Below are 72,089 nucleotides of genomic sequence, written 5' to 3'. Positions count from 1 at the left end.
GTCTCAACCGCTTCCCAAGTTTTCAAGGTGCAAATTTGCAGGTGCGAATGTGTTGCAAAGGGATTGGCTTATATAATGACATATCTAAGTTACATCACTTTAAATGTTGCAAGATTTCTATCTTTCCTCTATTATTCAGCATTTTCGATTCATGTCTGTTCGCGGCTTCCACTTGCCGTTCCCCATTCCCCGCCTCCCATTCTCTGTGCATGTTTTTATTTCATTCACAAATTCATTACAGATTTTGCTGCTCTAACTGTATGTATTAGGTGGGCGGAAAGTAATGTCGTTTCTGCGCATTTCGATATTCGTTTGTCAATTATGAGCTGAGTGTGTACTTCGAATCGTGGCAAAGACATTTTAGGGTTAGAGTGACTTGTTTACTCGCAAATAATTAAATCTGAAACTTTTTCTGCCATTTATGGTGAAATGACCAGCCAAATACTAGAAGAGGAACATATCCGGCATCGTATACTTTCTGAATTTCGCAAGGGTAGTAACGCAACAATTGCTACCGAAAACATTTGCGATATTTATCCAAGTGCGTTAGACGTTCGTAAATGCCAGAGGCGGTTTTCTAAGTTCAGATCCGAGGGTATTAATCTTTTCGACTTGTATCCATCAGGAAGACCAAAAACTTAAGATAACGAAATGCTAAGGGCTGAAACGGAAGTACATCCGCGTCAGACAATCGAGCAACTGACAAACATTCTTAACCAACCTTGGTCGACCATCCAATAATATTTGGTAAAGACAAACAAAATTAACCGATCCACCACATGTAACTTATTGCTTCAGTGACACAATACAGAAACATTTTTTAATCGCTGGATCACTGGAGATGAAAAGTGGGTCCTCTATGACGACGCCGACCGCTGTGGCCGAGCGATTCTAGGCGATTCAGTCCGGAACCGAGCGACCGCTACGGTCGCCGGTTCGAATCCTGCCTCGGGCATGGATGTGTGTGATGTCCTTAGGTTGGTTAGGTTTCAGTAGTTTTAAGTTCTAGGGGACTGATGACCTCAGATGTTAAGTTCCATAGTGCCCAGAGCCATTTGAACCATTTGACCCATCTTTGATGACCAAAAACGCAAAAGGCAGTTGCTGCCTCCGAGTTTTGCACTCCAAAAAGGCGGTTTTCTGTGTTTGGTGGAGTATTCGCCGGGTCGTTCGTTTTAAAGTGTTAAAACCTGGACAAATTGTGAATACAGACATTCACTGTGAAAAACTGGTTAGTGTAAATCAATCTTTAATTGAAAAGTGACCAGCGACTGACAACAGAAAAGGTGTTATTCTGTAACACGATAATGCCAGTCCCCACTGGAAAGACAAAACACTGAGAAAAATTAATAGCCGGCCGAAGTGGCCGCGCGGTTCTGGCGCTGCAGTCTGGAACCGCGAGACCGCTACGGTCGCAGGTTCGAATCCTGCCTCGGGCATGGATGTGTGTGATGTCCTTAGGTTAGTTAGGTTTAAGTAGTTCTAAGTTCTAGGGGACTAATGACCTCAGCAGTTGAGTCCCATAGTGCTCAGAGCCATTTGAACCATTTTGAAAAATTAATAAACCGGTGTACGAGGTATTGCGTCATCTACCATATTCGCTCGGAATTGCCCCAAAATTGAAAATGTGGATGATATCCGTAATGCCAGCTCCAAATATTTTGCACGAAAACCTATTGATTTTTGTTGATACAGTATTGAAGATTTGCACACTAGATAGGAAAAGGTTGTTGATAACGAGGTTAAGTACGTCACTGATTACAAATAATAACTTGTTGTGAATTTATATGCTTAAGTTTAATCGTTGCTTTCAGATCCCCCTCATGTTTTATGATATAAAGACTAACATGTTATATGTGGTCTGATGAGACTGCCCGTGCGACTGCTACGGTCGCAGGTTCGAATCCTGCCTCGGGCATGGATGTGTGTGATGTCCTTAGGTTAGTTAGGTTTAAGTAGTTCTAAGTTCTAGGGGACTGATAACCACAGCAGTTGAGTCCCATAGTGCTCAGAGCCATTCATTCATGAGACTGCCCCTATCTGTTTGCAGGCGCCGAATCCTAGAACTGAAAATGTCCTAACGTCGAAACAGTCAAAATCAATGCAACTGGAGCTGTCTTTTGTTTCTTTCAAAGACGCTTTAGACAGGTGCTATGGAGCATGTCACCATTGGCGAGACCAGTTCCTAGCGCAGTGGTACGCCACTTCTTCCCATTGCAGCTCCAGCAGGTGGATACGCACTAGAGGTTCCTCTGCCTGTCTCTTAACGTTTCCGTCTACGAGCGCTTTACAGACGTTTCACGTAACTGTTGCTCTTCACTACGTGACCGAGTCAATACAGCGGGAGCTACGCCAATGCCGTGCAAAAGCCGCAAGCAATACTCCGCACTATTGGCAAGGCGGCAGGTACCTGGCCCTGTCTCTGGCAGTTGCGTTTCTGCGCCGTGGGAAGGGCGCTCTGCGAATGGCGGACTTCAGCTAACGCTGGCGACGTGCGAGTTGTTGCTGGATTCCAGCAATGACCTATTTTTTTTTTTTTTTTGTAAACTGTTCCGACACCCACAACAGCCACTATGTTAAGGAGAAGATGCGTCGGGCTAATTGAATTGAGAACGCTTAGGATTTTCCGCACAGGAGTATCGTACTTTCAGAAGATATTACGGGTCGTAAAAAGCTAGTGAAACGCTTATTATGAACAAGGTAAATGAGGTGGAAGGAGTGATTGATTGGCTGTCTGCTTCAAATGAAAAAAATCCCTCAGACTGGCCCGCTCAACATCCATCTCTAATAACATGCATTTGCGAATGCTGACAGCAATCAAGAACTAGCACATACGTATTATAACGATAATAAAATATATTAAGTAGCTCACAGACAGGAAGAAAACAAAACGCACATTTATTTTCTTTGTGATCAACGGAGTACGATCACTGTCTTAGTGCGGCTTGCGTATCGAGAGTCAAGATGAATTTTGTCACTGGGAAAACTGGCAAGATAAAGATGCAGTCCGTTAAACCAAAACAAGGAACAGAATTTTTAGCACTTCGCGTGCATACCATACGGTTCGCTTTTAGCTTAATTTAATAATGGGAGGAGACCGAAATTTTGTCAGTTTTATTGGTATTAAGACATTTGACAAATAGTTAAATAAATGGATTGTGGCTTAATCGTAGTAGTGAGACCACTGTTGTTCTGGATGATGCTGTAGGCATCTTTGGATTGCAATCAATTACACAATAAACTGTGACCGCTCCAGTGTTTCTGGAAATTTAAGTCACATTAGCTTTTTTTTTTTTTTTAATGCAGGCCCTGTAAATTATCACACCGCGTTCAGTTGACAGTGGCGACGTTTAATTAAATAATGGTTAGAGTGCACCCAGTATATGTCTGGTTTTCTTCCCGACTCTCTGCACGTCAGCTGCAGATCAAGTGTCGTCTCGAAGCACTTGTTTTTAGTTGTTTGTTGAACCGGAGTGTCAAATAGTCGTATGTCATCCATTTCTGGTTGTCGTCTCTTGGTGAGTTGGAGTATCTCTCTTCTGGCGCCATTAAATAACACGCGTCTGTCCGTTGCTTAGTTTTCGAGTTCTCGACAAGCATACCGTCACCGGCTGGTGATCTGCTTCTGTATAGTAGGGCGGTCTTATTTACAAACGTATACTTCGTGATGTGAGGTGAAGTTGGAACCTCGGTATGTAGGCACTGCACAGATTAGGACTATTTTTGATATCTGCGGCACTCCTACATGGATCTCTCGTTAAGAAGATTCACTTATTGCACTTCAATATCTGAAGAAGAAAGTAACGAGGAGTAGCAGAAATGAGAGTAGCGATAAACCAAGACAGATATAAGAAGCAGATGGCAACGGCTCTAATTAGTCTAACTGTATCAAACATAGGCCTTAATTTGAGGAAGAAAGTTCTGAGAATGTACAGCATTTTATATTAATGAATGATGGAGTGTGAGATAAACAGAAAAGGAGAGAATCGAAACGTATGAGATGCGGTGCTATAGTAACTTGTTAAAAAGAAAGAGGTGGACTGATAAGAACTTAAGAGGTTCTCCGTAGATATGGGGGGGGGGGGGGAGGAGGAGGGAGAGAATGTGTAGAAAACATTGACAAGATGAAGAGACAGAATGACAGGACATGTGTTAAGACATCGGGAAATATCTTCCATTGAATTAGAGGGAGCTGCAGAGGATGAAAAGTGCAACGAAAGACAGAGACTAGAACGTGTCCAACAAACAAGTGTGTAAGTCTTTAATTTGAGATGAAGAGGTTGGCACTGGTGGCAGACTGCATCAAACCTGTTAGAAGGGTGATGATTCCCCTCCTCCTCCACACCCCAAAGATAAACTGAATGTACGAGCACTGAGTTAGTTCTTGAGGTGTTTTACAGCTGAGTTTCGCATTCCCTGACTCATGCGTTCATAAAAAAAGAAGCCCGTGATTCCAGAGGCCATAACAACCAAACAGTATCGTTCACTCTGTCCTTTTTGTTATTGAGGATAAGAGATCGGCTTCCTCAACAGTGCCGAGTTGGCCACTAATTGTGTAACGAAACGAAAATAATGCGTGTGACGAGACGAAGAAGATAAATTCAGCACCCCGAGTCGGTGCGGGTTGGAAGCAACGAGGTGGAATAAGGAAACTACCGACGCGGGACAAATCGGATTCGATTTGTGTGCGGGAAGGACATCACGCGTGACGAAAGCTATTAGGAAGTGCCGAATAAGTACTTTGAGCCTCGCGAGATGCCTGTAATTGAATAACGAATGCGTGCGATTCGCAGCAGCGCTACCCGCGGCTTGTCACCTCGGCGAGTTTTCCGGCTGAGAGCGTAGACGCTGGCCGAGGCGGCCACGCTTTGGCAATTAGCACGCTGGCTGTAGGCGGCAAGGAATCCGCAGGCGCGGAGCGACGGTCATCCGCGGTTAGCAACCCTGCGGTCCGTAACCGGCAGCCGGAACCGAGGGCTTTCGGGAAGCGCTGCTGTCGCCGCCGCCGCTTTCACGCCTGCCCGGTGCTCCGGAGGTCACGGCGAAGGATACTCGAGGACACTCGCAGGCTCGTGTACCGCGCTGCTCTCGTGGAACCGTGTACCGCTACTGCTTCCTGCGGGGGAACCGTTTGATCCTCCCGAGGGAATTCTCACCAGCTCATTCACACGCCCTCCTAGAGCCTAGACTTGCCGCTTTCCCAGTAAAGTAATAATTAGCTTCTTTTTGCGTCGGACATCTATTCCTTATTTTCATTGAGACTTCCTGACTCCAGTTGGATGATGAAAATATCTTGCTACGATATTTCGGCTGATAACCATGCAGCCATCTTCAGGTGAGTTTTACACTGCAAACTGCTGGTACGAGTTTATACGAAAAGGAGCGCGGTAGCGCCATTTCGAAATAACGTTCTATAGCGAGATCAAGAACACAGGGACATGAACACAAAGATATGTCGAAGTACACTACTGGCCATTAAAATCGTTACACCAAGAAGAAATGCACATGATAAACGGGTATTCATTGGACAAATATATTATACTAGAACTGACACGTGGTTACATTTTCACGCAATTTGGGTGCATAGATCCTGAGAAATCAGTACCCAGAATAACCACCTCTGGCCGTAATAACAGCCTTGACACGCCTGGGCATTGAGTCAGACAGAGATTGGATGGCGTGTACAGGTACAGCTGCCCATGCAGCTTCATCACGATACCACAGTTCATCAAGAGTAGTGACTGGCGTATTGTGACGAGCCAGTTGCTCGGCCACCATTGACCAGATGTTTTAAGTTGATTAGAGATCTGGAGAATGTGTTGGCCAGGGCAGCAGTCGAGCATTTTCTGTATCCAGAAAGGCCCGTACAGGTCCTGCAACATACAGTCGTGCATTATCCTGCTGAAATGTAGGGTTTCGCAGGGATCGAATGAAGGGTAGAGCTACGGGTTGTAACACATCTGAAATGTAACGTCCACTGTTCAAAGTGCCGTCAATGCGAACAAGAGGTGACCGACACGTGTAACCAATGGCACCCCCTACCATCACGCCGGGTGATAACGCCAGTTTGGCGACGACCAATACGCGCTTCCAATGTGCGTTCACCGCGATTTCGCCAAACACGAATGCGACCATGGTGATGCTGTAAACAGAACCTGGATTCATCCGAAAAAATGACTTTTTGCCATTCGTGCACCCAGGTTCGTCGTTGAGTACATCATCGCAGGCGCTCTTATCTGTGATGCAGCGTCAAGGGTAACGGCAGCCGTGGTCTCCGAGCTGATAGTCCATGCTGCTCCAAACGTCGTCGAACTATTCGTGCAGATGGTTGTTGTCTTGTAAACGTCCCCATCTGTTGACTCAGGGATCGAGACGTGGTTGCACGATCCGCTACAACCATGCGGATAAGATGTCTGTCATCTCGACTGCTAGTGATAAGAGGCCGTTGGGATCCAGCGCGCCGTTCCGTATTACCCTCCTGAACCCACCGATTCGATATTCTAACAGTCATTGGATATCGACCAACGCGTTCAGCAATGTCGCGATGCGATAAACCGCAATCGCGACAGGCTACAATCCGACCTTTATCAAAGTCGGAAAATGATGGTACGCATTTCTCCTCCTTACACGAGGCATCACAACAACGTTTCACCTGGCAACGCCGGTCAACTGCTGTTTCTGTATGAGAAATCGGTTGGAAATTTTCCTCATGTCAGCACGTTGTAGGTGTCGCCATCGGCGCCAGCCTTGTGTGAATGCTCTGAAAATCTAATCATTTGCATATCACAGCATCTTCTTCCTGTCGGTTAAATTTCGCATGTGTAGCACGTCATCTTTGTGGTGTAGCAATTTTAATAGCCAGTAGTGTAGTTTATTCTTATTTCTAATTCGCGTTTGCGTAAAAGAGAAGAAAGGCTGAGGTTCTGTACACAAAGGGCCCATGAAAGGCGGATTGCGACATGGAGAGGTATGATTATCGGGTACCAGATTGTTGAAGAAACCAGCCTGGCATTTTCCTAACTGATTTACAACAACCACGGAAAGTGTGTCTCGGCATATCAGGCGAGGATGCGAACCCGTTCCCTGCCGTGTAGGCGTACGAGTACAGAGTGTTGCTTCTAGGTGAGCTCCTCGATCTGCTCACTTAATACAGAGTTTCTGCTAGGTAGTCGTCTTATTCTTTCGGCCATCGGCCGCGTCTTTTCTTTCTCTGAAAGTTTGGCTTGTTTTAAGGCGCAGGTTCCGGTGCCACGCTTGCCAGATGTCCAGAAATTAATGTCCCGCCACTTTCGTTCCAAGCACACCAGTTGGTCGGACAATGGCACATGCTTCAAGGCTATTGGTCGATTTCCTTAAATTGTTAGACGAGGAAAGGTGACCTACCAACAGTTTTTGTATCAAGTAACTTCTTCTTCATTTGCATTTCGAGATTTTCTTAATACTAATGTCAAGTTTATCACTCCTTAAAAAAAAAGTAGACACTATACTGAGTGTCTACTTTTTTTTAAGGAGTGATAAACTTGACATTAGTATTTAATTTCATATTAACGTTGAAGTCATCGTAGACGGAGGACAATCTACGATGAACAAGGACAGAAGAAGGCGGGGAAAGGAAGTTGAAAATGTTGGAGGTTGACGACCCTATGACTCGGGGTCATATGTCACGAAACGAAAGATCGTTCCGCCAAGGATGGGCGGGAAATTAAACTCCACGTTTTTGAAGTAATTATGCAGGTATTCGCCTGGAGTGATTTAGTGAAACTACGGAAACAAGAAATCAGGATGCGTTGAGTGGCATTTGATCCCATTGCTCCCGAATAAGAGTTCATTAATTTAACCTCTAATGTCAATTTCACTACTGAAAGGGGTATCAGAGTAGTTTTACACGACAATGTTGTGGGAATCTGTATAAATACTGCAACTGATCTGTTTGCTAGAGACTTCCATAACATCTCCTTCTTCGTCTTTTTCTTGTGACTTCACAGCCCCGCGTGGGTCTTTGCCTTCTTAACAACTTCCTTCCACACTGCCCTCCCGTTTATTTTCCTTCTCCACCCTCTGATTCCTAGGGTTCTGACGTTTTCTTCCACGTCGTGCAGCCATCGCTTACGTGGTATTCCTTTTGATCTTCTTCCTTTCCCTTCCCATCAGAGGACCTTCTTTGTAGTTGTTGTGTTCTCCATCCTTAGGACATGTTCCAGGCAGGCTGTTTTATTACTTTTAATTAACCTTACAATATCAACTCCTTGTATGAGATGATCCAACTCATGACTGCTACTCCAAACATAATGTGTTGCTTAAGCTGTCGAGATTTCTGCTAGCATATTACTTATTACAAATAAGTACAATTCTTTAAAAAAATATAACAGTACAGTGGGTCGAAAATTAGTAGCCAGGAATCGCACACAATTCTTCAGTGATTTATCCCGCAAGAGAAGTAAGGAACAAAATAAAAATAAATAAAAAGATGTCTAAAAGAAGGCGATGAGTTTAAAATGAGGCACTACACTTGTGCAAGTTTTTCAGTGGGGAAGTATTTAGGGGAGGGAAAAACGTTAGGCGCTGTGTATTTACTAGGGCAGGGACTATTGGGTTATAAGGATGGAGATGATGGCAGCTGTTGAGGTGGATTGTAGGAAAGCAAAGAGGGAGTTGGAAACTGCGGTGTCAGTTGGGCCGTAATGTGAAGAGGAAAAGGATAGGTAAAGACAGAGTGGTGGAAGGATGGCCCTGATACAGAACAGGATAAGGAAGGCAAAGAGAATTGATACTAAACAGAGGGCGCTGAACTCAACTGATGGAGGTTATTCACCCAAGACATATCTTCTTGCATAGGGAACTATTACTAAACCCATTACTTGACTTAACAAACATTTTTCGTTACTTACATCTAAACAAAAGTCGCACTGACGGTAAAGGAGGTGATCTAGAGATATTTATTGCAGCTACTCACACTTCCCCGTGTAAGTAGGAGACTGTATTGTGTGTTACGAATGGGAGGTCGCTGAATTCTGGAGCGCTGCGGTTTTGGGAGCTGTGTAATACAGCCTACATTAGCCGGGTGACGCTCGCGGCAGGCGACCAGTCACTGGAATCGGACACAACCTTCAAATTCCAATGAGCTTCTCTGTGCGTGATTTAAAAGTGTAATAACTACGTAAATATAGCCGTAAGGACAGCAGATTTTAGACTTGGATTTAGTACAAGTTGCCAAGTTCCGCTAACAGAAGAGACAGTAATAGATTCAAACAAGAGATGCACGATTCGTCACGCGTTTGTTCAGTCAGCGTGATAGCGTCACGGAGAAGTTCAACATACAGCAGTGGGAGGCGTCACAAGAGGCAAGAGCTTTACTCGCAAAATTTCAAGAGTTCATCTTACAAAATAAAGTAAGAAAAGTACTACGTCCTTCAACGCATACATCTCGCATAACGTGAGCGTCGATTTTTTGTCATCGCTTTACTGTGTGGTTTGATTCCGCCGGCCACGAATTCACGAATTCGTCTCTTGCGCTAACCTCTTCACCTCAGTGTAGCACTTGCGTCCAACGACCTCAACTATTTATTGAATGTATTCCAGTCTACAGTTTTTACCCTCTGAAACTCCCTGAAGTACGATGGAAGGTATTCCCTGATGCCTTGACACACGTCTTATCATCCTGTCCCTTCTTCTTGTCAACATTTTCCACGCGTTCCTTTCCTCGCCAGTTTTGTTGAGAGCTACGCCATCTTTCATCTGATCCATCTAATTTTCAACATCAGTGTTGGGGAGTAAGATACTCTTACGCTATCTGTTACCTTTTTGTAGCGACGGGTACTGTGAAAATAAAGCTGTGTTTGTTGAAGTACTTTGTTTTGAATTCCTTTAAGTATCAGGAATTAGCAACGTTTTGGTGCAAAATTTGGCAGTATGTGTAGCGTTCCTCTGCTACAACACGTTTAAGATGACACTGCGTGGACGGCAAAGATTTCAAGGGACTTAAATCTCGAAATAGCATCACGCCGCACCATGTATAGCTCACGCAGATAAGTCGCGGCACTGTTGTACTGCACTCGCACGGGAGTTACTGATTGTTTTGATTGTGGTCTTACTTGGTGAATGCATCTCGGTGGCAGAACAATATTGTGCAAGATCGTGCATAGTGCAGAAGGCAAATGCTAGGACTACTAGACAGCAGCACCGTCTATTAGCAAACAATCCACTTCCTAAATGGTGGCCAACTGCTAACTATTCCTTGTGGACCAGAACGAGCAACTGAGAAGTATTTTGACAAGCAGTTCCGATTGAGACAACAGGTCAACGGGGACATTGGCTCAGAACTGAATACCTCCTGCTGCTAAGAAGCTACCAGGAAGTGAAAGAAGAAAAATTACGAACTGGGGAAGCTTTTCTACTTCAGGAGGATATCAGACCACGACTTCTGTGGAAGAGAGCACTGGTTTAAGAGGTGCGGCACGGCAGAGATGACAAAATAAGATGCTTCATTGTCCAGTAGCCGGGTGAAACGAAGCTCTGTCGACTGGTCCAACTGGTCATCCGCCTTGAGGCAAATCAGGGTAGGGAGGATGTTAGGAGTGAGATGTGACTGCAGCTGTAGTGGATGCTGTGAAAATGAAACTATATTAGCTGAAGTTACTTTAAGTAGTGATAAGAAGCAACAGTTCATCTATAGCACCCCAAATGCTTCGATTGCCTTCTGTCTGAGTTTTCCCACAATCCATGATTCACATCCATACAATTCTGTGCACCTTAGTAACGTTCTCAGAAATTTCTCCTTTAAGTTAATCCCGAGGTTTAATACTGGTAGACTGCTTTCGGCGAGCAATGGTCTTTTCGCATGGCTATAATTTCGCACCTTACAAGAACCCATCCACATACTTTGCCGTGATCTACAAACACAATTAGGTATCATGTGATAGTTGTACATCGTATATATGAATACATAAAGGAGACTGACATTGTCACGTACGTCTTGTAAATAATTGTTAATGCTTATTGCATGAAAGGTGACGGAGTGTCTTTATTATAAAAACGGCGTAATGAATGATTGCCTATACTAGTAGAAGTAGGAACGCCACTGGAGATGAAACGGCAGGCAGAACTCAAGCTCTGGGTGGAAGGCCCGCACAGGTGTTGGTCCTGCTTAAAGACTGGAAGTAGCTTGACGGACGTCGTGGTACCTGAGCTCTGGTGCACAATGTGACGGCTGACCGCCATTGTAGTAGGGGCCGGAAGGATAACCGGATAATACTTCCGAACGCTGAAAATCTTGGAAGTAGGTGAAAGGAACGAAGAAGCGGCTGCGTTATTTCCAAGGATTTTTACTCAGAAGCGTACCATTATACGAGTATAGGTTTCTCCTCGCAAACTTTTCCCGCTGGACGACAAAAGACTAAAGTATAGTTGGTCGGTGTTCGGAAGAATCTGTGGAGAGGGAATATTCCGTGGTTTCGGGAATATGATTCGTTTTCGGAATTACGATGGTGGGGAGCCGAGCCTTGCTGGGGAGTCAGCGCTGGAGAGACGTGGTCTTCCATTGTGAGCGCCCGTGTGTGACGGTCGCTCGATATCAGCTTTGTTGGTAGAGACGGACTTGCTGTCTTCGCTCTCAGGAGAGTTTTTAGTTAGAACAGTTAGGCACTGTACTGTTGCGAACCTACACGATTCTGGACTTCTCCTCCGGGTTGGATGTCGTCGTTGAGTATGCACGTTCAGTAATTGAGAGGCCGGCCGGTGTGGCCGTGCGGTTCTAGGCGCTTCAGTCTGGAACCGCGTGACCGCTACGGTCGCAGTCTCAAATCCTGCCTCGGGCATCGATGTGTGTGATGTCCTTAGGTTAGTTAGGTTTAAGTAGTTCTAAGTTCTAGGTGACTGATGACCTCAGAAGTTAAGTCGCATAGTGCTCAGAGCCAAGCCAGTAATTGAGCGCACTTCCTCTGCCTATACTTACGTTGAGACGTTTTCTGAACTCCGTCCTTGTGGCTGGGGGTTCGCGTTTCTCGTCTGTAGAACACAGAGAGGAGAAGACAGTATTAGAGTATATTAGTCAGAGGGCCGCCTTCTGCCGTCCTAGTGTTTGAAAGTGTTTATTGTGGCTGGAGTTCTTCCATCGTCGCAGATGAGAACGAGAACCATCACTTCGACTCACCGGACGCAGTACATACAGTGATATTGGAAATTGCCTCGGCTTATTAGGACTATAAAAGCTAAACAACTGTGATCACGTTAGTTTATTTCCACTGAGGTTCCACACCACCGTAGATCATCTTTGAAAGTAGTGTCTTGTAGTGTTTGGTTCGTGGTTGATGTAGTCATTTCTCGTTATTGATATTAGATCGCGCAGTCATAATAAGGGGCAGAGTTGGGCAATTGATTAGTAATTTTACTTAGGAAATGTAAACTTTATAATACAAAGGTTTTTTTTAATCTACAATAAATATATAAGCAGGAACAACGTTTATCATTTACTAGTATTAGTTGCCTTAATCATTCATTTATGTTTAGGTTGTAATTTATATGTTAAAGTCCATTAAGAGGTCCTAAGATCTGCTTCAGGGGGTAGTCAGACAGGGTCAAATCTTGATTTTAGCGTCTATTATTTTCCGTTGCGCACATTTATTTTTACACCCGCCTGGAGTGGCATCTTGGATCCTTACTTCGTCCGCCAGGTGGTACTTTTCTTCCAAGGTAGCAGAGTAGTCCAAATCGTCTTCTTCGTGATCCCTAATTTTGATATTACATCTCTCGCTAATCCTATTACCGCAGCTCCTCATCACTCTCGTCTCTCTTCCGTTTGCTCTCAGTCCATAGTGCACGATTATTAGGCTGTTCAGTCTCTTTAACAAGTCCCGCAGTTCTTCTTCACTGAGGAAGCAGTAAAATCAGCGAATCTTATCAGTAATATCGTTTTACTCAAAATCTTAGTCGCATCCCTAAAGTTTTCTGAACGAAAATGAAGTGGCAAAGAAAAAAATTAGAATAACGACATTCTTCCTTCTCTTCGTGCCGTCTACGGATGATGCAGGAGGTGTGAGTGTCTAGAGCAATACGTACCCTACACCACACAACGACGGCGCCTTGCTGAGTAGAGAAGCGGGTTCGCTGCGTGAAAGCAGCGGCCGATCGCAAGTGCGGCGCCGCGAGGAAAGTGACCAGAAGCGCGGGCGGCGGGCACAGTGCTGCTGCTGGTGGAGGCGGCCACGTTGCGGGGGTCAGTGTGTCCCCCGCTGACACACATGCCGCCGGCCGCTCTGCGCTGCCTGCCGCTTCCGGGTGCCGCCTCCGCCTCCGCGTCTCTCCCCTCACCGCCCCTAGCCGACCCGCTCCCCACCACTCCCGCAAAACACGCAGCGTGTTCGGCAAAACCAGCGCGCGTATAGCAGCATCTGACGCCTGTTTCACGCCACAGGCATCGCTCCGGCAGTTCTGGCCACGTGGGCACGTATCACCTGCCCTAGAATCGGCGGAAGAAGCTCACTGACGGACGGCACGGAAACTGCCAGCTTTCAACTGCGAAGCGCAGACTGCTGCAGGCGAAAACAAAATTGGTTGCCACAGAAACGCTCAAAACCGCGTTGCGTCATTGAGGTGGATGCGCAAAGCAGCTGCACCAGTCCACTGCCACTGTCAACTCTCTTCTGCCGCAGACTCTAAAAAAGCGTGAGCACCGAAGCAATCCACGATCAAGTTTTTCGGTGCTTCTTGCAGCAACGTCGTATTTGCGCAGCTTTTGTCTCTTGAAGCCATAATTACTTTGTTATCACTCAAAGCATCCTCTCTGTGTTAGCAAGCAGATGACATCATTAAAAAATATTGATCGACGAAGGAACGCTACACGCCTCGTTTACACATGACTCAATGGTTAGCTGGTCGCCTTCATCCCTTTAAATGACGATTTTTTTTACCCAGCATAACAATGAAATACGGCACTTGTCAGTAGGTACTCTTTGGGAACAGTAATCAATAAAGCTGCTCAATTTATTACGTATTTCTGGGATCAGCATCAATAATAAGGTGGTAAATATTCATACCCGTAAATCCGAAGGACAAAATTTGTGCTGAAAAAATTTGAAAACTTCTGCTTGAAATTAGCAATGTCAAATTCTGTTAGTAAACATACGTCCTCGGGAGGTAAACATCTGCCAAAGGATTGGGATTCTCAGTCAACTTGAGACCTTCCCTATAAATCCATATTTGAAGCCACTTCAGTATCACAATCAGTTTGATGACTTTCATGGAACGCTTCTTCAAGCATAGGCAAGCAGTCTGCCCTACGGGCCGCACCTGTACTACACGTGTCACCCACTGGTCCACTTGACAATGCGTCACTCAGACTACCACCGCTTACTGTGGTAGTGTATGGAACTGTAGAAATAGTAGCTGCATCATCTACAACCGAACTTAACTCTGGCCGTGTCACCCTCAGCCTGTAGGCTGTGGAGGGGCATGTGGTCAGCACACCGCTCTCCCGGCAGTTGTCATTTTACGGGATCGGAGCCGCTACTTCTCAATGGAGCAGCTCCTCAGTTTGTCTCACAAGCGCTGAGTGTGCCCCGCTTGCCAACAGCGCTCGGAAGACTGGACAGTCACCCAGCGTTTAACTTCGGTGATCTGACGGGAACCGGTTTTACCACATCTGCAACCGAGTCTCCTGCAAATTATTTATGGTCTACGTGCTCTTTTGTAACCTTTTCCCGACCGTAGTAAGTCTGTTTTGGTATCATTCCTCTTCTAATTCACAACTATCTATCTACACTTTCTCAACGACAAAGGCCCAGTAATGGCCTGAGGAACTTCACCGAGTAACAGCAATTCTTTCGATAAGTGCAGGAAAACATCGATTTATAAGTCAACGAGGCACTAGATTTCGACAGTGTTCAGTCATCTGGAGACATCACAAAAACGTGATAAATATAACTCGGCCTAATCGCTCAGAACATTTTACTGTCAATATCCCACACATGTTGGATAGGGAAACATATCAGAGAAGCGCGTACGCCAGAGCAGGAGTGGAATCCATCATTTTTCGAAGAAAGCTGGTACATTCTTCCTCGAATGTGGCGAGCATTTCTGTGCGGTTGCTGGAACTAGTGGCAACACCTCTAGCTGCAAATCATCCCTGATGCCCTTGCAGCTACTCAGATTGCCCTCTCAAAACATAGGGGGCGACATCTCACATTATATTCACATGCGCGTCAGTCAGTCACACTTGTTATTTTTCGGCTGCCGTCAAAAAACTGTCGTCACCATAGCGCCTTCCAGTACTTTCTGATCATTGCAGGGCTTGGCCTAAAATACTAAATTTTGTCATTGGACCAGACTATCGTCACGTGTCCATTAAAGCTTGGGACGTTTGTCATTTCTGGACGATGGAATCGTGTGCAAATGGATGCTGCAGCAGATGGTGTCGAACTGTCGACGCAGAGAGGTCCACAGATGTCACAGCGTTCCAGCAACGACAAAACACTGTGTCCACGGCCAGGATATTTTTTAATCGCCATGCAGGCGGGATGGCAGTCGTACTCTTCTGTGGTCACATAGAGAGCACGACTATCCTCTCGTCGATGCAAACTACCCCTTGTTATACACTCGTTCCATACATGCATCACTGTCTAGGCTGCATTGTTGTACGAGCTCCAATGTCGCGGCGTGACAAATGCATTTTCTTGGAGTCTGAGCAACTATCCTTTCCTGTTATCTCAATTTTCTGATAGCCTCGATAAACTCGTTTCTACTGTATTGCCTACAGTGACTCGCTTCTACTATTCTACCTCTCCTTCTAAAGCCATATATGCCTTAAAGCCTTAACACCCGCCTCTTAAATCTGTCCCTTTCTATGATTAGAGGTTTTCGTACACTTCTTCGCTTGTCTATTTTTTCTAATGCCTCTTAGTCACAGACGTTGTCCTTATACTTAATTTTTGACGTACTCGTCTAGTACCACACATCAAATGCTTCCCAGTTTCCTACGATCCCCCTTTCACTTTCATTTTATACAGTGTTGTACTCCAACTGTTCAGTTTCATCAACTTCTTCGTCGGTTTTAATAAATTAAATTTCCTTTCATTTCTTTTCTAAAGAACTATGTCCCAGTCAGTTGAAGTCCTTAGAGAAAATGATCGATCAGCCTGCTCGCGGCCTAATGTCTTCACTGATCTGCAGGAAACGATTTTTAAAATCATCAAGCCACGGACTAAACATCCTCGACTACGGATCACACATCGTTTGAGAAATTAAGCTATCAGAATAATCACATATAAGACAGTCATGTTATTAATTCTATGATTTACTACGATATAAAGCGCGGCTTTTCGATGCTTTACTTACCCTGAAGCTGAGAGAGTGGGAAATCTGTTGTGGCTGTGGAGCGAGAGGTAGTTTGAGTGCCGAATCCTCTGGGCCAGGAACGTCAGTCACCTGCAAATTATAATAGGTTTTTTGAGAACTTATCGCTATCGGAGATCAGCTTAAAAGACATTTCGGTGATCTTTAATATAAGTGAATGACTTTTTCTCACTAATGAATTCAAGTAAAATACTCAGATCAGTTCTAGAGTAAGGACAAGTAATGCTATTTTGTATTCCTACATCTGGAAATATAGAAGAATGTAGAGCTCAAGGGCTTGATAAAAAATTCACTGTTGTCGTATTAGCATAAAATGTGCTTTGCTTTGTGACATTTGCAGGCTTTCTTTTGTAGTATAAACAGTTTTGCAAGTGCGAATTATTACACACACACACACACACACACACACAAAGAATAAAACACACGCGTGCACTTCCTAAAACAACTTTTTGTAAGGGAACAAAAGGGAGAAACACACACAAATGGTTCAAATGGCTCTGAGCACTATGGGACTTAACATCTGAGGTCATCAGTCCCCTAGAACTTAGAACTACTTAAACCTAACTAACCTAAGGACATCACACACATCCATGCCCGAGGCAGGATTCGAACCTGCGACCGTAACGGTCGCGCGGTTCCAGACTGAAGCGCCTAGAACCGCTCGGCCACACCGGCCGGCTAGAAACACACACACACACACACACACACACACACACACACACACACAGAAGCAAAGAAACATGCGCACTTCTTAAAAGAAAAACGTTTTTGTAAGAGGACAAAAGAGAGACATGAAATGTGGCCCTTATCTGGTATTGTATTTAATGAGTTCTCGTAATAAGCTATATATCATTATTTGTTTTCATACATGTAATTAACTTCGTACACAATTAGAACCATTTCAGTAGCTGTCGTGGTGTCTCCTTCAATGGTATGCTACTGTTCGTAATTTTTCAGAATAGATCCTTCTGAATTACGTATTCTTAGTGTTGGTTTCTGAACCCTAATAATAATGATTTATACATTATCAATTGTCCATGCTTCATCACATGAGCTATCCAGTGCCTTTGAATACTCGCTGTCTATTAACCAGAGCGTCTTACCTGAACTTCCATAGGACGTTTCTTACAACTGTGGGCCGCTTTATGGCATCAGCTTATCTCTTCTCTTTCACACTTGATTGTCTTATCCGCGTTTATTTAACAAATAATGTACACGAAAAACTGTAATCATTGTTTAAGCTGCTCCGATACTTCCAAAATACCTTCTTCGTTATCAGATGGTTATTCGCGCCATTTGTGTTGTACCAAATGCATTCCGTCGTATACATGATCTCTTTTGACGGTGGCTACGTGCCGGTTGATATTTCTGTTTAGTGGTCGCAGGTCTGAGTGTGACGCAAGCAATGACGAACCGTATGTATTCCAGAAAGCCAAGTAGTTGTCTATATTTTTGAGATTTGCTGCCGCTGTTATTACACTGCTCCCTAAGTTCGTCTTGCAGATACAGTTGACGTATCTAGTTATGAGGTGGTAATTCGACGGCTTTTCGAACTGTGAATTCCAGCATTGTAATAATAGTGGGACTAGTAAACCATCATTCTGAAACAAGGCCCAAGATTCCGTCACAGCACTGTGGAGGAGTCCCAAACTGTGACCGCATAGCTTGATACCGACGTCAAACTAGAGAATCTTTTTCGCTTTCTACTTGACCCTCGGATTTATAGTTCGAGCCGAAACCTGACGGAACAGGATCCAATGTCGCTATTCTGCTTACTAATGTATTTTAGAGAAAACTCTCTTGTCAGAAATGCCACGATCTCGTCGTCGACAGATAGTGAGGACTACCGCCGTATTTTCGCCCTTAACAGGCTTACCGTTGTCTCTGGGACACGTAGGAAAACGTAAAAAACCGCACGACAAGTGTGCTAGCTACCGTAATGTTTCTCCCCACTGATAGCTAGTGTAACGTTTCTCCCTAGTCATGTGCATCGAAGGAGCTTCTTTGAAGAATCCGAGTCTTTTATACAGGAATACCTGGTCCACATATGTATTTTCTTAGCTCAGTGAAAATAGAGCATTCGTTGTAGAGTTTTATTGAATGCATTGTTGCTATCAAGGCTTACGAAATATTTTCTTGAACTATGAGACAAGTTTGAAGATTAAGCCAACCGCATACATCGACATCATTTTATGTGTTTCAGTTATTAATTTCGGATGATCAGTGCTTGGTCCAAAGACTGACACCTGATGCAAAGAGCACACAAATAGGTAACTCCAATAACAGACTGAGATTTATCTGAAGAATTCGAAAGAAGTGTAGTTCATCCACAAACGAGGCTGTAAACATAATCACAGGTCTACCAATTCTTAAATAAAGTTTTGTCGATCTGAGATTTGTCTCAAGCTGATTTAATAGAAGGGAAAGAAAAAATTGAAAAAAAACCCTGCATGCATCGTAACGAGTTTATTTATTCAGCGAGAGAGGGTCTCATAAATATTACATAAACGAAAGTTGGTAGACGTGTTTCTACACCAATGATGTTACTCATATTTCGTGCCAGTCGCATGAGAGTGGCGCTTCTACCGCCACTATGAGGATGCAAATCAGGTTTGCTTCAAATACACGCTTTAATGGTCGTGAGCGTTAGTTACCTCCAAGACAGCACGTGGTGAGATGATGTTAGTCAAGAATGCCTTTAAGGCGGTAAAGACGCCATTATCAACACCTCACTGACAAGGGGAGGCCGCCAATTGTGAAATTCAGATTCGATTCATACTGCGCATAATAAAAGCTCATGGGCAGAGGTGTAATGTGGCAAAGCACCAAGATGCACTTCTCAACCGTTGTCGAGAAAATCGACAGTTAAAAGAAACCGTTGCGGTGAAATACTCTCTACGATTAATAATTTTACGCAGCGATGTTGCGCAGCTGTAAGCGCTCGGGTTCGTAATACGAAGGTCCCCGGATCGAATCTTCCGCCATGCAACCTTTTTTTTATTATTTGTTTTTTGTAATTCAAATGTGTACACACACACACACACATACACACACACACACACACACACACACACACACACACACACACACACATATATATATATATATATATATATATATATATATATATATATATAATTCCCGGCAATCAGTTGCAACAATTATGCGTATAATAAGTTGTTGAAAGTCGTTTGTCGTGGAAAAATTGGCGACTTCGAACATCATTATGTTTTCCGCAAACAAAGTTGTATTTCATAAATGTTATTAATTGTCTTCATAATGTTAACCATGTATAGTTAACGGAAGACATAGAAACGATATTCCGAAACGAATACGTATAGCGTAAGTCAAACGTTCGAATTAGAATAGAGACCCCACGAACACAAATTTTCTGTGGTAGGTATGAAATATAAACTCCGTTACTCGCTCGTTACGCTTGAAAGACAGATGTTGAATGGGCCGAAACGAGCCGCCGCATAACAGCGTAGTTGCCTGCTAACTTCGAAAGAAGATAGATGCGGTCCCTAGCGCAACTTATGGCATCGTCGAAAATCAGTGCGGACGTGAGAGCTTTGGTACGACCTGTTAAACAAACGGAAAAATGGAGGCGGTACAATTGGAGAGCGATCCGCCTTCACCAACATGCATAAGCAATTCATTAATAGTTTATATATATATATATATATATATATATATATATATATATATATATATATATAAACTATTAATGAATTGCAATTACAAAAAACTAATAATAAAAAAAATTGTATTGCGCGAGATTCGATCCGGCGACCTTCGGATTACGAACGCGAGCGCTTACCGCTGCGCCACAACGCTGCGTAAAATCATTAATCGTAGAGAGTATTTCACCACAACGGTTTCTTTTAACTGTCGATTTTCTCGTGAACGGTTGAGAAGTGCATCTTGGTGCTTTGCCACATTACACCTTAGGCCATGAGCTTTTATTATGCGCAGTATGAATCGAATCTGAATTTCACAATTGGCGGCCTCCCCTTGTGAGTTTGAACGACGTCGTGTACTAGGGCTACGAGAAGCTGGACATTCCTTCTGCGGTATTGCAAAAAGACTACGCAAGAATGTAGTCACTGTACATGATTGATGGCAGTGGTGATCACGAGAATGTATAGTCGCAAGAAGATCTGGCTCTGGACGGCCATGTGGCATTACAGAGAAAGAAGACCCTCGTGTTCGGCGTATGGCTCTGGCTCATCGTACTGCGTCTGCAGCAACAATTTGATTTGAGCAGCAGTTGGCACCACAGTGGCATAACCAATAGTTACAGATCGGTTACTTCAGGTACAGCGCAGAGCAAGAAGTCCTGTAACGTGAACTTTTAATATATTTTGTATGGGATCTAAAATTTAAAAACCTCTCTCACACCGGCCTGATTTAGCTTCACTGATCAGGATAGTAAAAACATGCGTATATTAAGGGAATTTTCATTGACAAAGCAGGCTTATCACATTCACACAGTTCAATACTGTTCTATCCTGATTAAATTAAGCTTAACTTAAATTCCATAAGGCAGTAAAGCAATTTCGAAGTCTCGGTGCGACGAAAATTGTCAGTCGATCTCCTGGAAACATTTGTAATAATTATTAACTTTCGGTGATCACGTGGGGAAGACCGGAGATCTGCTGGTAACACCGTGTTAGCCTGTTTATTTGAAGTAACTGGATATCTTGAGCATACAAAACGGCAGGTTCGTCCAGTGTAAATCAGACGTTCCCCACTGATCCCGTGCAACACAGCGTAGTAAGCAGACACTGTCAATAATAATCAGTTAAATAATACGCGAACACACTTACTTTAGTTTAGTTCATGTATTAAATTCCTTCTCATACAGAATCTCATCAAGATGACGACTAGCTCACCAATACATACATATACATCCTTCTTTCACGACTAATCGGCAAGAAGTCCTCTATTCTTTTTCCTAAGAGAAAACATAGATAGCAGAGAAGCTATTCCATGGAGTAAATGGACGCTCCAAGGAATAATTGGGCTTGAAACTACTTTGCCTTGATAATCGGTAAGATAAGAAGAGATATTTCGAGATATGTACTGAGTTATATGATTTATAAAATTTCTGTAAATATCGCGGAGAGACCGCTGCAAGAGACATTACAAACTCCAGTGACCCCAAACATCGGCCTTTCGCGATTTCAGTGGTGTCAAGTGATCATTGGAGCTCTGTTGTATTTCTGATGAGAGCTGGTTCTGCCTCGTTGCCAGTGATGGCCGTGTGTTGATTATAGAAGGCCAATTGAGGGGCTGCAAGCACCTTATCTGTGTGCTGGACATACTGGACCTACACTTGAAGTAATGGTCTCGAGTGCGCTTTCTTATGACAGCAGGAACACTCTTGTGGTTATCCCAAGCGCCCAGACTTGGAAAATTATACGTCAGTCTGGTGACTGGACCTGAGATGCTACCATTCATAAACAGCATTCTAAGTGGGGTCTTTCAATTGTATAGCGCTCGCCCGCATACCGCTGTTGTTAACCCAAGATGCTATACAGAGTGGCGACGTGTTATCTTGGCCCTCTCCGTCACCAAATCTGTCTCCAGTCGGGCACATTCGACAGTTCCAGAGACATGCGCAAACAACATTAATCGTCCCTGTATTGACCGACCAAACGCAACGGACATAGAACTCCACCCCATAAACTGCCATCCGGCACAACACAATGCCTGCCCGTTTGCATGATTGCATTCAACAGTGTGGCGGATACACCGGTTATCAATGTACAACAATTTCAGACTTGCAATGGCTTATCTCGCACTTGAAATGTTAATCACTTAAATATGTTACCTAGACAAGTGTATTCTCGTAATTTCATTACACATTAATTATTTTTTGGTGTTCCGATTTTTTCCGTCAGAGCACATTTAAAAAACGCCAGTGGAAGACCCTACATTTCGTATAATGACCATGTGTTGAAATTAGACACATCCACACCGATATTGAGACGTATAGGCAAGTGTTATTTCCGTTTAATATCCGGGAATGAAACAGCAGCCTGGTCGAGGGGCGATGATTTTTGTAAAAATGTTTCCTAGTGCATTCTAAACTATAGTCTGGTGCAACTGGTCAGCATATTCTCCACATCCAACGTTCTTGCGAATGATCTGTTTGGACGACGTATAAAAATTTCTGTCAGAGACGAAAGAAAGCAATATGGTATTCGGTGATTAAAAATACGTGAAAATACCTGACGCCGCACGCACATCAGCGGAAAGCAAATTTATGGAATATGCAGGGCTTCGCCAGAAGTGAATGTGACAGAAGGGAGCTCCAGACGGCCAAGCGTAGAGAAAAAAATAGCAAGTGTGGCTCGGTTCGGGCGAGGCACGGGCCATTAATGTTAGCGTGGTTACCAACAGCGATTGGCGCAATGGTAAGATTGTAGAACGGTAAGGCGAGGCTTGTGGTGTCGAGTCCCAAACAGGGAACGTCTTTTTATTTTCAGTTCTTACGTTACTTACACTACAAATACCGGTAAATCGAAATAATTCTCAGTATATTTTATTTACTAATATTTCCATAAAAGGAATGAAAACGAAAGGGGATGCAAAATTTGGGATTGATAATTTATCTGCGGGAAGGGACTGTAAAGCGCACAAGACAAATCCGTACATAAACACTTGGGAAGTATTAATTTTGTCAGCATCTTGCGCACGACTTAAACGCAGCATTTACATCGTTTTTGAAAAGTTTCTATAGAAAAACAAACTTGGTTTCCACTCATAAAATTTTTCTCTCATCGCACAATTTGGCAGCGAACCACACGTAACGCATCATTTCGCTAAATATTGACGAGAATACCTGACGAAGTACATTGGAATGTACTTTGATGCACTCTCGTGGGGCTGTGGTTTCTTATTCTATCTCGATGAGATAGAACACTTTTGAAACTTTTTGATAAAATTCTTTACCTGCTGGACACTTTAAAACTGCACGGTGGCTATCCCATAATTTCCTTTGCTTTTCCTTATCGTACCTTTTATTAAAGTATTAATAAACACATTAGATTGAGCATATTTCGATTTATTTGCAGTGTAACGTAAAAATTGAGAAGAAAAGAAGTTTATCGCAAATGAACTAGATCCTAACACCCTTGAATTATCGATCTCTAGTCTTTCTACTGCACCAAACGCTGCACTGAAATTACGGCCGCGCTGAGTTGCCGCGCGGTTTGAAACGCCATTTCACAGATTGGATTGCACAGCGTCCGTCCCCCCCCCCCCCTCCCGCCGGAGACCTCGTGCTCCCTCGGGCATGGGTGTGTGTGTTGTTCTTAGCATAAGTTAGTTTAAGTAGTGTGTAGGTCTAGGGACCGATGACCTCAGCCGGCCGCGGTGGTCTCGCGGTTCTAGGCGCGCAGGCCGGAACCACGCGACAGCTACGGTCGCAGGTTCGAGTCCTGCCTCGGGCATGGATGTGTGTGATGTCCTTAGGCTAGTTAGGTTTAAGTAGTTCTAAGTTCTAGGGGACTGATGACCACAGCTGTTAAGTCCCATAGTGCTCAGAGCCATTCGACGACCTCAGCAGTTTGGTCCCACAGGAATACACACACATTAACATATTGAAATTACGCTAACATAAATGGCTCACGCCTCCCTGACCCGCCTTACAATTGCTATTTTTTCCCCTACGCTTGGCCATAGAGAACCCCCAAATCTCTCACATTCAATGCTCGCGAAGCCCTGCATATACCACAAACTTGTGCGAAATCGGTTATGGCGAGTAGGCGCGGCCACCTTGTAAACTGAAATACGTATTCATACATAAATAAGCATAGTCATCCTCCGTCTGCTGTGCCCGCCAGAAAATGCGAAACACAGCTATACACACAGAGGGCGCCACACCGTAAGGCGAGCCTCTGGAGAAGCTCAAGATAGTTATGGTCAGACTTCACAGAGAGCGAGCACAACACGGACTACACTACGCTTCGCCTTACGACACACAAATACACACATCAAAAACGTTTTGCATCACCTCGGTTCCGAGAGTTCCGGAACCTGTACAGAGATCAACATAAACATCATTTCCGTCCTTTTTGTTGCTCATGAAAACCACACACTGCATTTGTACCACCACACAGCGAGATCTTCAGAGGTGATGGTCCAGATTACTGTACACACCGGTACCTCTAATACCCAATAGCACGTCCTCTTGCATTGAGGTATGCTGGATTCGTCGTGGCAAACTATCCACAAGTTCATCAAGTCACATTTGGTTCAGTTTGTCCCACTCCTCAACGGCGATTCGGAGTGGATACCTCAGAGTGACTGGTCGGTCACGTCGCCCATAAACAGCCCTTTTCAATCTATCCCAGGTATGTTCGATAGGGTTCATGTCTGGTGAATATGCTGGCCACTCTACTCGAGCGATGTCGTTATCCTGAAGGCAATGATTCACAAGATGTCCACGACGGGGGCGCGAATTGTGGTCCATGAAGACGAATGCCTCACCAGTATGCTACCAATATGGTTGCACTATCGATCGGAGGATGGCATTCACGTATCGTATAGCCGTTACCACTAGCGGCGTACGTCGGACTCACATAATGCCACCCCAATACAGCAGGCAACCTCCACCTTGCCGCATTCGCTGGACAGTGTGTCTAAGGTGTTCAGCCTGATCTGGTTGCCTCCAAACACGTCTCCGACGATTGTCTGGTTGAAGGCATATGCGATACTCATCAGTGAAGAGAACGTGATGCTAATCCTGAGCGGTCCATTCGGCATGGTGTTGGGCCCATCTGTACCGCGCTGCATGGTGGTGATTGCGCACGTTTGAGTCGTAACACGACGTCCTGTGGCTGCACGAAAAGCATTATTCAACATGGTGGCGTTGCTGTCAGGATTCCTCCGAGCCATAATCCATAGGTAGCGGTCATCCACTACAGTAGTAGCCCTTGGGCGGCCTGAGCGAGGCATGTTATCGAAGTTCCTGCCTCTCTGTATCTCCTCCATGTCCCAACAACATCGCTTTGATTCACTCCGAGACGCCAGGACACTTACCTTGCTGCGAGTCCTTCCTGGCACAAAGTAACAATGCGGACGCGATAGAATCTCGATATTTACCGTCTAGGCATGGTTGAACTACAGACAACATGAGCCGTGTTCCTCCTTCCTGGTGGAATGGCTGGAAATGATCGGCTGTCGGACCCCCTCCGTCTAATAGGCGGTGCTCATGCATGGTTGTTTACATCTTTTGGCGGGTTTAGTGACATCTCTGAACAGGCAAAGGGACTGCATCTGTGATACAATATCCACAGTCTATTTTCAGGCGTTCTGGGAACCGGGGTGATGCAAAACTTTTTTTGATGTGTGTAGTGCCTACCAAATACAGATCTAAGTGGACGTGCGGCTCCGCTCAGACAGATCCGACCTGCTGCGCACGAAGAGCGTTACTGCCCCGTCTGTCCAACACAAAGTGACTACGCCAAGGACTAACTTTTAATGACCACTACATCCGTCATGCCTAATGTTCCACAGCAATAGTTACAAATGAAGGAACAGAGCGGCATGATTTGCCCCCGTCCACATCTGGGAATTCAGCATTTCCAGTTATCTTAATCAGCAGCAGCACTCGGACAGAGTACATGAACAGTTACTTCGAAGGTATCAACACCGTGCCTTCAGTCAGCATCCAGACTTAACTATAGTCGCCGCTCAGAAGAGCCTAACTGAACAGTCTATTAGTCATATTAGTTACTTGCAGAGGCCCGCGGTGTTACCTGCAGTTACATAGTTATTTGTAAAAAAGTGCCCAGGTATGTATTTATTACCATCTACTATTAGTCCATTCCCTGCTTCCCCTTTTCTCTATCCATCATCTCCTCTCTCGGTCGATCTCTCCTGCCCCCTTTCGCTACCCATCTCCTCCTTCCACTTCTCTCTATCCAGCTCCTCCTTTCTTTCTCAGTCCATTTCCTCCTCTTCCCTTTCTCTGTCCATTTTCCTCCTTCTCCCCTTTCTGTCCACATCCTTCTCCCCTCTCTCTTTCCATCTCCTCCTGCCCCTATCTGTGTCCATCTCATCCTCCTCCTTCTCTTTCTGTCCATCTCCTCCTTCTCCCACACTGTCCACCTCCTCCTTCCCCTTCTATTTTCACATTATGATCCCCACCTCAGTAGGAGGCTGGGGGTTCTTACTCCTCTATTATTTCTTTCCAGATCGTAACTACTTGTAATATGTTTACCAAATTTGGATGAATTAGTTCCAGGGGTTTAGGGAGACCTTTTTACCACAGAATTTGCCCGTGTAATAACATGTGAAATATATTTCAGATGTACTTAACATATTTCACACATATTTGTACACATTTCACCTGTATCTCTAGTGAATTTCGCCCTGCAGTTTCATATTTACGCAGCTCAATGTTTGTGATGTCGTATCTCCTGAACTATGAGTCGTAAAATAACACAATTTTGAAGGTGCTTTCAGTGTTATATGTGGCTACTGTCGCCGAAAAATCATGTGAATAGAGTTAGTAGCAAAACCATACTAAATTAAAACGTCATGCTTGACGCGGCAGTTTTTCATGCATCTCAGTATTTGACGCCACATCCCCTGAACTGTGTGTCGTACAAAGATATACTTTTGCTGGTATATTCAGTGGTGCAGGGGATAGGCGAAATAATGTGTACACCTGTACTTACTTGGGAATCGTTTGTTAAAAACGGGTTGGACCTCCATTTGCCCGTAATACAGCTGCGATTCTTGGGAATACTGGCACATAACAGTTGTATAGTCTCTAGTGGAATGTTATGCCACTCTTCGATCAGAACCTCTTCTAACTCCTGTAGTGACGAGGGAGGCGGAAATTTGCTCCTGAGTCTGCGCATCAATACCGCCCACGAGGTTTCGATAATGTGCCAGTCCGGGAGCTGTGCTGTCCAGGAAAGACTCTGCAGTTCAGTTGCATGCTCCTTATACCACGTTTGTACTCTCCTGGCTTGTGAATGGGTGCATTATCGTCCTGAAATATGGCATCATTGTTGGCGAACAGTATTTGAATCATGGGGTGCACCTGATCACCTAAAATGTTCACGTAATCGTTGTCTGTAACACGGCCTTTGAGAGTAATGATGGGACCAGCAAAGTGCCATGATATTGCTGCCCATACCATCAGACTTCCGCCTCTATGTTCAACGGTTGGAATCAAGCAATCAGGATTGCAGGCTTCTTTTGGCGTTCCCCAGACGTAAACCTGGACCGATGTTGGAAATAGCGAAATCGTTGACTCGTCGGACCATATGACGTGTTTTTACTGATCAGCCGTTCAAGTTTTATGCTCCTGACATCATATTTTACACTTGTTTTCGTTGGATGTCGTCACTAATGGTTTAAATATAGCAGCTCGTCCATGAATATTCGCTTTATGGAGTTCTCGGCGGACAGTGTCCATAGATACAGGGTCTCGAAGATCGCTATTGAGCTCTTCAGTCACTTTAGCCGTCGTAGTTTTGTGTTATTTTGACGCAGTTCGTGTTGGCGTACGACGATCTCTGCTATTTAGTTTTGATTTGGGCGCATTGTCACGTTTACACCACGATGTCTTTCCATGTTTTGTGTACGATTTCCTGACTGTTGAAACAGTTGCTCTTGAAACATTTAAGAAGTTGGCTGTCTTGGCTATTGATGCTCCAGCTAATCGAGACCCACAATCTGCCCTCTTTGTAACTCTGGTAGGTCTTTCACTGCCCGTCGACCTCGGCCTCTGAATGCAAATACGAAGTGGACACTACTCGCAAACAACCTGCACTGGTGCCTAGTCCGTACTGAATACGCACAGTCCAGTGCGACACGTGCCTTGTCTGCGATGTTGACCGTCAAACACAACCATCTCATTACGACCGCTGTTCACATTATTTTGCCTATCCCATGTATAGGTGGATACTGTGTGCGAAATGTGGTGCAAATACAGTTAGTAGTAAATAAATAACAAATTTTAAACGTCATACATAATGCGTCAGTTTTATACGCATGTCAGTGTTTATGATATCATATTTCCTAAACTATATGCCGTAAAACCATATAATTTTGCTGGTACATTCAGTGGTACATGTGAATACTGCCTGAAAACTGTGTCGCGAACAAGGTTAGAAGTAAAGATGTAATAAAGTAAAACGACTTGCTTCATGCGGCAGTTTTACTGTAAGTACAGCAGAAATGTAGTAAGTGATTAACTTTGTTTTCCTTTCATCATTCTGTGGAGGTTGTCAACGAGAAAAGTTTATCCCTTAAGGTTTCAAATTATGTGTAAAGTTTGTAACCTTCCCGTATAGATAAAAAAATGAAATAAAATAATGATGTGTAACCTTCCCAAAAAGAAAATAAAAAATTAAAATAATTAAATTTGGATAATTAAATTCTGACTTATGAAAACTGATAAATCTCAACTCATGAAAATCTGATAAATTTTGACGTAAGCAGCGTTACCCATGGCTCTGTGAAATCGGTCTGAATCTGTCCGTGAGAAATAAACTGAAAAATTCTTACATCGTGATGGTGTCGCCGGATAACGATGTCTATATACTTGCTCCTAAAAGGGCACAACTTAGTGCAATGCTTGCCTATCTACTAATAGTGGATAACATTTGTCTGACATCTGAATTACTAGAAAAACTCACTTTACTTAGTGACACAGCTGCACAGCTGGTCGTCTGATTACTAAAGAACACATGGCTATGATCTGACAAAAATTCTGGGATATTTTAATTTGGATAAATGACTGCATCGGGACTGTCAATGACTTAAGGGGAAATTATACTTTTATAGTTGACAGGTAACAAACAATTATATTCTGAAAAATTTTTACGTTATTGATAAAGATCTACAATCCATTACACGGGAAAATTGAATATATTACAAAACTGGGTCAACCGGTGCTGACGAATCACAAAAGAAAAGATTGCAACAAATTCATATTAACATCTCAGACAAGTGACTTAACTACGCGCATTCCAATAAAGATAATAAAATGTACCTTATAATAGATGGTTGACTTAATTAGACTGTTGATTTTTCATTACATTAACAACTATTCATTTGTTCAGCATCATCTCATTCCATAGTATTATTTAGCTCTGCGGCTGATCACAATTATCTTTCAGTTCCATATAATGAAATATTTCAATTTGTTCTGCACTGTGGCTTTAACAACTACTAACTGTAAACTGCACTTGACCAGTGACAGACTACAACTACGCTGTAGCAGCGTGCGATTGCAACTGCGGCAGAGACTGCTCTGACCTGAGACTCTATTGCCTCTCTTTTGACAGGGGCAAAGATATTTTATGTCTCAGGCAGGGCCTGAGAATTGTCGTTCTAGCAAGTGAGCAACATATCGAGATTACATTTGCTCCAGCAGGGTGGTGAACCCCACACAAGTTTGTAGCAAGCTACAAAGTGCTCACTTTCTCAAATACTGGATTAATAAAGCCTGGGGATTCGCGCGTCGTGGGCTACAGTTCTTTTTCACTTCCAAGCCAACCCCTTTGATATATATATATATATATATATATATATATATATATATATATATATATATATATACCTGGAAATGGAAAAAAGAACACATTGACACCGGTGTGTCAGACCCACCATACTTGCTCCGGACGCTGCGAGAGGGCTGTACAAGCAATGATCACACGCACGGCACAGCGGACACACCAGGAACCGCGGTGTTGGCCGTCGAATGGCGCTAGCTGCGCAGCGTTTGTGCACCGCCGCCGTCAGTGTCAGCCAGTTTGCCGTGGCATACGGAGCTCCATCGCAGTCTTTAACACTGGTAGCATGCCGCGACAGCGTGGACGTGAACCGTATGTGCAGTTGACGGACTTTGAGCGAGGGCGTATAGTGGGCATGCGGGAGGCCGGATGGACGTACCGCCGAATTGCTTAACACGTGGGGCGTGAGGTCTCCACAGTACATCGATGTTGTCGCCAGTGGTCGGCGGAAGGTGCACGTGCCCGTCGACCTGGGACCGGACCGCAGCGACGCACGGATGCACGCCAAGACCGTAGGATCCTACGCAGTGCCGTAGGGGACCGCACCGCCACTTCCCAGCAAATTAGGGACACTGTTGCTCCTGGGGTATCGGCGAGGACCATTCGCAACCGTCTCCATGAAGCTGGGCTACGGTCCCGCACACCGTTAGGCCGTCTTCCGCTCACGCCCCAACATCGTGCAGCCCGCCTCCAGTGGTGTCGCGACAGGCGTGAATGGAGGGACGAATGGAGACGTGTCGTCTTCAGCGATGAGAGTCGCTTCTGCCTTGGTGCCAATGATGGTCGTATGCGTGTTTGGCGCCGTGCAGGTGAGCGCCACAATCAGGACTGCATACGACCGAGGCACACAGGGCCAACACCCGGCATCATGGTGTGGGGAGCGATCTCCTACACTGGCCGTACACCACTGGTGATCGTCGAGGGGACACTGAATAGTGCACGGTACATCCAAACCGTCATCGAACCCATCGTTCTACCATTCCTAGACCGGCAAGGGAACTTGCTGTTCCAACAGGACAATGCACGTCCGCATGTATCCCGTGCCACCCAACGTGCTCTAGAAGGTGTAAGTCAACTACCCTGGCCAGCAAGATCTCCGGATCTGTCCCCCATTGAGCATGTTTGGGACTGGATGAAGCGTCGTCTCACGCGGTCTGCACGTCCAGCACGAACGCTGGTCCAACTGAGGCGCCAGGTGGAAATGGCATGGCAAGCCGTTCCACAGGACTACATCCAGCATCTCTACGATCGTCTCCATGGGAGAATAGCAGCCTGCATTGCTGCGAAAGGTGGATATACACTGTACTAGTGCCGACACTGTGCATGCTCTGTTGCCTGTGTCTATGTGCCTGTGGTTCTGTCAGTGTGATCATGTGATGTATCTGACCCCAGGAATGTGTCAATAAAGTTTCCCCTTCCTGGGACAATGAATTCACGGTGTTCTTATTTCAATTTCCAGGAGTATATATATATATATATATATATATATATATATATATATATATATAAGGTAGCCTATGAGTTAACAAGGGACATAAGCTATTTCCATTACAGATTTTATCAAAACCAGTCCAGCTGATCCAGCGAGAACGAGTAACGAACACAGTAACACACATTGTTGTAAATTGTTGGTGATTCGTGTTGTGTTCAGTTTTGCCGTAGTTTGCCTAAGCCTATGTGGTTCTCTGACGAGGCTGTGTAGTTGCGGCGTGCAAGCTGTCCACCTCATAACAGGAACTGTTTTCGGTAGTAAGGGGTTTTCTTCGTACCACAACTCGACACCTAAGAGTATTAGGTTAATATAACACTGCCATTCCGAGAATTATACACCTTCCCCTCGGAAGGGCTGTGCGACATAAATAGAATAGGTGCAAACGGAGTCAGTCATTGTGTGTCCGATCTTCGCGGCCTTTGTGGCGGCATCCGAAGTCTGTAGGCGGCGCGTGCGCGGCGGCTCTCGGGCAGACACCTGCTGCTGTGGCGGCGGCCCGGACCGTTACGTGACGTTACCAGCAGGCAGCGCTGACCCGCTGCCCGAAATCACGCGCGCCCAGACACGGCCGGCACTCCCAAACACTCGCTGGGGCATTGTCCTCTCTGCAGACGGAGCCCAGCCTGCAGCCGGCAGTAGCACGCATGACTAGGCGGCTAACGCTGAAGTGCACGCAGACGGGGGATCCGGCTGGACGAGAGACAGCGCCGGAGGCACACGGGACCAGCTGGTTAACGTTATTCTGCGGCCTCGGCGTTCTCCAGCGGCAGTTGTCGGCTTTATTTCTCTCGCAAACCATACAGTTTGTTCACGAAACTGGTCGCGCCTAAAATTCCTACGTCAGCTCTTTTAAAACGCAAAAATCAAATGGCTCTGAGTACTATGGGACTTAACTTCTGAGGTCATCAGTCCCATAGAACTTAGAACTACTTAAACCTAACTAACCTAAGGACATCGCACACATCCATGCCCGAGGCAGGATGCGAACCTGCGACCGTACCGGTCGCGCGGTTCCAGACTGTAGCGCCTAGAACCGCTCGGCCACTCCGGCCGGCTAAAACGCACATTTCCTCCCTTGTCCATATGCTAGTCATGTTGTTGTGTTTATGGTATACATAAATAGAAACTTCAATGTCTGTGAACATATAATAAAACAAAATGGATTGATAGATGTCCAGTCAGTAAGGACATCAGATTATAAAAGATTTAGCCGTTTTAGATTGTTTGCAGATGATGTTGTCATTTACCGTCTTGTAAAGTAATCAGATGACCAAAACGAATCACAAAATGATTTAGATAAGATATCTGTATGGCGCGAAAAGTGGCAATTGACCCTGAATAAAGAAAAATGTGAGGTTATTCACGTGAGTACTAAAAGAAGTCCACTAAATTTCAATTACGCGATAAGTCACACAAATCTGAAGGTTGTAAATTCAACTAAATACTTATAATTACAAATAACCTAAACTGGAACGATCACATAGATAATGTCGTAGGTAGAGCGAACCAAAGACTGGCATTCACTGGCAGAACACTTACAAGGTGCAACAGGTCTACTAAAGAGACTGCTTGCATCACGCTTGTCCGTCCTATTCTGGAGTATTGCTGTGCGGTGTGGGATCCGCATCAAGTGGGACTGACGGACGACATCGACAAAGTACAAAGAAGGGCGGCTCGTTTTGTATTATCGGGAAATAGGAGAGATAGTGTCATAGACATGATACATCAATTGGAGTGGAATCATTAAAACAAAGGCGTTTTTCGCTGCGACGGGATGTTCTCATGAAATTTCAATCACCAGTTTTCTCCTCCGATTGCGAAAACATTCTGTTGGCACCCTCCTACATGGGGAGAAATGATCATAACGATGAAATAAGAGAAATCAGGACTCGCGCAGACAAATTTAAGTGCTCGATTTTCCCGCGCGCCGTTGGAGATTGGAACTGTAGAGAGACAGCTTGAAGGTGGTTCATTGAACTTCTCCCAGGCACTTTATTGTGAATAGCAGAGTAATCATGTAGATGAAGGTGACCATACCCTAACCACGAAAAACACCCTCATACCTGAACACCAACTCCTTCATACTTTGCTGTTGGCACTACGCGTGATGGCAGGTAGTGTTCTGCAGGCCCTCAGCAAACCCAAGCAGTTCCATTAGTTTTCCACAGAGTATAGCGTGATTTATCCCTCTAAATCACTCATTTCCAGTCAATCACTGTTGAGTGGTGTCGCTCTTAACACCATCTCGAGAGTCGCTTAGCGCTGACTGCAGAAGTCTGTGGCTTATGAGAAGCTGTTCTACCGTTGCGACCTCATTCTGTTTAACTTCTTATGCGCAGTCATTGTGCTAGCTGGGCTCACACTTCCGCTGATTCCATAAGATTTTTTGCAATCACCATCCGCAATGCTTGACTGTTCCAGACCTTCAGTGCATGAGGTCCGCCTGGTCTTGTTACAGTTGTGGCTGTTCCTTCGCCCTTGCACTTTACAATCACTTGGACAGCTTTAGAAGGGCTGAAATGTCCCTGATGGATTTGCTACTCAGGAAACCTCCATCGACCAGTCCACGTTCGAAGTCAACGAACTCACCTGAGCGATCCACTCTGCTTGTCTACTGACAAGACAGTACTCCTCTCCACTTTTTATACTGGCCTCTCGTGACATCTACCGGTCAGTTCTGCATTACTTACGAGAGTCAAGATACTTTCGATCAGGTGGTGTAAGACTGTAAGAGCACTTACGTGACTGTACGCATTTCTCACAAAAGATAGATGTATCATCCGAATAACTCGAAAGAAGTCGGGTTTGTTTAAGAAGGCTGCCGAGCTACACCATATAGGAAGGTATATATGCTCAGTCAACTAAATGAAAAATGAAAAAAACAGTTGCGTTATATCTCAGTGAGGCACTTGAAACTTTTAGTCATAGGACAGAAGCATGTGGACAGTATAGTTCACACTGGGGCAGGGGGGTGTTCCTCCACGGTATACAATCACTGTAAAGGAACCTCTAACGGAACAAAAAGTACTGTGTAGTAGGTTTAAAACAAAGCATAAGACTATTGACACAGAGATGCTCAATGGATTGCGTTTGACTGTCAAGTGAGCAATGTATGATGCCTCCTATGACTACCGGAGAAGAATATTGTCAAACAACCTTTCATAAAAGCCCAAAGAAATTCTGGTCGTATGTAAAGTCTGTTGGTGTTACCGAAATTAGTGTCCAGTCACTCGCGGATGAGACAGGAACTGAAGAAATTGAGGGTAGCACAGCAAAATCAAAAATGCTTAACTCCGATTTCAAGTGGGCCTTTACAAAAGGAGAATTGCTCCAATGTAATACTTGTGCCACCGAAAGCATGAGTGAATTACATGCTAGTTATAGCGGTGGTGTTGAGAAACTGCTGAAATCGTTAAAACTGGAGGAAGCTTCAGGACCCGATGGAATCCATATCAGTGCTATATTGAATTTGCAGCTGAGCTAACCCCTCCAACTACAATCAATCATAGATCCCTGGAACAAAAAAACCGTGTCCAGTATTTGAAAGAAAGCACAGATCACACCCGTTTACAAGAGAGGTAGTAGACGAGACCGACAAAATTACCACCTAATGTCCTTGACATCCATTTGTTGTAGAATCCTAGAACGTATTCTGAGGTCAAACATAATGACCTCTTCCAAGCCAATCAACGTGGATACCGAAAACATCGATTATGTGAAACCCAACCCGCACTTTTCTAACATGACATACTCAAATCCTTGCGCAAGGGAAGACCGGTAGACACAGCATTTCTGTTTTAAAATCATCTGACGCAGTACCACGTTTACGCTTACTATCGAAAGCGCGATCGTATGGGTTATCAAGCGAAATTTGTAACTGCGTGGACGATCTTACGGTACAGAGCACCTGGCTGGAAAGTCGTCGTTAGATATTGAAGTAACTTGGGGTGTACTCCAGGGAAGTGTGTTGCGACCCTTGCTGTTTATGTTGTATATTAAAGACACTGCGTACAATATTAATAGTAACCTCTTGCAGATGATGTAGTTACATAATGAAGTGCTGTCAGAAAGAAGCTGCATAAATATTCAGTCATATCTTGATAAGATTTCAAAGTGGTGCAATAAGTGGCAGCTTGCTTGAAAATGTAAAACTAACGTCACAAAACCAAAAAAATAGTAATATCCTGTGGCTATAATATTAAACAGACACAGTTGGAAATGGTCAACTCTTACAAATACTTGGATGTAACAATTTGTAGGGACGTGAAATAGAACGATGATATAGACTCAGCTGTGTATAAATCAGGTGGTAAACTCGATTTATTGGTAAAATAGTGGGCAAATGCAGTCACTCTATAAAGGAAATCACTAGAATACTGCTCAAGTGGGTGGGTATCCATACCAAATAGGACTAACAGGAGGTTTGTAACTAATACAGAGAAGGACAGCACGAATGGTTACAAGTTGCTTTGACCACGGGAAAGTGTCATTGAGATATTGAAAGAACTGAACTGGCAGACTCTTCAAGATAGATGTAAACTATCCCGAGAAAGTCCACTAAAAATGTTTCAAGAACCGGCTTCAGATGAAGACTCCAGGAATATATTGCAACCTCCTAAGTGTCGTTCCCGTAGAAATCGTGAGGACAAGATTAGATTAATTGTAACACGCACAGAGACTCCCAAAAAGTCAGTCTTCCTGCTCTTCATACTGAATGGAACAGATAAATGGTACAGTGGGACGTACACTCTGCCATACAGTTCACAAAGGTATGCAGAGCATAGACGTAGTTGTAGAAGTGGAACTGTCCACTGAAATAGATCACTTCGTAATTTTCTCGGGTTTTATTCTGTCCACTCTGCAGGGATCATATACATCTACATACAGCGTAAGTGCAAGTGCATGGCAGAGGAAATTTATACGATTACTATTCTTCTTTCTCCTTTCCACTCAGAAATGGAGCGGGGGGAAAATTATTGCCTGTATGCATCATTACGAGCCCTAGTCTCTGTTGTTTTCTATTAGTGGTCTTTACGCGAGATGACAGATGTAAGCATTAGAGTCGTTCTACAGTCTGTCGATAATGTTGCTTCTCTAAACATCCTCAGTGGCTTTTTGACAGAACATCGTCTTCCGTTCTCCAAGGAACCACGCCTAATCTTCCGGACTATTGCTATGAGTCTCTCGTATCGATCGAACCCATCGTTAATAAACCTAGTAAACCGGCTCTGAATTGGTTCGATGAGTTCCTTTATATGAAGATAGGAGATATCAAATGTTCGAGCAGTAATCGAGAATGGGTCGCACAAACGTACTGTACGCTGTGTCCCTGATATCTGCGCTACACCATCTGAGAACGTTTTCAAGTAACAGTATTCGGCCATTCACCTACCTTACAACTGACTTCATGCATCCATCGTATTTCCTGCCGTTTCGTAACGTTATGACTGGATGTTTAATCGATGCTCTTGCGTCAGGTGACACGCCATTGACACTGTAATCGAAAATTATAGGAATGTTTCTCCTAAAACAGATTTTTTATTGTCAGTCTCCATTGCTATAGTTTTTCAAGATGACCGGTTTCGGTTCAACACCAAGCATCCTCAGGTCTGATCATGTCGGTTACAAGAGTAAAGCATCCAACTTATCAACGAAGTTTACAAGCTGCATCACAGGACAAATTAGTGGTTTGGTAGAATTCACGTTATCCATATAGACCGCCCGAACAGGAAACGCCGACAGGTGGCATCTGATACTATAGTCACGTATGAATAAAAGATGTAGACCCATACGAATTAATATTTTTTTCTAAATATTGTTGTTGTTTGCTTCAAATGGCTCTAAGCACTATGGGACTTAACATCTGAGGTCATCAGTCCCGTAGACTTAGGACTACTTAAACCTAACTAACCTAAGGACATATCACACATCCATGCCCGAGGCTGGATTCGAACGTGCGACCGTAGCTGCAGCGCGGTCCAGACTGAAGCGCCTAGAACCGCTCGGCCACAGCGGCCGGCTGTTGTTGGAAATACCTGATTACAACCTGGGGTTTGTCAAAGGTAAGACCGCCATAAAAAATTACAAAAATGGTTAATCTGAGTGGCGGACAGTGTCCGTATCCATGGCATTGCTGAAAGGCTGCTCCCTCCTCTGGATGTCGATGCTTTAGCGTTGTGCCTTGCGCAGACCAGTCGTCTGTTAACCACCGCTGCGAGCAGAGGGCAGCTCAGAAGCGCCCCTTCACCGATTTCAGGAGCAGCACACATGGTCCAGATGTCCCACAGCACACTTTCTCTCCCTGACCTGTGAAGCAGCAGGTAAACTTTGCTAATAAGTTGAACGGCTGACTCTTGTAACAGACGCTATCATCTCAGAGGGTGGTTCAGGTTGATCCGCAACTGGTCATAAAAAGAAAAGGTTGAGATGACAGTAAAAAAGTCTGTTTTACAACCAGTGATAACTGATTTCCTGCGAGGACATTATGACTCTTTTTGCAATGTTTCTCCTACCAGTACTTATTTAAAACAAACCATTGTTAATCGCACCAAATAGAAATTATTTCCAAGTCATCCTGAATTCCTCTACACTCACTCAAGGCGACACTTTTCCAAATACGAAGGTTTCATCAGCAAATAGTCTCGTATTAGCCTACTACCGACTCTATACATCAGTTCATTTATTTTCATGAAGCTCATTCATTTTCACACGTACTGCACTCACTGTTGAACTTCGGACAAATTTTCTACCGATTTTCATCTTAGTGGTCTTACATTAGATGACCTGAGGTTCCATTTGCCGTAAATCACTAATCATAGCTTTTACTATGGCAAGGACGACCTCTACCACCATCTTTCTTCAATAATGTGATTTCCAAACATTGATTTGCGCTGTTATTTAATTTTCGAACTGCTCTTTAAGGGGCAACTTAAGTTCCAGCGTACCGCTCGTTGAAACATAGGTGAAGTCCTTTCGGTTCTGATAAGATCGGCGCAGAGCAAGCGCTCTGAAATTGCAGGCAAGTGAGTGCTTATTGTATGCAGATTGTTTGTAGGGTACAGCGATCTTACACAGCTTTTATTGTGTTCCGGATAGCTTTAGCTGTCTAAATCGCACTTGAAGAGCCCAGCTTCCTTCTAACACTAGGTTTTCCTTTACTCGAAAACTGACGACTAATTATAACCTATATTTTTTTACAAGTAAGTAGTGAGCACTGGAGCTAGGTTATACTTATTTATCTGAATCAGTCACAATGTATGTGTGTTATTGGTTACATTAATTTAATACGGTAAATATACATAAGCCTGCATATGATACAGTCATGGAAAACCAACGCCGTCAGTATAGCGCATGACTACACTGGAGTAACTCCACAACCGGCGAGACCTTGGTGTATATGAATCACACTAGACGCTACAGAGGAACGTACAGTGTCACACATGCCGCTTTCTAGCCAGGCGTTAGAACGGGGTGGTTCTACCAGTTCTTGCTCTGTACGTTGGAACGATCGTTCGTCCAGCGCGCAGCTAAATGTGAAAGGTGAAGGCGCAAAATGCAGTGCGTTGTGAACCGTGAAGGACTCTGCAGGTGTATATGGAGTTTCCTGTACGAAACCAAATGCATCCATCCCAGTTTTGATGCTAGGCAGCATTTATTTTGCGTACTGTATTTCACCTTCTTTCCGACTCCGTGTTTGAATAGCTAGCCACACTAAAATGTCAAGTTCGATCCCCGATATTGCCAAGGATATTTCCTCGCGAAAGAGAGCAGGAACTGTGCTCTCTGTGTCGTGAAGTCAGTGAAGATTCGCTTGGAGTGATCTACGGAAACCACAGAAAACCTTAATATGGATGAGCGGTCGGAAGCTCAGTCCTTCAGAATAAGAGTCCGATGATTCACAGCCGCGCCTGGCTCGGTGTTATTGGGAGACTGCACAGGTTAACTAAATGAGTGTAGCAGTAAGCTTTTTTTTTTTTACGTTCTAATCCAGTAGAACTTTAAGTATTTTCGAACCAAGTTGATAACTGAAGGGAAAAGCTCAAGCTATGTGTATCTTACGAGCGTGAGTCAATAAATAAGTCCTAAACGACAGAATACCGCATATCATTTTCAATTTCGCGCCTATACATATCTAGAAGGTGGTAGTATATGTCGCGTGGAAGGAAGCCAATACACAGTATTCTGTGTCCAAAGCTTAGTGATCTGTAGTCAGACCAAGATGGCGGGTATGCTGTAAGTCTGTACCTGACTAGAAGAACGCGATTTTTGTGAGCCGAGGGACTGTTCGCAGAGCATGCCCACAGGAAAATTCGTCCCATAAATTGTTAGAACTTTATTTCCTGTGAAGTTGTGTTCAGTGCGTTACAGGAATTCAGCAAAGTACAATGAACAGTCACAAACAAAAAGCGTCCTGCCGCGCTAGTTATTCAGTGATGGCACAGTGTTTCCCCGTCCAGGGATATTTCGCCAACCCCCAGGACACATCGGTGTTGTGGGTTGCAGCAATGTAGGTAACGAAATAAACTTATGTCCCATGACGTTGCTCGTTAGATGCGAACTCTGCCGCAAGGATTCTATGCTCTAGGCTTTTAACACTTTGTCGAACGATGTGATAAATATTTAAGTCTACAAGGGGAGTATGTTCAAAAAAAGAATAAATAAGTAAATAAATTTCAGGCTGGTCCATGCGGCTACGATGTCTGTATCCCAATTTGCGACTTCTTTATTGACACATTCTTGAACATTTAGCTTTATGAACCTCGTAAAATTGCGATAGGCTCTTCATTAGCACCGTCGCTAGATTACTAGCACGACAGGCACAGCCCACAGTGCAAGTTCTTGTGCAGAATATCGATAATAATATGAGATGCGCTCATTTCACTCAAAAATTGATAATAATAATAATAATAATAACAGTACGTGATGTTGGTATAAACTATTTGATAAACGAGTATTGAGACAAGATTTAAGTCGGAACTTCAGAACAAAAAGTGGATAAGTAAAATAAAGTAATACGTCACGCACCTAAATAAGAATTTGGCATGCGCTTCAAGAGACAACTATTGTCCTTTTCTTTTACGACAAGATCAAGGAAAATCTGATTGTCTTTATTGTTGTCAGGTTAATTAAATTTCACTATACAATCCATATTTTTTCAGGAGAAATTCCGGAAAAGCGACAGGTGGACAATGAAAGGTGGAACATGGGATTCCAGTCTTTAGCAGAACGTATTTCTGTTCTCTTCCTCTGGTGCCTGCTCCGAGGCATAAAACGTGCCATGCAGTTCTACACAGGAAGACTGGATGTCGACTCCACAATCCACAATAAACAAATAACGCTTAAGGACATATTAACAGAAAGTAATAGCTAACATGATGACAAGGCAGTGTGTTGAATCCGCTGCCCTGCGGATCCGCAGAGGTACGGATTTCCGTAAATAAATCCGCCGTTTGAGCTAATGTACTGGTCTTTTGCTTTGTGCATAGAAATCAATTTTTTAGCACTTACCGTAATGCACACTGCTTTCAACTCTGTCGGCCGCTGTGGCAGAGCGGTTCTAGGCGCTTCAGTCCGGAACCGCGCCGCTGCTACGGTCGCAGGTTCGAATCCTGCTTCGGGCATGGATGTGTGTGATGTCCTTAGGTTAGTTAGGTTTAAGTAGTTCTAAGTCTAGGGGACTGATGACCTCAGATGTTAATACCCATAGTAAACTCTGCCCCATAGTAAATGTTATGTTCGTAGCGTACTGATTCTTATCGGGCTCTCGTTCATAAAGGAAGTGCATTCGGTTCTTATTCGTGATACGTTATACATTTACTTTTGGTTATGAGATACACTGATAGTATGTAAAACATTCTCGGTTTTCTTGCCGCGTCAATTCGGGATAAAAACTCAAGCTTTCGACGATAGCCTTCATCGTCATCCTCAGTTGCTTCTGACGATGACGATGGAGGCTATCGTCGAAAGTTTGAGTTTTTATCCCGAATTGACGCGGCAAGAAAACCGACAATGCTTTACATATAAGTGCCGTCGCGAAGAAATTAGTTCTCATACACTGATAGTATTTCCGTGCTTAATGCAGTGCCTTCTTTTCAAGATTAGCAAGAAACACTTCGGACTGAATTAATTATATGTTTGTCCTGTTCCATAGAAGATGGAACAGGAGTTGTGATAGAAAGACATTCGACTGAAATTAATTTAGCGTAATTCCCACATCATTTCATAATATTCCAATAACTGTGTTCTTCCACGCGTACTGATCTTTAACGCGTTCTCGTTCATGAAGTATGCTTACTCGTTTTTTATTCTACATTATCTCTTTACTTTTGGGAATAGGATGCACTGTCGACAATTCAGTACTTTTTCAAGGCCTTCTGTGACGTGATACGTTGTTGCTGAAGGAATACAATTCATTTCATGATTTGGAAGACAAATTTAGGATTGAACTAATTATTGTCTTGACCCGTGGAAGATGGGACAGTAATTGTGACAGAGAGACGTCCGATTCAAATTAATTTCTAATGTTTTTTCTTAGGTTACTCATTTCTTAATGCTGCTGTATGTATGGCTACATCGACAGATTCTCTGAACGATAACATCTCCCTGCACTGGATGAAAAATTGAAACAAAATAAAGAAAAGTTTTACATCATTCACTTTAAAAAAGTTTGCTGTAACTGGGTCATTCTTGCAACAAAAATCTTCGACGCAAGTTTCATTGACACCTTTCTTACAATAAATATAAGATGCCTTCGCAGAAATTTCCAATGTTAACGTGGCATTATAAACAAACTGAAAAATAATTTGTTCGCAGGTAAGAACAATTAAAACGTAATAGCGTCATACGAGAAGTGACAACGCATGTGATCACTGGAGAGTTCAACGAATGGTTGGAACAGTAACACTGGTTCTTGCAGCGCAGAGTAGCCAGTTCTATGAACTTGTGTGCCTGAGGAAAAGTAGCCCGAGCGCTGCAGCAAGACTAGGAAGACGCGCAGTTGGCGTGTCGTGGTTGCCAGGAAGCGGCTGGAGGCAGTCTCCTGCGGGCGCGACACACATTCCCAGCCGGCATCAGTCACGTAAGACCGCTATCCGTGTGTGTCCGGAGTCTGAGGCTGCGCCGCGTCTCACTAACTAACTGTACCGTGGCCGGTCGCTGGCCGCTGTCCACTCGCGAGAGAGCGCGCTTTGTTCTCCGTAAAAGCAGCAGCCGCACGGCCGTTTCGATACAGAGCTCCTCTTCCAACACAGGACTATTTTCTACTTAGTAGCTTTGAACTGCAGTGTACTGTATCCAGTATTACTTTTTAGATTTGAGTCACCTAATGACGTGTCCGAAATTCATTCCTAGAATGTAACAGAAAATGTACTGTGGTACAACAGGCGACAAACTACCATGTGACGAGTAAGTTCCTGCCAATAATCACGTTTAGATATTCAACTTGCAAGTGTCATATTTTCCGGTTCATTACGAATTGGCAGATCTAATGGAGTTGGATACGACTGTGAACAGTTGTTCCTTCAATTAGCATATACGTTTCCTGGGAAAATTAATTGTTTCCCCAAATGTAATCTAGACAACCTCAAAGTTTAAATTTGTCTGCTAACAGACACTGTCTTTGCGCTTCCTTTTTTAAGTGTAAATAATGTCGTATACTTATAAGCGAGGGTTCATTTTATTATTGTTATTATTTTGAGCTTTTCCTCATTACAGAGGCTTATCTCCAACATAATAATTTACTTGGAAATTACAATACAAACAATAAACGTTCTTAAACTATATTCTCAAAATATTTCTCCAGGTGTTTCGATCTTGTGTGTCTTCTTCCTCTGCGCCCATTCTCCTCATTGTGTGCTGTACATTTTGGAGCCAGACTTGAAGTAATAAGGAGAATGGAAATAAAAGAAAGAATATATGACGTAATGGATAGGAAGAAATTGCAGTGGTACGGGCATGTTCGACGAATGGAGAAAACCAGAATACCAAAATTGATACTGGAGAGGGTTCATTTTAACGTATGCAATTTGGTCTGTGGTCGCAAAATAAAATCAGTTGCTTTCTTCAATAAAATAACTGTCAGAATTTGACATATTTGAATCTCAGTTTCTAAGCATGTCAGCGAATATGCGACGTTCTCGTGATTAATGACATAAGAAGGTATTCTGTATTACTTGCTCTGCTGCCTCGTCTAACATTTGCACAACAAATAATATTTCCTGTTTTTGTTTTTATGCCACAGTATATTACACATTTTCACCTCGAGAGGCAAAACTGTGTTTTAAATAGGACCATAACGCTAAAAAAAAGGCCGTATTTCAGTTAAATGGTACGTGTCTCTGATTTGTTACGTTGCTTAAGTTATAAACTGACGGCCTCTCATACGAATGCGGCCCAGTTAAGACAGCTAGTTAGTGGTCGCTAAGGATCCTGGTCACGACCGTGCAAAGACTGCAGTCATTTAACAACTTCAACTTCAGTGTTGTTGACCTGGCAATCCTCATTGCCGCTAATATTATATTAATACCGTTTAGGTTAGGGCCGTACATATGCAACTGAATAAATCCAATATTTGTTTTGCCAGGTACGTTTCGCCTCAATTTATTAACGTGTCGGCCGGCCGGTGTGGCCGTGCGGTTCTAGGCGCTTCAGTCTGGAACCGCGTGACCGCTACGGTCGCAGATTCGAATCCTGCCTCGGGCATGGATGTGTGTGATGTCCTTAGGTTAGTTAGGTTTAAGTAGTTCTAAGTTCTAGGAGACTGATGACCACAGATGTTAAGTCCCATAGTTCTCAGAACCATTTGAACCATTAACGCGTCATCAGTTGCCTGAAATACATATACAGGATGTCCATAGTTAAACGTCGAGTTTCAAAATGCTATAGAAAGAGAACCACTGCTCAGAATGACGTCAAATTTGAATAACGTATTATTGACGCAGGGGGAAATGTGATGAAATAAAAAAATTAATAAAAATTTGACCATTAGATGGCGCTCTAAGCGTCAGAATATGCACACCAACAGACGCGCGGCACACGGCTGTTTTTCAGTTTGCGACCGAGACACTCAACATGACTGTCTCCAATCGTGCGCTGATTGTGAAGCTCTTTTACAAGAACGATGACTACGTGCCAGTAGCCCTGCAGAAGTTTCGGTCGCTCAGAGGCATGAAAATGGGCATTTGGCCCGATGTCTGCTAAGGATCTGGAGAAAATTATTACAAAATTCACAATGACAGTTTCTTTTGAAGTGCAGTGTGGTAGAGGGAGGAAAGCAGTTGATCCGACGTCCATCAAAGTAGTGACCACAGCATTACAGGAGGGGACGAGTGGTTGTGTGCAAAGTGCATTGCACGAGGAATTGTCCGACCATTGGACATGCTTGCGAGCACGGTGCATACGTGTACAAAATCACTCATGTCCAGGAGTTGCTGGACATGACAAAACTTTCGTTCTGAAGTTTCTTGCTCGCATGGAAGCGGGCAGTGAATGGCCATGGAACATTCTGTGGACAGACGAACCCCATTTCCATCTCCAAGGACCTGTCAATACACAGAATTGCAGAATATGGACAACGGAAAATATGTAAGCACATCAACCGGTATCACTTCACTCTGCAGAGGTGACTGTGTGGTGCGGGTCGACGGCATCGTTTATCGTAGGACCGTATTTTTTCGAGAAGATGAGTCCTGCGGGTCTTGTTACATCTTCCGTCACTGGTAAATGCTATGAGAATCTTTTGCACACCAATGTCATTCCGACCCTTCAACAGCGTAAATGTAAGAGTAGGATCATTTTTATTGCACAGCTTGTCAAACGGCTGCTGCAGAGGCATTTATGAAATACTAGAATTATCACCTGTCATTTTCCTGCTACTTGGCAGTCCTGATCACCTGATCTTAATCCATTTGACTTCGGACTATGAGGTTATCTAACAGATGTCGTGTTCAGTGCTCCAATTACTGACGGAGCTGAATAAAAGGCACAGATTGCGCAACGCTTTCTGAACGTGACCCTCGAGACACTCAAACCTGTTGTGGAACATGCTGTCTCCCGATTTCAACTTGTGGCAGAAAACAAGTGGATAGCATTGCGCCTGTCTCATGACAATTAGAAACGAATGCCATTTTGCTTCTTAAGCGGTTTTTGGCCCCAGGACAATTAAAAACCGAAGACATATTGCTTTTAAAGCGGGTTTCTCCTCAGCACAATTGAAAACTTACTTCATATGGCTTTTTATTTGGATTTTGACCTCAGAACGATTAAAAACCCATTTCTCCCATCAGATGTGGGTCGGCCTTGCCGTGGTGTGTGGGCTTACGTACCTGACACTGCCACAACTGTTGGCTACCATACTTGTGCAGCCATGCACACTGAACAGTACGGATGACGTAATGTGCGGCTGAAACCATCGCCGTCGTATTGCGATTGATATGTCATTTGCAGCTCACCCCATTCATGCTTACAGTGCCGTTATTTGTAAAATTTTCGTTTTTTTTCTTTCTTCTTTATTGCTCCTTCACGTTTCCCTCTGCGTCAATAACATGCTCTTCAAATTTGACATCATTATGAACAATGGTTCTCCTTCTATAGCGCTTTTGCACTGTAACTTTAATTATAGACACCCTGTAGATTTTCATCTTATCTATGCTGCTATTCTACATGTAAGATACAAACAGTTTTCAAGTAGGCATCTTTTGCTCAATGTATATTTCGTTACTTACTGAGTTCGTTGATATAGCTATAAATGTGCTCTTTCTGTACTGCTGGTGAATTTGCTACTCTGCTTGTAGCACTAAAAATGGCAATTTGTGTCCTGCGCTGAAAATTTTTTTAGTGCTACAGGTAGAACATCTTCACCGTCAGTATAGCAAGAGCACATGTAGAGCAATATCAACATACAACGTAAGCAATGAAACATATGTTGAGCTGTAGATGCCTAAATCAGAAGTGTTTGCATCTTACATGTACAATAACAGAATTAGTAAGTTGAAAGTGCTACATACAAATGAAAATTTCAATGTATTTCAGGACACTGATGATGCCTTAAGAAATTAAGGCGAAACGCATCTGACAAAATCGTGGGAAATTTTGTTGTGGGTTCTTACTTCAGCTAAAGGGTGTTAAATGGAAACTTCCTGTCCGTTGTTCTAGAAAAGATACCATTATCGATGGGTTCCGACATACTCACTGTCCAGTTCACTTTTATCGTGCTGCAACATACATAACGAATTAGTACTTTTCTGATCGTTGCGTAGGATGGAACGCTGCAGTAACATGGTCGGCCTGGTTCCCAAATCTGATTTCTTTTAGTGGGGAGCTTTAAAAATTCCCAATGTATCACTAAACCACAACCACTCTAGACGATATATGCCGATGAATTGTCGGAGCATGCATCAATGTATCGTCCGCTGACACTATCTCCCCTGTTCGGCGATTGGAAATGTGCATTGCACCCTGTGAGAAACAGCTGAAGCGCATTTTGAGGCAAAGCATAATACCAAGTTACGTTACGAAAATTATTTGTTTTGCAGGTGACAGATAGTCGCTATTCGCTTATGAGCAAAATTCTTAATTTATTGACATGTGTATTCAATTTAATTACAGTATTTCGAAAGGTAAATGTAGTCACAATTATCCGACAACAGGTATTTTACGGAACATCTCTAAATCCTTTAAGAAGTACTCGAGTGTCTCCGGGCAGAGACAGATAATATATTCCCGGCAACGCAAAATCGAATAAAGATATTCCTTTTCTACTTGGATAGAGCGCGTTGCTTTGATAGAGGGTGGGCAGGTGACGTTTCTCTTTCAGCGGTGACAAGTAGCCAACACAACCACGTCACAGGATTAGAACAAAATCTACGTGACGCATATGCAGGTGTTTCTACAAAAACTGTTTGCTTAAACAAACACATATTTGGAACGGTTTTCTTATACCTTTTATAATACGGTAAAAGTTAACATACAGTTCCATTTACAAAATTCTAGCTGACCCTACCTCTGTCGTATAAGATAGGGCCAAGACGAAATACGATCTCGTCTATCTTCTTGCAGCGTGTAACGACAGAACCTGTGAACAGCATCCCATTGGGCGGTGTTTACGTCTCCATAGCTATTTCCGACCGCCTTGCGGCTATTGTTACCACATTTCTCAGATATCTGCACGAAATATTTCAGCGCCGACAGCCGTAAGGGTGGTATCACTGTACTCGTCTTTTCAAGAGCTTTATAATGTGGTTAAAATTTACATACCTCTCCATTTGAAAGTCCTTACCTGATTCATTATCTCGGGTGATTAAACAGACTACAAAATATCATGCCCCTCCCAGCATTACCATTCGCTGGAAACCTCGTTTCATAACTCGGATTGTTCAGGAAATACTTGTCAAATGGGTGTCACATCTTGCATGACTCATTATGCAGAGAGACAAAGAAAGACTGAAAGACGTGCATCTATAACGAAGATGTGGATAAGAATAAATATTAAAAAGAAGAAACTGCGTTTTGGAAGAACAGTGGTGGGAAACTCGAAATTCCATAAGGACCAGCAACTTAATAGAACGGTGACACGCTAAATGGCTTCTGTGGCTTGCGGTCTCGAGCCAATATAAACAAAGTCTCTCATAATTTTTCGTCATCTCATTTGCAATCAGATAAAAGTTCATTAAGTTCTCAATGGGAAAGAAAGTAAAATTAGAGTTTAACGGCCCGTCGACATCGAAGTCGTTAGATATGGAGCGCGAGTTCGGAATATTTCAAGGATGGGGAAGGAAATTGGCCATGCCCTTTCAAATGAACCATCCCGGCATTTGCCAGGAGCGAATTAGGAAAATGACGGAACACCTGAATCTGAACGACTGGACGTGGACTTGAAGCGTCATCCTCCCGAATGCAATGTCAGTATGCTAACCGTTGCATCACCTCGCTCGGTAGTTCTCAATGTCCATTTCGGCAGCAAGTGAGGATGAAAGCAGATAAACAGCTGACGAACAGTTTTCGATACGTTGGGGAGAGGAATGAACTATTTTTTCAGCTCGGAAGGTTTCAGATCTATGTTTCTGTTTATATTTCCACTTTAGGGACCTCATGTAATTTACCTGTGCGAAGTTACTTGCGTCTTCTTTTCCTCGATATGGTGACCACCTGGCAATGGAAATATTAGTCACACTGTTTGCTGACGCTGTAGAGCGCTTATCAGAGCAAACGCCACCGCAAGAAAAGACGTGAGACCTAGAGAGGCGTTCTCTTTTCCAAATGCTTACGACTCAGAACGGACAATCTGCTGCTGTTCAGTTAACAGGGCATCACAATAAAAGTGTACTCTTCCCTGGCCGGTTATGGCCACTAAAATAGGAGGACCATCGGTGGACTTTCACTGTTTCCTCAGCCGCGTGTGAGAAAGTGATGGAGGAAGAGCGGCCGGGACGCTTCCACACTTTCTCGCAAGTTTTATAATGAACCCCTTGCTTGACCGCATGCCACTCTCACGCTTTTTAAACAAGTGATTTGGACGACAATATTAGTGACAAAGTGCTCTACCAGCCATCTAAGTCTCGTAAAATAGGTACTGAGATGCATCGGTGGCACACCGTGGAAATAAGGAAACAATTTGAGGCACGTGAGAGGGAAACTACTAACTCTAGAGAAAGCGCCAGCGGAAAATAGAATGTCGACGATGGTACGAAGCGGCTCAGGGAACCATAGAGAGATACGAAAGTACTGTCGCTGACAGTAGTGTGCATAACGCATAATACACACGATCTGCAAAATACAACAGATCTTGCAGTGACATGTCGGAGCACTATCTCTGAATGTAAAAAAATGGGGCATGGAATCAGTCATTGTCTTATCGAAAGAACTTTTTTACAAAATACGAGGACACAGTCGGAAGGACCATGATGTAAACTGTGCATAATTCGTAAAAAAAATTGTTACGGATATATTCTGGTTGTGTGGCGACAGAAGGGCCTTAATATTGCATAAATGCTCTATATATATGTAAGTGTTGCATCTCCTTTACCTAAACTCCGGAGTTCTTTACTGATCTTTAGTCTCTATAAGGAGTACAACAGCTTCACCGATATTTTAGACATACTTTATTAATAGATGTGAATCGCTAAAGAGATACTACATGTGCTTTGTGCTCGTGAGCTTCCAGAAAGAGATTTGCGCTTGTATGTGCAGAGTATAATCTGCTGTATGTCAGACTGCTACTAATCATATATAATTTATCCTTGGGGTTTACAGTCTGTATTGATCCTACGAAGAATAACGTAGTGATTATCATTAACTGACAAAAGTAGAATATACTCATCAACTTCGTCACGAATCTGGAGTGGGTAGAGGTAATACTTCTCCTGCTGACGTACTACTTGGGAATTTTCTAGATCAAAGAACTTTGAATCTTCATCTTCGAGGCTCTTGTGATAAAATGGGCTGCCTAACGAGTATTTCATATTCGAAACCAAATATAGGTCAGCCAGTATCAGGCTTCTGTGTTTTCTTACACTTGAGGTATTTTTCATTTCCATATATTTTGATGCCTTTTTGTGTGGACTGAGTAGGTATCATCCCGAATAAGAATCCATTTCCAGAAACATTCAATCATTTCGCAACAGAGGAACAGATCAGTACAAAAGATAATATCCTCTTTTCTTAACCCGCCCAGATAGCCCTGCTTGTCGAATCACCGTTTCTGGGATGGGGAGGTGCACCAGCCCCGACTGGAATTCGCCCAACGGATTAACGACGAGGGTCGATTTGGCGGTAAAAAAAAAAATGGTTCTGAGCACTATGGGACTTAACTTCTGAGGTCATCAGTCCCCTAGAACTTAGAACTACTTAAACCTAACTAACCTAAGGACATCACAAACATCCATGCCCGAGGCAGGATTCGAACCTGCAACCGTAGCGGTCTCGCGGTTCCAGACTGTAGCGTTTGGCGGTCAGCCCGGATGTGATTTTTTGGCGGTTTCTCACACTCTGATAGACGAATACTGGGCTGGTACCCAAGTCTCACCTCAGTTACACGATTCTAAAACTTTAGTTCAATTTCACATGTTCACAGTTGGGGTACACACATTCCGTCCTAAGGGTAACAGGGTGGCGACAGGCGAGGCAAGCGGCCAACTCTTAAACTAACATTGCGAAAGCCGTTAATAACCCTGCTGCGCCGATTCGGACAAAGGCCCAAAAAAAGAAGAAGAATGTCCTCTACCCTTACCACTCTACTGGATGAAAGACTGATAGTAGCTTACTGTGACTCTGTTAACTGTTAAATTTGTAACCAAGATACTAACTGGGTTGCAATGGCTATTTGTATCCTTTATAATAATAACGGCAGCGCTTTAAAACTATTACTGGAAGTAGAGACACCGAGAGCACAAGGCGAGACGAGAAAACCTTACATTTATTTCGTCCGTTGATGTTGGACTTTGTTAAAAATGTAATTCATTGGTCACAAATGCTATAATTGCCAGAATCAGGATAAATTCCTATCAATCTTCTATCCAGTAGGCTCAATAGGGTGAAGTATTTTATCTTCCCATGTTGGACTGGAGCAACATAAATCAGCGACAGGAATTGTGCTCTCAAACCAGACACCGATCCGGGTGGTGTACTGGTCGGCTGGTTAGCACTCTGGACCCGGATTCGGGAGGGGCGCAATTCAAGTCTCGTCAGGTCCTTCAGATTTAGGTCTTTCGTGACTGATCTCTTGAGAAGGACATCGCCGCTTTCTTCCTCTGTCACAGCTCGTGCTGCCTCTAATGACAACTACATCAACAGGACGCTAAACCCTACTCTTCCTTGCCTCATTCAGACAAGATTTCCACATTAAAACGAAGGATTCTACGGTGTGTTGAATGCAATAAAAAGTGAGTGAAAGTAAAAAACAAATTCTCCCTCGAGTCGTGTCCACAGTTTTCCTTCTCTCTCCTCTCTCCCTCTCTTTTTATTTTTCTAGTCACACCTAACTGGTTAAACGTAGTCCTGCTGACGCAACTGAGTTGTGGGCTAGATAATTTAGTGTCATTGTCGAATATCACTTATCTTTACTGCACTAAATACATATGTAGTATATTTACATTTGTGGACGCGTGATTTACAACATGTTAAGCTTATAAACTCACTGGATGAAGACATATTGTTGAAACTAGGGGCAAAACAATAAAGATTTTAGCAGATTTATGGTTGTTATACATAATAATGTCAAAAACTTATGTCACAGTATTAATAACCCGCGACAACTTAAATAGCCGGCGCTATCGAAGATGAGATCGAGTATTGTGAAATGCTTCTACTGTTTTAGAGAACATACACTTAGTTTTCAAGTTTTCAGTCAGATGACAGTGCAAGGTACGTCTTGAATAGGTTTTGCCATTATCTCTTAGTGGATGTCTAGTCTTGTTTCTTGGACCAGAAAGTAACGAAAAATCATTATTTTTTCTAAAATTTGTTTTAAAACTTATGACTTCTGGAAGCAGCAGCAGGTTCAGTATTTGATTATCATGAACGATTTACAACGTGACAATTCTGATGAATAATGTATCTTAAACGTAGCATCTCGAGTGAAATTACTACAATCATATACGTCGATTCAATTGAGCATCGATGTTAGTAGAGTTACCACTCGACACGATAATTTTTATCAGTGTTGTTCCTGATGATATGATATTATGACGATGGACCATGTCATAAACACGTCAGTATTTCTTTATAATAAGTGGATTCTTCTTATTTAGCTACCTGAAGCAGTGTTAATGGCGTGATTAGTTAATACAAGATTGCGCTGGATCATTTTCATGCTTGTTCATAAAAGTGTTGCGTCACAAGCGACAAGGAGGTGGTAAATTTCGTATTGGCGTCCACCGTGCAAAGTGTTCCACTTGCAGCAGTTACGGGCGCGGACTGCCCTCTCTGGGGCAGTGGGTGGAGCCCAGGTCGGGCAAGCAGCCTGTCGCTTCCTACGCCGCGTCCACCGCAGTCCCTGCTGCCGCTCTGCCGCCAGACAAATCAGCCTGCCGTATGTGATGGCGCTGTTCAAAACACCCTGAACCTGCATTCTGAATGAGCATGATCCGAATCCATGTAGGAATGGTTTGCAGATGATGCTGTCGTTTTACCGCATAGCAAAGCCATCAAAGCCAACGGCCTTACCGCAGTGGTAACACCGCTTCTCGTCAGATCACCGAAGTTAAGCGCTGTCGGGCTGGGCTAGCACTTGAATGGGTGACCATCCGATCTGCCGAGCGCTGTTAGCAAGCAGGGTGCACTCAGCCTTTGTGAGGCAAACTGAGGAGCTACTTGATTGAAAAGTAGCGGCTCCGGTCTCCGTCATACGGCAGGGAGAGCGGTGTGGTGACCACATGCCCCTCCGTATCCGCATCCAGTGACGCCTATGAGCTGAGGATGACACGGCGGCTGGTCAGTACCGTTGGGCCTTCATGGCCTGTTCGGGAGGAGAAAGTCGTCAAAAGATCAGAATTGTAGAATCATTTAAACGACGTATGTGTTTGATACGATAAGTGACAATTGACTCTAAAGAATAAAAACTGTGATGTCATCAATATGAGTGCTAAAGAGAATCCCTTAAACTTTGGTTTGCAGGACAAATCACACAAATTTAGAGGTATCAATACGAGGGCGTGCTGAAAAATAATGCTTCCGAATTTTTGATGTGAAAACTCTTAAAGTTTTTTAAATAAAACTAACGGTATTAACATTCTACACCATTATTATTCATGTCTTGATATTTACAGCCATCCGCCCCTATAGGGCTCCGAATTGTAGTATGTAATATGGCAGTGTGTAACGTAACTATGTCGGTGCTAACAAGGGAACCTCCCCATCGCACCCCCCTCAGATTTAGTTATAAGTTGGCACAGTGGATAGGCCCTGAAAAACTGAACACAGATCAATCGAGAAAACAGGAAGAAGTTGTGTGGAACTATGAAAAAATAAGCAAATTATACAAAACTGTGTAGTCCAAGTGTAAGATATGCAACATCAAGGAGTGTGTAAGCTGAGGAGCGCCGTGGTCCCGTGGTTAGAGTGAGTAACTGCGGAACGAGAGGTCCTTGGTTCGAGTCCTCCCTCGAGTAAAAATTTTACTTACTTTATTTTCGCAAAGTTACGATCTGACCGTTCATTCATTGACGTCTCTGTTCACTATAATAAGTTTAGTGTCTGTGTTTTGCGACCGCACCGCAAAACCGTGCGATTAGTAGACGAAAGGACGTGCCTCTCCAATGGGAACCGAAAACATTTGATCGCAAATTAATAGGTCAACCGATTCCTCCACAGGAAAACACGTCTGAAATATTCTATACGACACTGGTGACGGCATGTGCTTCACATTACAGGAATATGTTGTCGACCCACCTAACTTGCACGCTTGGCGAATGGGTAAAAAGTTTCTTCTACCTTGCCCGATTTAGGTTTTCTTGTGGATGTGATAATCACTCCCAAAAAAGTGATGAAAACATAAGAGTTTGTCACATAAACGGCAACAAATGAATGCAACAGTTTCACCGTCGCACAGTTTTCCCTGTGCTCTGTCAAAACATACGTTTTTAACGTTTTCAAGTTTTTCCGTGTGTAGACCGTCAAATCCTGCATGTGTCCAAGCAAATCTGAACATGTCCTGGAATTTTGGAGAGCGAAGTTGATCATGTCTGAGTGCATGAACTTTGATAATTGTCTGAAAATAAAAAATTAAAACTTTTCACTCGAGGGAGGATTGAACCAGGGACCTTCCGCTCCGTAGCTGCTCGCGGTAACCACGGGACCACGGTGCTCATCATTATACATGTACCTTGATGTGGCTTATCTTGGACACGGACTACTCAGTTTGTATATTTTGCTTATTTTTTTCATAGTTCCATACAACTTCTTCCTGTTTTCTCGATTGATCTGTGTTCAGTTTTTCATGGCCTATCCCTGTGCCAACTTATAACTAAATCTGAGGGGGGTGCGATGGGGAGGTTTCCTTGTAAGAAACAGCGTGCTGTAATCGAGTTTCGAATTAAGACGTCTCCTTCAGCGTGACAGTCATAGACCACACACGAAAGTTGCGTCATCTGCAACAATCCGACGCCTCCATTGTCATCGATCATCCTCCGACTTGGCCCCATCCGACTTTCAGCTGTTCACAAAACTTAACCCGTTTGAGGACTTCACTTTGATAGTGGTGAAGCGCTGCGAGCAGAGGTGAGGTTGTGGCTCCGCTACCAAAGACAAACAATCTGCAGTGATGGTATCAACAAAGTGGTCTATCGTTGGGAGAAATGTGTTCGGCGCCCAGGTGACTAGGTTGAGAAATAAATACGTAGACATGAAAAATAAGGATGTATAATGTCAGAAACATTCGTTTTACTAAAAAACCTGTAAGTACTTCACATAAAAAATTTGGAGGCATTACTTTTCGACATGCCCTCGTACAACTAAACACCTAGGCACTACAGTTACGAACAACTTAAATTGGAACTATCACACATATGATGTTGTGGGGAAGGCAAACCAAACACTGCGATTTATTGGCAGAACACTTCGAAGGTGCACCGGGTCTGCTACGAACACTGTCTACACCACGCTTATCCTTCGTCTTCTGGAGTGTTGCCGCGCGGTATGCGATCCTTAGTGGATAGGATTGACAGAAGACATCGAAAAAGTTCAAAAAAGGGCAGCTCGTTTTATATTATCGCGAAACAGAGGAGAGAGTGTCACGGATATGCTACGCGAGTTGGGGCGGCATATTTTTTTCTTTTTTTGTGGCGAGATGTTTCCACAAAATAACAATTACCGACTTTCTCATCGAAATGCGAATATATTTTGCTAATGCCCACCTGCGTAGGGAGAAACGATTATTGTGACAAAATAAGAGAAATCAGAGCTCGCTCGGAAGTGATTGTTTTTCCTGCGTGATATTCAAGAGCTAAAGACATAGTTTGAAGGTGGTTCGATGAACGCTCTGCCAGGTACTTAAACGTGAATTGCAGAGTAGTCATGTAGATGTAGATCTCGTAGATGTAGGGCCATCCTGGATCAGGTGATCCCTCTTTCTGTATTTCATGCTGGTGCTGGGATTGTTTTTTCAAGAAGCGTTACCTAACTGAGTTAGTGTTCTTTCCAAACCGACGTCTGTATCGGAGACGCGATAGAGCCCTAAGCTCTTCGTTCACGAATGATAAGACTTGTTTCTCACTTCCCGCGCGGTCAAGTGTGGAATAAGCGCTGACCGGCGCGGTGCACCGGCCACGCCCCCGCACATGTAAGAAGCCCACTCGCCTGCGCTTCTCTGAAGCCTCCCCTCTGTCACTTTAGTCGAGTATCGGGACGGACCGAACAGACCTCGGCGGACTCCCTGCCCCGTCCTTGCTCACCTGAGCTAGTGCTCTGACTGTAGTGACGCCGACATCGACCGCAGACCGAACACCAATCTTTCGTAGACAAATATTACCAATTTAACATGGCAGGGGAGTTTGTAAACATCAAATGCACTGACAGAACAAAGGAGTCGACTGTAGTAAGATTTATGGTTTTACAATATAATTCAAGTTGTTGACTTTAAACTCATTATGAGTTAATTATTTATCCGATGATAACAAAGTAAATTATGTTGTAAAACCATTGTGCTTGATATCTGTATCTACATCTGCACCTACGTACATTCTCTGCAAGCCAGCGTATACCTTGTACCACTTCCTATAATTTCCTCCCCTGTTCAACTCGCAAATAAACTGAGAGAAAAATGACTATCTATGTGGCTCCCTACGAGCCTTAAATTCTCTTATCTTATCTTCATTCCCTTTAGCCGGCCTCGGTGGCCGTCGGGTTCTAGGCGCTGCAGTCCGGAACCGCGGGACTGCTACGGTCGCAGGTTCGAATCCTGCCTCGGGCATGGATGCGAGCGATGTCCTTAGGTTATTTAGGTTTAAGTAGTTCTAAGTTCTAGGGGACTGATGACCTAAGATGTTAAGTCCCATAGTGCTCAGAACTATTTGAACCATTTTTTCATTCTCTTTACGCGAAATGTGCGTTCGCGGTAGTAGAATTAGTTTGCACTCAGCTTCAAATGCCGGTTGTCTAAATTTTCTCAATAGCGTTTCGCGAAAAAAAAGTCGCCTTCCCTCCAGGTATTCCCATTTCAATTCGCTTAGTACCTCCGTAATACTCGCCTGTTCATCGAATATACCAGCAACAAATCTAGCGCCCCGACGCTTAATTGCTTCGGTGTGCTCCTTCAATTCAACCTGGTGGTCATCCAAAACACTCAAGCAATAATCAAGAGTAGGTCACACTAGTCTTCCATATACGATCTACTTTACAGCTGAACCACACTTTCCTAAAACTCTCCCAGTAAGTCGAAGTCGACCATTCGCCTTCCCTACTGCCGTCTATACATGCTCCTTCCATTTCATATCGCTGTGCAACGTCACTCCTAGATACTTAATCGACGTGACTTTGTCATGCAGCTCACTACCAGTCCTGTATTCGAATATCACGGGATTGCTTTTCCTACTCATCTGCATCAACTTACACTATTCACATTTAGAGCAAGCTGCCATTCATCACACCAAGAACAAATTCTGTATAAGTCATCTTGTATTCTCCTACTGTCACTCAACGAGGACACCTTCCCGTACAGAACAGCTTCATCAGCAAACAGATACAAATTGCTGCCCACCCTGTTCATCAGATTTTTTATGTGTATAGAGAATAAGAGCGGTTTATCTCACTTTCCTGGGACTCTTGTTGACGATACCCTTGTCTCTAACGGTCACATGCCGTCCAGGGCAACGCAAAAAAAATGGTTCAAATGGCTCTGAGCACTATGGGGCTTAACATCTATGGTCATCAGTCCCCTAGAACTTAGAACGAGGCAGAGAAAATCCCTAACCCCGCCGGGAATTGAACCCGGGAACCCGGGCGTGGGAAGCGAGAACGCTACCGCACGACCACGAAATGCGGGCAGGGCAACGTACTGGGTTCTATTACTTAAGAAGTCTTCGAGCCGCTCACATATGTGGGGAACCTATTCCGTATCCTCGTACCTTCGTTAATCGTCTGCAATGGGGCACCGTGTCAAACGCTTTCCTATGTGTGCTTACGATATACATGAACTATACAGCCATATTATATTCATAATATTTGTCTAAAATGTGATTAAAAATTGAAAACTAGCCGAAAATAATAAAGTGTTAATATGGCAGCTTTTGTCTTTTATGAATCATTTAAGAACTGTGGAACATTGGTTGCAGGAAATAATCAAAATTTATACTTCATTTTCCTGTATCTAATTTCTTTTTTCAAAATTTACTCGTTTTCCTTTACTGTTTCCTCTAGTACAGATTGAATAGCGTGGTGGATTGACCTGGACTTCATCTCGCTACCCTCTCAACGATAACTTCCCTTTAATGTCCTATGACTATTGCAACTGTGGTTTGTTTACGCATAAGTTATAGGTAGCCTTTCGCTTGCTATATTGACATGAAAATGTCTATTCGATCGTCGGTCGAACTTTGCTGCGTGACGAAATGGTGTGAGATTTGAATCGCTGATAACTACGAGACTAATAATGCGTAAACAGTGGTTGAACCCACAACCAATAGGTCATGTCTGTTCTCGTTTATCGCGCAGTATTTCTTTGGCACGTGATGGCATCGTATCAGTACATGCGCATGTGCGTGAACGCTACGAATTATAAATTGGTGTTGCGTTGTACGCCTTTAGCTAGGACTTTCATTCGGGTGTCATTGTGAAGGGCTTGCGCAGCACCACTAGGACCCAAAGTGAGACAGTAAAAATATTCGCGGGATATAAGTGAAAATCGGTATCAAGTTGAAGATTACAAAATAATGAAATATGTTGTCTGATAAGACTCGTAAATACGCTCTACGTTACAAGAGAGATATTTTTTTTTCAACGTACGATTGGTCACGAAAATAAAACATTAGTGAAAAACAGATGAAGCTTTGTGCAGGCCACGCCCGGGTTCCCGGGTTCGATTCCCGGCGGGGTCAGGGATTTTCTCTGCCTCGTGATGGCTGGGTGTTGTGTGCTGTGCTTAGGTTAGTTAGGTTTAAGTAGTTCTAAGTTCTAGGGGACTGATGACCATAGATGTTAAGTCCCATAGTGCTCAGAGCCATTTGAACTTTGTGCAGGTGTGTTACATAGTGTTTCTATTATGCCTGTGGAGCTTGCCAGTTCAGAGATCGCAGTGAGCACGTCAACAAGCCTACGAAATTTGTCCGCCGCCAAGTGTGAAGTGCGCGCTGTCATTCGATTTCTTCGTGCTGTGGGCCGCCTCCGTAGCTGAGTAGTTAGCATGGCCGAATGCCATGCGAGGAGCCCGGGCTCGATTCCCGGTCGACTCGGAGATATTCTCCGCTCGGGCACTGGGTGTTGTGTTGCCCTCACCATCATCGACACACAAATCGCCTAAGTGGCGTCAAATAAAAAGTCTTGCACCAGGCAACCGGTCTACACGAAAGGGGATTCCCGGCCAAAACATGCCATTCAAGCATGCTGACGGGCGCAATGCAGCCGAAATTCGTCGGCGAATGCGTAATGTGTACGTTGAAACTTTCATGAGAGATAACAAAGTGCGGCAATGGTTCAGAAACTTTGGAGCAGCACGTAGAGACGTTCAGGATGCAGGCGGCCAGGGAAGTAAGCGAGTAACCTATGATATCTTTCAGCGAGTGGATCAGACGACTCATGAAAATCTTCAGTATAGAATTTCTGTTTCGAGTTACTCGTTTCCAGAAATTTCAAGGTCAGCTGCCTCTGGCCCATAGTGAGTGGGCGACTTCAATGCCGCTAAATCTGTGCGAGATGGGTTCCCAAGATGCTGTCCGACCGCCACAAAACACAGCTTCTACGTTTCGCCACCGCTACGATGATGAGAGAGAAGAATTTTTGAGCGAAATTGTCACAGAGGATGAGACATGGGTCCATTTCAAAAATGAAGAAACAAAACAGCAACTGAAACAGTGGATGCGTTCTCATTCCCCGAGTAAACCAAAAAAGTACAAACGAACATTCTCCATCAAAAAGTACATGGCTCTTACGTTCTGGGATCGAAAAGGAGCTTTGTTGTTGAAATTCACGGAACGTGGAATGATCAATACTGCAGCACCATATGGTGTGACTCTACGAAGAACAATTAAGAATATACGAAGTGAAATGTTGTCAGGCGTTGCAACAAGAACGCTGCTGCAGCGTTTTTGTTGGGAAGTGGTTGATCAGCCACCACACAGCCTGGACTTGGCTCCCTTTGATTTTCATCCCTTTGGTTACATGAAACGCTTGCTAGGAGGACAGAAGATTGGTACAGATAACGAGAATTGGCTGAAAGCACAGGCGGCTGCCTTCTGTGACGAGAATACTGGGAAGCTGGCCCCACGCCACGATAAATGTCTAAGTCGAAGCGGCAGCTATGTAGAGAAGTAGCTGGAAGGTGAAGTTAAATGTTGCAGATGAAACATTTTTGATTTGCACTGTCGTTTCCTTTTCACGATTGATATGGGATATAGCGGCCATCGACAGTCGAGACTTGTGATACATCTTTTCTGTAAACATTATGTTATTCTATATAACCATTGTATTAAAGAGATTGATAATTAAATTACATATTAATACGAAACATTTGCTAAGAGCGTATTCCGATGTTTTCAAGAAAAATTTACCCCGCGGATCCGGAGTGCACACACACACTTTTTTTGTCGTTAATGATTATCAAATGCCATATTATGTTTCCAAGTTAGTATGATCAGAAACTTTTTTCAGTCGTCGTAAGTTAAAAATGCACGGTTCCTTTCTTCGTCAAGCAATTAATTATCAAGTAGAAAAAACAAAATTACGTAAAGTGATTTATGTTTAATGCAATTTTCCCATATAATGACATGATGGAGACCACGTCTGTTATTTGAAGACAAATGTTGATGGTGTTGGGACAGCAACCAGCCACAAATTTACTTTCAGTTCCTTTATTCAAGGGGTACCGTTACCGGTTTCGGATCGTTGTGATTCATCTTCAGACGGTTTACACTCTTTCCTTATGACATGTGGTGTGTTTTTACAGATTAATTGTCCTAAAATATAAATAATACATAATTATAAGCTCGCCATACACAGATGGTTGCGTTACAGATTTTCGTTGCATGTGACTTACGTGAAATGTCGGTTTGGAGTGTTTGTTTTCATAACATTCGTCCAACAGATGTGAATACATTCCCACTGCATTCTTATTGTAGCACACGTAAATTTTCCTCACTGATCACTTTAGATTTGTCACCGAGAAGGTTTGGTTTCTGTGGCACACTGATTTGGCTTGAAGAGACTGCTGTGAAGTTGATCTGCGGTTTTTGTCTGCATTTTGTTGTGGAGTTTTTGTATTATTATGGGTTTATATCCATTATTATGAGCAACTGTTTCAATTATATTGATTTCATTTTGTTGGCCTGTGTCACTCATTGGTACTTTTTTTAATTCGGTATAGCATCGTTCTGAAATATGCCATTTTTTGTTGGCGGAGGTGGCAAGATGAGTTGTCAATACTGACATCTGTGGTGGTAGTTTTCTGTAGATACTAAATTGATGTTTATTGTTACTATTGCAAATTTTCAGGTCAAGAAAGTTAATGCTTTTATTAGTTTCATGTTCAACTGTGAATTTAATATTTTTGTGCATTTTGCTTAGATCTGCTGCTAATGTATCTATTTCATTGGTTGTAGCATCAAAAAGCAAGATTGTTTCACCAGCATATCTTCTGTAGTAGATTAATTTGTTTGAGATGTGCTGGTTGGTTGAGAAGAATTTTTGTTCTATATGGTTGATCTAAATGTCAGCTGTCCTAACACCATCAACATTTGATTTATGTTTGTTTTTGCGGGTTCATGTCTGCAGTCGTGGTACACACTGTAATGCCCGCACCACAGTACCGTAGTACGCCGTTAGACGAGTGAAAATGAGATTGCACAGGACTTTGACGAAATGAAGTATCGTGACGTATCTGTTTTCGACCGCAGCAGAAATGTTGCAGCCGCGTCTGGCCAATCGAGACGGCGAAATAAGTGCTCAGACTGTTTCCATAGAAAGGAAAGCACGAGGAGCGGGTCGTTACGCGTCGATGTGGTGGGCGTCGTTTCCGCGAACTGGAGAGGAGGAGCCTCCAGCGTCCAGCGGCTGTGCCGTTAGCGAGGCGCGCGCCGCTCGTCGCATCAGTCGCGGCCGGCCGCCCCCTGGCTGTCCCCGGAGTGTGCGGCGGTCCCGTTGCCGCCGGCGGTCCTGGAAGGCCGGATCTCATCTTCCGTCACGTGACGATCCGGTAACGGTGCGGCCATAGCGTCGTGGGAACCGCGGGCGCTGCCCCACGCGGGCCATCCGCCCACGCCGGTAGCTGGGAGCGCCGGCACGCCGCAGGAATGGGGGCACATCGGCGGCTGCAGTGCAGGCGCTGCCCGCGTAGCCAGACGTCTGCATGCGAACAGGTGGCTGCCGCTTAGAGCCCTCCCTTTAGTTCGCCTACGGCGTCCACGGTTGTACTGTAGTCCCGAGCTGAGTGGTGCAGTAACATCCCCCTACTGGAGTAACAACTACATAGTACGAACTAAGCTGGGTGAACTACAGTGAGCAGTACGAGGAGCGATCTACGGTCACGGGGCACGGAACCAGCATGTCGCCAGTCCTCCCAGCCGTTATTGGCAGTAGATAAATCCTGATGATGCCCCTACTTCTTTACTGAAGCAGTTCCTCATTCGGCCTCACAAGGGTCGAGCGAATCCCGAGCCATATCTCGCTGCCTCAGACCATTCGGCTATGGAGGCGATCTCGAAGTTATAGTTCGATTTATAATGATCAGCCAGAATATTATGACCAGGTACCTAATAGCCAGTATGTCGACTTTTGGCTCGGATAACAGCGGAGAAGCGTCGTTGCATGGAAGCTTGGTAGGCCGCTGGAGGGAGCTGGTACCACATCTGCACACATACAATAACTCACGTAAATTCCGGGGAGGGGAGCGACGAGCTCTGACGCCACGTTCGATCACATCCCAGAAGTGCTCGATCCAGTTCAGATCTGCCGAGTTGGGAGGCCAGCACATTAATTGGAATTCGCCACTGTGTTCCACGAACCACTCACTCATACTTCTGGCTTTGTGATGTGGCAGATTATCTTGTTAAAAAATGCCAGTGCCATCGGGGAACATGATGTCGTGACGGGTTGTACGTGGTCCGCAGCCAGTGTACGATATTCCTCGACCGTCATGGTCCCTTGCACGAGCTCCGCTGGACCCATGGCTACCCGTGTGAATGTTTCCCAGAGCATAATGGAGCCGCCGCCAGCTTGTCTCCGTGTCCTTTGGAAGACGACGGATTCGCGCCCTCACTTCGGCATGATCAAGGTATCGGGATTCATTAGACTATACATCGCTCTGTCACCGTGCCAACGCCCAATGCCGATGGTCACGTGCTCATTTCAGTCGTATTTTCCGTGTCACGGTGTTAATATTAGCACGAGCATTGGTCGTCGACTGCGGAGGTCCATCGTTAGGAGTGTTCGGTGCACTGTGCGATCAGACACACTTGAACTCTGTCCAGCATTAAAGTCTGATGTCAGTTCCGCCACAGTTCGCCGACTGTCCTGTTTTACCAGCCTATCCAGCCTACGACATCCGATATCTGTAATGAGGGGTGGTCGCCCAACCCCACAACGTCTCGACGTGGTTTCACCTTGGTTGCGCCACGTGTTGAAGACACTCATCGCAGCACTTTTCGAACACCCGGTAAGTGGTTTCCGAAATGCTGGTGCAGAGCCTCCGGGCTATCACAATCTGCCCTCGGTCAAACTCGAATAGACCGCGCGCATTCCCCATTCTCCACATGGAGAGACGCTCACTGATACTGTGTGTTTGGTTAGCAGTCATTCCTTGCCAGGTGACGCTGCTATCGTCTGGACGGGTTTATATCGATAGTAGGTCGGTGGTCTCTTTCCTTCCCAGACCTTGTGCGACATGTACGTTGGCGGCAGCAGGACCGTTCCGCGGTGTGTGGGAAGTGGCCGCGCTCTCAACTTTCTCAACAGTGTTTCGCGAAAAGAACTCTTCTTCCCTCAAGGGATTTCCAGTTGTGTTCACGGAGCGTTTCCGTAATACCTGCGCGTTGATCGAACCTACTGGTACCAAATCTAACAGACAACGAAATTTGGTCTGTTCAAACACAGGTGGCTCACACGACTTTCCCTTAGGTTGACTGATGACTCTGGTGACGCAGACGGCAGCCGGCCGCAAAGTTAAAATTATACTAAATGAGCCAGGTGATGAAAATACAGGAAACCGTAGATTTTTTGTGCTGCAACGGCATTAACCAATCTTCGGCCTTACATTTTTGCGGCATCTCGCCCGCTTTCGCTGACAGCCAGACACACGTCACTGACCTGATCCACAGGCTGTCCTCTCATGTGAGCACGAAACAAGTCTACGTTCTAAAGAGCCGCCCTATTTGTATCCCTGAACAAAACTTTGCCTATTGTACTGAAGGCAACTCCTTCCCTCAAAATAAACTGATAAACTGAAATAGCAAGAAGATCAGAGCTCTGTGAAGGAGATGCCACACCTAAGCTGGCACTTGGACGACGACGGCGCAAATCCTCTTATGCCAATACAGCCTCAGGCAAAATCTGCAATAGTTTCTTAGAAAAGGACACGGCCGATTTCCTTTCCCAGTCAGAGCTTACGCTCCATCTTTAACGACGTGGTCAACATGGGATATTAAAACATAGCCCTCCTTCCATTGTTCTTATGTAGTACTCAACTGGACATGTAACGCTAACGATGGAGATGCTAGCCGGCTGGATGCGCATAATGGAATCGAGGCGGAACCCAAGTCTGAACCCTCTGTGAAGAGAGCCGAACCAAAGGAAAGGACAACTTCAGTTCGGTTACTATCTAGGTACAAACGTTGTGCAGGATTGCCACTTAAGTGTTGGTCTCTGCAATCACTCCTGGGAAAGTTCAAACTCACACAAGGAGACGTTTCACATATCACTATAGATTTAGATTCATTACAAATTACCTTTTCCTGGCCCCGCGTTGCTGCGACTCAATATGGTTAAATGGAAAAGAAAGAAAACAGAAAGCGGAAGTTTCGGATATGTGTGGGAATTGCATATACATCCCAGCGTTCTCTCTCTGTCTGTCTGTCTCTCTCTCTCTCTCTCTCTCTCTCTCTCTGCCCCCCCCCCTCCCCGTCTCTGTCCATCTCCTCCGTCTCTATTCATCTTCTCCTTCTTCACCCTCTCTCTGTTCGTCTTTTCCCTCCCTCTCTCTCTCCGTCTTCTCTTGCCTCCTTTCTCTGTCTGTCTCCTCCTTTCCGCTTTCTATGTTCATTTCCTCCCATCCCTCTTTCCATTTCCTCTTCCCCCTTCTCTTTGACCTTGAGGTTTGTTTATTGTTCTTGCAAATTCAGATTCTGTACCAGTATTCTAATCGCACGCCCAATTCCATAAATACAAACTTCCTGTTTGCTACAAACAGGGGCCGGCTGGAGTGGCCGAGCGGTTAAAGGCGCTACAGTCTGGAACCGCACGACCGCTACGGTCGCAGGTTCGAATCCTGCCTCGGGTATGGATGTGTGTGATGTCCTTAGGTTAGTTAGGTTTAAGCAGTTCTAAGTTCTAGGGGACTTATGACCACAGCAGTTGAGTCCCATAGTGCTCAGAGCCATTTAAACCATTTTTTTGCTACAAACAGGAAGTATATACACTCGGGGAAATTGAAATAAGAACACCGTGAATTCATTGTCCCAGGAAGGGGAAACTTTATTGACACATTCCTGGGGTCAGATACATCACATGATCACACTGACAGAACCACAGGCACATAGACACAGGCAACAGAGCATGCACAATGTCGGCACTAGTACAGTGTATATCCACCTTTCGCAGCAATGCAGGCTGCTATTCTCCCATGGAGACGATCGTAGAGATGCTGGATGTAGTCCTGTGGAACGGCTTGCCATGCCATTTCCACCTGGCGCCTCAGTTGGACCAGCGTTCGTGCTGGACGTGCAGACCGCGTGAGACGACGCTTCATCCAGTCCCAAACATGCTCAATGGGGGACAGATCCGGAGATCTTGCTGGCCAGGGTAGTTGACTTACACCTTCTAGAGCACGTTGGGTGGCACGGGATACATGCGGACGTGCATTGTCCTGTTGGAACAGCAAGTTCCCTTGCCGGTCTAGGAATGGTAGAACGATGGGTTCGATGACGGTTTGGATGTACCGTGCACTATTCAGTGTCCCCTCGACGATCACCAGTGGTGTACGGCCAGTGTAGGAGATCGCTCCCCACACCATGATGCCGGGTGTTGGCCCTGTGTGCCTCGGTCGTATGCAGTCCTGATTGTGGCGCTCACCTGCACGGCGCCAAACACGCATACGACCATCATTGGCACCAAGGCAGAAGCGACTCTCATCGCTGAAGACGACACGTCTCCATTCGTCCCTCCATTCACGCCTGTCGCGACACCACTGGAGGCGGGCTGCACGATGTTGGGGCGTGAGCGGAAGACGGCCTAACGGTGTGCGGGACCGTAGCCCAGCTTCATGGAGACGGTTGCGAATGGTCCTCGCCGATACCCCAGGAGCAACAGTGTCCCTAATTTGCTGGGAAGTGGCGGTGCGGTCCCCTACGGCACTGCGTAGGATCCTACGGTCTTGGCGTGCATCCGTGCGTCGCTGCGGTCCGGTCCCAGGTCGACGGGCACGTGCACCTTCCGCCGACCACTGGCGACAACATCGATGTACTGTGGAGACCTCACGCCCCACGTGTTGAGCAATTCGGCGGTACGTCCACCCGGCCTCCCGCATGCCCACTATACGCCCTCGCTCAAAGCCCGTCAACTGCACGTACGGTTCACGTCCACGCTGTCGCGGCATGCTACCAGTGTTAAAGACTGCGATGGAGCTCCGTATGCCACGGCAAACTGGCTGACACTGACGGCGGCGGTGCACAAATGCTGCGCAGCTAGCGCCATTCGACGGCCAACACCGCGGTTCCTGGTGTGTCCGCTGTGCCGTGCGTGTGATCATTGCTTGTACAGCCCTCTCGCAGTGTTCGGAGCAAGTATGGTGGGTCTGACACACCGGTGTCAATGTGTTCTTTTTTCCATTTCCAGGAGTGTATATATATACAGGGTGAGTCACCTAACGTTACCGCTGGATATATTTCGTAAACCACATCAAATACTGACGAACCGATTCCACAGACCGAACGTGAGGAGAGAGGCTAGTGTAATTGGTTAATACAAACCATAAAAAAAAATGCCCGGAAGTATGTTTTTTAACACAAACCTACGTTTTTTTAAAAGGAATCCCGTTAGTTTTGTTAGCACATCTGAACATATAAACAAATAAGTAATCAGTGCCGTTTGTTGCATTGTAAAATGTTAATTACATCCGGAGATATTGTAACCTAAAGTTGACGCTTGAGTACCACTCCTTGCATTTATCCGCAACTTACATTGCTACGTCTAGAATGCGGCAGCTACACTGGAGATGATGCGAGTGTCATTTGTATGACTTATTGGATCTGTCCGGTTCTTAGAAATCAATGTGTACTTTGTCATTCTCTCCGCGAACATTACTAACTTTTAAATACTGTAAATGTTGTTTTATTGTATACATTCGTAAGAGGAGCAACTAGGCGGAGAAGAGAAATGAGGCCAGTGTTAGCCAGGAAACGCGATAACCTGCATTATACCCGACCCGCCCCTGGTTTCAGATCCCACAGCCAGCTGTACAGCTGCCTCGGCGCCTGGCAGCTGGTGCTAATCTCTGCGGCCGTCTCGCCTAGTTGTGGCTGACGCTCGACTGGCGGAAACAAGCGCCGGCGGTGGGGCGCTGGATTCTTGCGGTTAGAAACGCCGCCGCCGACCGTAGTGTTTACACACAGCCCTGTGGCTTTACATTACGTTCGTTTGACTCTGACGCAAAGAGGACGGAAATACACTGAGGTGACAAAAGTCATGAGACAAATGCAGGTGGCGGTAGCGTCGCGTACACAAGATATAAATGGTCAATGAAGTGGCGGAGCTGTCATTTGTACTCAGGTGATTCGTGTGGAAAGATTTCAGACTTGATTATGACCGCACGACGGAAATTAACAGAGTTTTAACGCGGAATGATACTGTAGTTGGAGCTAGGAAATTGTTAGGGAATTTAATATTTCGAGATCTACAGTGTCAGAGAGTGTTCCGAGAATTCTTCAGGCATTACCTTTCACCACGGACAACGCAGTGGCCGACGGCCTTCACGTAACGACCAAGAGCAGCGGCGTTTGCGTAGAGTTGTCAGGGTTAAAAGACAAGTAACACTGCGTGAAATAAAGGCAGAAATCAATGCGGGGCGTAAGACGAACGTATCCGTCAGGACAGTGCGGCTAAATTTGGCGTTAATGGGCTGTGGCAGCAGACGACGCAAAAGCCTTTGCCAACAGCACGACGTCGCTTTCAACGCCTCTCCTGGGCTCGTAACCACATCGGCTAGACCCTAGTTACTGGAAAACTGTGGCATGGTCAGATGAGTCCCGATTTCAGTTGGTAAGAGCTGATGGTAGAGTTCGAGTGTTGTGCAGACCACACGAAGCAATGGATGCAAGTTGTCAACAAGGCACTGTGCAAGCTGGTGGTGGCTCCATAATGGTGTGGGCTGTGCTTACTGGGATCTCTGGTCCAACTGAACCGATCACTGACTGGAAATGGCTACGTTCGGCTATTTGCAATGGATAATCTTAATCTACTTGGAGACAATTTGCAGCCACTCATGGACATCATGCTCCCAAACACCGAAGATATTTTTATAGAAGACAATGTGCCATGCCATCGAGCCACGATTGTTCGCGACTGGTCTGAAGAATATTTTGGACAGTTTGAGAGCGAAGGTTTTGGCTACCCATCAGACATTTATCGGACATAATCTGGATGTCAGTGCGTACACAAAATCCTGCACCGGCAATACTTTCTCAGTCATGGACGACTGTAGAGACAGCGTGGCTCAGTATTTCTGCAGGGGACTTTTAACGACTTGTTGAGTCCATGCCACGTCGAGTTTGTGCACTATGTCGGGCAAAAGGAGGTCCGACACGATATTAGGAATTATCCCGTGACGTTTCTCACCTCAATGAACAGCCTGCCCGTAACTGTACAAATTCTTGTGTTCCGAAGATAAGTTATAACTATTTTTAGTTTTCTTGTGGAAGAATGAATGGTACTTTGTTCCTTCTGGTTATTTCTTTACAGCAGTTCCCACTGAAATGAATTGTGTGACATTCCTTGTATTTAGACTTCTGAAGATTTGGTGTCCCTCAAAGTATCATAAATACCAGACCAGTGAAAACCATAAAATCGATGTTTTTCTTCTTTTACTATATCTCTGATTTGCAAATTATGGAGTACGATCATTTTCTCTTTCACGTTGAAGCCATAATCTTCATTCCCTAATCATTCTCTGCCGTTGTACAGAATTTGAGCAGCCAACAAATCCTAACTCTCTGCTGTGACTCTATCAGGGAGATTAGTAACACCTCTGAACTATCCGGCAGAAAGACGAGTCAGCATTGTAGCCTTCACCACCACCCCCCCCTTCCCCTGACAATATGGAATAGGCTCTACTGTGTTGGTGTATAGCGATCTGCAACCTCCACAGGAACGCCGTGCTGTACACTGCATCATACCCGCAAGACATCACGTCAGTATGGCAGAGAAATTATCACTAGTGTCTTCCAGGTTGCTACCTTGTCGCTAGTGGAGAGACACTGTACCAATGAACCAGGTAACCAGCTGAATAAGTATTTGTTCGCTTCCGTCGCTTCTTACCAGAAGGTAAGCAGAGCGCACTCCACAACGATGCGTCTTTGGCTTCACACGAAATGGGAAGGAAGGTCAGTGTTTAACATCCCGCCGATAATGAGGTCATTAAGGACGGAGCAGAAGCTAGGATTAAGGAAGGATGGGAAAGGAAATCGGCCATGACCTTTCAGGGGAACAATCCAGGCACTTCCTTTAGCGATTTAGGGAACCCGCGGAAACCTAAATCAGGTTGGGCGAATTCAGATTAGAACCGTCGTCCAGGGTGTAACCACTGCGCCACTTCATTCGGTCTCGGCTTCAGATTGGGCAGCTGTTAACAAAAAGAAAATCCCCTTAGGCGACGTGAAACCAACCTTCCTAGGGGTTTAAACGCCGATTACAAATCCTGGCCCTCCAACTTGTGCGTTACAGTGATGGACATGCAATTTTCTTTGATTCATCAGCCTTCTGGCTGGTTTGATGCAGCCCGCCACGAATTCCTGTCCTGTGCCAATCTCTTCATCTCAGAGTAGCACTTGCAACCTACGTCCTTAGTTGCTTGCTGGATGTTTTCCAATCTCTGTCTTCCTCTAGAGTTTTTGCCCTCTACAGCTCCCTCCAGTAACATGGAACTTATTTCCTGACGTCTTAACAGATGTCCTACCATTCTGTCCCTTCTTCTTGTCAGTGTTTTCCATGTATTCCTTTCCCCTCCGATTCTGTGCAGAACCTCCTCAATCCTTACCTCATCAGTCCACCAAATTTTCAACATTTTTCTGGGTAGCAGCAATCTCAAATGCTTAGATTCTCTTCTGTTCCGATTTTGTTTCGCTACCATCCAATACTGTGTTCCAAACACACGTTCTCAGAAATTTCTTCCTCAGATTAAGGTCTGTGTTTGATTCTAGTAGACTTCTCTTGGCCAGGAATACATTTTCGCCAGTGCTAGTCTGCTTTAGATGTCCTCGATACTCTGTCCGCCATGGGTTATTTTACTGCTTAGGTAGAAGAATTCCTTAACTTTATCTACTTCATGACCATCAGTCCTGATGTTAAGTTTCTCCCTTTCTCATTTCTGCTACTTCTAATTACTTTCTTCTTTCTTCAGTTTACTGTCAATCCATTTTCTGTACACAGTAGACTGTTCATAGCATTCAGCACAGCAGACCATGTAATTCTTCTTCACTTCCATTGAGGCTAGCAATGTCATCTGCGAATCTTATCATTGACATCTTTCACCTAAAATTTTAATTCCATTCTAGAACCTTTCTTTTATTTCCATCAGTGCTTATTCGATGTATAGATTGGACAGTAGTGGCGAATGACTACACCCTGTCCTACACCCTTTCTAATCCGAGCACTTCGTTCTTGATCTTCCACTCTTATTATTCCCCCTTGGCTCTTGTACATATTTGACATTGTCGAACGCTTGTTCGATTTTGACAAATCCTATGAATGTGTCTTCATTTTTCTTTAGCCTTGCTTCCATTACCAACCGCAACGTCAGAAATGCCTTCGTGGTCCCTTTACCTTTCCTAAAGCCCACCTGATTGTCATCTAACACATCCTCAATTTCCTTTTCCAGTCTTCTGTATATCATTCTTGTCAGCAACTTTGATACATGAGCTGTTAAACTGATTGTGCGATAGTTCTCGCACTTGTCAGCTCTTGCAGTCTCCGGAATTTTGTGGATGATATTTTTCCGAAATTCGGATTGTTTATCGCCAGTCTCATACATACTACACATTATCGTTAAAAGTCGTTTTGTTGCCACTTCCCTCACTGATTTTAGAAATTCTGGTGGAATATTATCTATCCCATCTGCCTTATTTGATATTGAGTCTTCCATTGCACTGTTAAATTCTGATTCTAATACTGAATCCTGTATTCTTCCCTATCGACTCCTGTTTCTTCTCTAGTCACATCAGACAAGTTGGGTTAGGTTGTTTTGGGGAAGGAGACCAGACAGCAAGGTCATCGGTCTCATCGGATTAGGGAAGGACGGGGAAGGAAGTCAGCCGTGCCCTTTGAAAGGAACCATCCCGGCACTTGCCTGGAGTGATTTAGGGAAATCACGGAAAACCTAAATCAGGATGGCCGGACGCGGGATTGAACCATCGTCCTCCCGAATACGAGTCCAGTGTTTAACCACTGCGCCACCTCGCTCGGTCACATCAGACAAGTCTTTCCCCCCCTCCTCCCCTATAGATTCCTTCAGTCTAGTCTTTCCACCTATCCTCTCTCTCCTCTGCATTTAACAGTGGAATACCCATTGCACTCTCAATGTTACCACCCTTTCTCTTAACGTCACCTAAGGTTGTTTTGACTTTTCTGTATGTTGAGTCAGTCCTTCCGACAATCATTTCTTTTTCGATTTCTTCACATTTTTTATGCAACCAGTTCGCCTTAGATTCCCTGTAACTCCTATTTATTTCATTTGTAAGTGACTTGTATTTCTATGCTCCTGGTTTTCCCTGAATATTTTTGCACTTCCTTCTTTCATCGATCAGTGGAAGTGTTTCTTCTGTTCCCCATGGTTTCTTCGCAGTTACCTTCTTTGTACCTAAGTGTTTCTACCCACCTTCTGTGATGCCCTTTCTAGGGATGCCCATTCCTCTTCAACTGAACTGCCTACTGAGCTATACGTTATCGCTGTATATATAGCATTAGAGAACTTCAAGCGTACTTCTAATCAGAACTAAATCTAATGGAAGCTATTGAAAGGCAAACTTTACTATGGTATGGGAATTTAGAACGAACGGATTAGATGGACACAGCAGTTCATTGAGACCGATCCCAGAGGGAAAACGGGAAACGAGGACGACTGCGTAGAAGATGTGTGGCAGTTGTTCAAATGG

At 44.4% G+C, this 72,089-nt stretch overlaps 1 pseudogene; it reads left to right on the top strand.

The window, feature by feature from the left end:
• Positions 1-52,525: 52,525 nt before the first annotated feature.
• LOC126208964 (5S ribosomal RNA) lies at positions 52,526-52,643 on the top strand (annotated as a pseudogene).
• Positions 52,644-72,089: the final 19,446 nt, after the last annotated feature.

Source organism: Schistocerca nitens, chromosome 1 (genome assembly GCF_023898315.1).
Source record: "Schistocerca nitens isolate TAMUIC-IGC-003100 chromosome 1, iqSchNite1.1, whole genome shotgun sequence".
NCBI lineage: Eukaryota > Metazoa > Arthropoda > Insecta > Orthoptera > Acrididae > Schistocerca > Schistocerca nitens.
The sequence above is the reverse complement of the archived record's forward strand: the minus strand, read 5'-3'. Positions and strand labels throughout refer to the sequence as shown.